The following is a 71,269-nucleotide window of genomic DNA, read 5'->3' as shown; positions in this document are numbered from 1 at the left end:
CGAGCGTCCTCACTTGGGGAAGGGAATTTTACAGGCCTTGGCATGTTTTTTGAGGAGATGGCTTGTGGGTATGCATGCCAACCATCATGCACCAGAGCTTGCCACTCAGGGGTCTTGGGTTTTGGGATCTCGCGGATCCATCCCCCTGCAGTCTTACTTGCACCCTTGATTAGAGCATTTTTTCTTCCTCCTATAGGTGCATCCTCCCCCAAGTGGAGGGGCCTATAGGAGGAGGAGTGAACCCTATCCTTTATGGCAATAGGTCTTGCCTGTTGAATGGTCAGGAGTTATGAATAAGGAGAAGGGTTTTCTAAATAAGAAAAAAGAAGGGGGTTTCCCACTGAAACAAGCTCATGGCAAAAAACTAATTAAAAGCCTGGGGTAAATCCTAGATCTCAATGCCTTGGTCTGCCATATCAAGGCAATGGTGATGAACCTGTATGGGCTTAGAAGCCAAGAGATTAATCTGTTATTTAATAAATTCAAACAGGAGGGTCCATGTCTGGAGTTCTAGCTGTATCTGTAAGAGAAAAGGAATCATCCTCAGGGGGAAGGTTTCCAACCCTGGGTTGTGGTAAGCCATTAACCTGTTTTATCAAGTGCTCTGGCAGCCACCGTGGGGCCGATACTAAAAATCCGAATACCCAAGTCCATGTTCATCTGTTTTTTGGGTAGCTTGGATGGGCTCAACAATTCCTTGTCCTGATTTTGCAAGACCCGTACCAGGGACAAAATCCATACAGAGCATTTGATGTGTAACCACAGAATTGGGATTAGCAAGGATAACTTCCATCTGGGTCAAGATATCCCAGCCCCATAGGTTAACAGGGAGGTCAGGAACAACAAAAGGAGTAACAGTTCCCCTATTGCCCTCTGTCAGTCCAATTAAGAACCCTGGAGCTGACCAAAGGGTTTTTTGACTGCCCTATGCCTTTAAGGTTAGTTAGGGACAAGGTAAGGGGACAACTTGGTGGCCAATATTTTTGGGAAATAACTGTGGCATCCACACCAGTATCCAAAATTCCCTGAAACTACTTTCCTTCAATTCGCAGGGTGAGGGTGGGTCTTTTTTGAGTGACAGGCTGAACCCAATATGCATCATAAGACCCCCAGAGAAGCAGTTCCTCGCGGTGTGGTCTGAGCAGTGGAAGAACCCCCTGAATTTAATGGGAGCAGTACCAATTGTGCAAGCCTAGTTCCAGCTGGAATAACTGCAATTCCATTAATGGCCGTGGCCAAATTTTTTTTTATTTCTCCTGTATAATCATTATCAATAATACCAGGAAAAACTTGGACACCTTGTAAGGTAGCAGAGGCTCTTCCAAGAATAAGGGCACACATATGAGACGGAGGGGGTCCCAGGGTCCCAGTGGGTATTATTTGAGGTCCTTGTACAGAGTCTAGTACTGTGTCGGTGGCGGCACAGAGGTCCAGTCCTGCACTGCCTGGGGTTGCCCGCTGGAGGGAGGCAATCGTGGAGAGAGGTGGGGGGCTTGTGTAGGACCAGGAGTTTGGAAGGGGACAAACCTATCGCCCCTGGGCTTGTCTTGGGGATAGTCGGGGCCAGGGGCTGGCCCTGAGGGAAGTTTCCTGAAAAAAAGAGAGAATGGGTTGCCCAAGGACATTTGTTTTGGATCTATATTCGTTGGCCCAATGACGGCCCTTACCACATTTGGGACAAAGAGTGGCAGGGAGTGGTCTACCTGTAGCTTTGGAGGGCATTGCCCCTTGGCTTTGTTTGCCAAAGGGACATTCACGTGCAAAGTGACCAGGTTGTTTACAATTAAAGCAAGTACGTGAGCCAGGGACTGAACTTTGAAATGCCTTGGTAAAGGCAGCACCTATGGCGAGCCCCATGACGTGAGGGGTCCCTACTCCAGCACAAAGCCTAACAAACTCAGAGAGGTCACCCTTGTTTTTATGCGGCCGGAGGACATCTTGACATGCCGGGTTAGCATTTTCAAAGGCAAGATGTTTAACAAAGGCACCTTCACTTTCACTGGGCCCAAGAAGCCTTTCCGTGGCCAAGTTAAGCCGTGAGACAAAGTCACGGCTGGACTGATTGATGGCGTGATTTAACCTTAATTGGCATATTGGCTTATTGGCCAAGGCCAGTGTGTGGATCTACCTTTTGAGAGGGAGTTTACAACCGATGGGCAAGCTGAGGGGGGCCGAGAGGCATGTTGGCGAACCTCCTCTCCCGTTTTTACAAGTTTTAAAATTCCATTATCAAATAGAAAATATTTTAAAATTTCATTAATCAAATTCCAATAGGAAAAGGCGGTAGCAGGAATCTTTTCTGGACCAAAGGTTTCATAATAATCTTTTAAACAATCTCCTACTCTTTGCCATCTTTTTGCTTCTATGGTTCCTTCAAGGGGGAACCAAGGACACAAGTCCTCTATGTACGAGAAAAATTCTAAATCCTTTTTCTTAACCCGCGTTCCCCATGTCTTGAGGGCCTCCTTGAGGCCTGATGGAAATAGATCCTGTTACGATATTGCTTGTCCCATGGTGGGTCACTCACCTTGCGTTGTCCTCACTCTCCTCCTGGATCTGTCTCTCGGCGGGGTCTGTCCAGGCGATCTCGGACTGTACTTGGCCAAGTTTTCCGGAGGACGGCATTCCTTCCTTAGTCAGAGGCTCGTGCCCCCCTGTTGGGCGCCAGTTGTCCCGACCCGCAGGACGTCAATGAGGGCAATGAACCTAAGCGAGAAGGAATGAAGGGACAAGAGACACAAAGAAGGACAGCAAGACAGGGATTCTGATCAAGCTGCAAATTTTTATTTTTTACACAGGGGTATTTATATGCTTGGAATAAGGAAGCTTTTTCATTGGCTGTTAAGGAAGCTTTTTCATTGGCCATAGCAGCTGCAGGATGTTTGCTTAGGGCAGGGGGAAAGGGTGGTCGTTAGCAGCTGCAGGATGAGGGTAGGATTCTGTAAACTCAGCCTCAAGATGTTCCAGTGAGATAGTCAAGCCTAATATGTTGAGAACTCAACTTTTGGCTCCCGACACCTCCTTCCCTCCCTCCCTCTCTGCCTCCCTCCCTGCCTCCCTCCCTCCCTTCCTTCCTTCTTTTCTTCCTTCCTTCCTTCTTTCCTTCCTTCCATCTTCCTTTGCTGGTCCTGGGACTTGAATTCAGGACCTTTTTTGCTCTCACTTGGCTGTTACTGAAGCTCTACCACTTGAGCCACAGCTCCATTTTCATCTTTTTGGTGTTTAATTGGACATAAAGGTCTTATGGACTTTTCTGTCCATACTTGCTTCTATCTGTGACCTTGAGATCTCAATCTCTTGTTTAGATGACAGGTGTGAGTCACCAGTGCCAAGCTCCTGGGCTCTTTTGAAGGGCACCCTTCTTCCAGGCAAAGTGTGCTAAGATAATCATAGCTGTCGCTTTCCCAGATTTTGAGTAAACCATTCTGGCACCTTTCTTTTTCAAGTCTCTTCTTCCCAATGACTCTTTTATCCCAATTTTCTATCTTCTTTTGCTACAGGATTGGAGAGTCTATGTCCTTCTGATTCATTCAGACCTCATCCTTTAAAAATTTTTTTAAAATATTATTTATTTTTATTGTGAAAATACTGTACAGAGGGGTTGCAATTACATGGGCAAGATAATGAGTACATTTCTTATCAAGCATTGTAGCCTCCTCCTTTGTTTCCCCTTCCCATCCCTTCCCATCCTCCCCCCGCCTCTCCCTCAGACCTCATCCTTTTACAACTATTCTTGGATACAAAATACTATCTCAGGTTGGCTGGGTGAGTTGCCAGGTCACAGCTGGAACAGCAGCTCTGGCACCCTCATCTTCCAGGGGAAACTACAGCAACAAGGAATAGATTAAACTGCAAGAGTTTTTCCAAGTGAACTTCAGAGCTCAGGTAGTTAATGCCTATACCAATTGACTTTGTTCTGAATCTAAGTCCATTTCCCTCCAGGGGGAATGGAGAAATAGGGAAGAGTATCTCAATGAGTTTCTCAGCCCTGGGCAGTATCCCACTCTGTCTTCTGAATCTTTCTCCACTCCACCAGCATAAAATTGAAATTGCATACTCTGGGCAGGTGCTTCAAAGCCAGAGTGGTTATCCCAAACTTTAGTCTTTTGCTCTTTCTGAAGATCTTTTGAAGTACGCTATGTCCTTAAACATGAAGCTTGACAGAAGTAATGCCATTTATCCCTAAGGGAAGAGGCCCCTGATCCAAGTGCTGTAGTCTGCTTAGAGGGGCTGCAGGAAACCACAAGTTGTTTTGCTCAAGTGAGTGCTGCAAAAACAAAAACAAAAACAAACCCAAATGTTTCATTTGCCCAGTATTCTGGGGAATAAGTCTAGGTCTGCTACCAATGCTCGTTCTCACTTCTGTACATGCTATGCAAGGAAAAACCTTTCCCACATTGTTTGCCAAAAAGACTAGCCGAGCTGTCTTGGGGCTGCATGATTTGGGAAGCCTCTTCCCCCACATGCAGTCGCCAGCCTTTACAATAAAGACTCCTATAATTTGGCTTATTAATTGTGGCGTCCTTTGTTTTCTTACTGATTGGGTTACAACATTTTCTCATTGATTGTAAGGTTATATTTTTCTTAGAAGTCTCTGGTGGCCATGGTTTTCTTCAACCTCCAGTTGTGTATCTTCAACCTTCTTACTGTTTGCCTCTTTAGTAGACTCTGTCTTTTTTTTGTGTGTGTTGAATGAATATATTTATTTCCCCTTACAATATTGATTACTGAAGATTACATTTTAAAAGATGGAACTATAGTTCTTTTAAGTTTTCTACAATTGTATACCAGTACAGTTTTGAATATAGTGCAGATTAAAGAGTTGAATTGATAAACGTCTGTATATGGCTATCTGCTTGGGTGTCACATTTCTTTTTTTTAATTTATTTTATTTTTTTTATTTTTATTGTGAAAATACTATACAGAGGAGTTACAATTACATGGGCAAGATAGTGAGTACATTTCTTATCAAGCATTGTAGCCTCCTCCTTTGTTTACCCTTCCCATCCCTTCCCAGCCTCCCCCCACCCCCCCACCCAATTCTCCCCACCCCCCACCAAAGTTGTAAAGTTCATTTTCAAAATGACAACTTGTACTTCTCATTGTTGCAATGGGTCCACCTGTATCCTTATTTAAATGACTTGTTTTTCCCCTTCCCCTCCACAAATTATACCGACATCAAATACAGTGAAAGCAGGGGTTACACTGTGGGGGCAGGATATACAAAGCAACAAAGAAATACTCTTATAAATGCTTTAGAAACAAATGCATGAAAGAAAAAAACCATTTAAATACATATCTTAGGGTTCATTTTCCTAACATCACCTTATCTGAACTTTTCTGCTTGAGTCATATATATACTAGATATTGCAAATAAGGGAAACCATGGGACCTATGTTTCTTTGGGCTTGGCTTACTTCACTTAATATAATTTTTTCCAAGTCTTTCCATTTCCTCACAAATGGGGCAATATCATTCTTTCTGATGGAGTCATAGAATTCCATTGTGTATATACCACATTTTCTTGATCCATTCATTTACTGAGGGGCATCTGGGTTGGTTCCAGATCTTAGCTATGGTAAATAATGCTGCAATAAACATAGTTGTGCTGGTAGCTTTAGTGTGGTCTTGTTTGTAAGCATTTGGGTAAATACCCAAAAGTGGGATTGCTGGGTCATAGGGGAGCTCTATGTGGAGTCTTTTGAGGAACCTCCATACTACTTTCCAAAGTGGTTGAACAGGTTTACACTCCCACCAACAATGAAGTAAGGTTCCCTTCTGTCCACATCCCCTCCGGCATCTGTTGTTATTAGATTTCTTGATTATAGCCATTCTAACTGGGGTGAGGTGGTATCTCAGTGTTGTTTTGATTTGCATTTCTTTTATGGCTAGGGAGGTTGAGCATTTCTTCATGTGTCTATTGGCCATCCTTCTTTCTTCTTCAGAGAAGTTTCTCTTCAAGTCTTTAGCCCACTAATTTATTGGGCAGTTGTTTCTTTGAGGATTTGTTGTTGGGGGATTTAATTTTTTGAGTTCCAAGTATATTTTAGATATGAGACCCTTGTCCATTGTATGGCTAGTGAAGATATTCTCCCAATCCGTGGGCTTTCTATTGATCTTACTAGCTATGTCCTTTGCCATGCAGAAGCTCTGCAACTTCATGCAATCCCATTTGTCCAAACTTTCTTTGATTTGTTGTGTTTCTGGGTCTCTATTAAGAAAATTTCGGCCTGTGCCAAGGAGACCTAGGGTTTCTCCTATTCCATCCTGTAATGTTTTCAGAGTGAGTAGACTCTGTCTTTACAGTCATCACTGCCATTGTATGCCAGTCACCTTGCCTGGCTCTATACTTAGCTCACTCACGTCATGTCCTTCTCGTTCACAGCATTTCTGTCATCGCATTGAGCAATTGTCCTTCCGCATGTTCTTTATCTCTTTCTCACTCCCTTGTGACTACCACTTCCACTTTCTTTGACTCTTACATCCAACCAAGCTGTTTCATTTCCTTAATTCCCTAACACATTTCTCATCTGTTTCTATTTATCCCTTATTTCCTCTCATTCTGTTAAAATTTTCTTTTAATCCTTCCCTCCTCTAATGAAAACTCTTTCTCAGCTCCCTTTGAGTCACAGGTGTCAATAGGCTGCAAGCTGCACTATGCGGAAGACTTAGTAGGATTCCTGGATGTAGCTTATCAAGGCCCTGATTTTCTGAGCTTCTAGAACAATTCATGATTACCATCTCCAAAAGGTGGGAAAAGGGCTCAGCTAGCTGGCAGACTACTCAATCTAGACAACGACTACATGAAATCGGTGCATAGATTTCTCAGTGATAACTGCTCACATTTGCTCTTGAGTCTGCTTGAAGCAGGGAAGGCTCATCTCCAGAGAAAAGATGGGTTCTGTACCCCACTCTCTAGCAGTTTTCCTTTTTAATACCATTCCCTTTCCTCTTCCAATGAGTTTAAGGAGGCAAACAGGAGTGGGAAAGATATTTCTGTTTGGGCTGACATGGAGATTTGACTTTAAGATTGTGTTAGTCCTTATCTGAGCATCATTCCTGTCCTTTACAGTGAAGTCTTGAAGCCTGGCTATCCAGTGGCTCTAGTTCTGGGCCTGGTTGTCTGCAGCTTGTGGGTCATGTCTCTGGCTTCTACCCAAAGCCTGTGTGGGAAATGTGGTTGTGGGGTGAGGAGGAGCAGCTGGACACCCAGAAAACTGACATCATGCCCAATGCTGATGGGACGTGGTATCTGTGAGCAACCCTGGCAGCTGAGGAGATGGAGAGCCTGTCTTGTCGAGTGAAGCACAGCAGTGTAGGGGGGTAGGACATTGTCCTCTACTATGGTGAGAGAGAAATAGAGCCTGGGGTGGAATGGGAGGAGCCCTAGTTGATTAACTTGGAAGACTTAAATATGAGGGATGAGGGTTTTCTGGGTTGGATGAAGGATTCCTCTCCAAAGAAGGAAGAGAGAGGTAAATAGGAAAAAAAAAAGGTAACAGTGAGGTAGCTACTCAATTGAACCAGGTTAATGCAGTCAAACAGGGAACAGAGGGATTAAAAGACCTGATTGATTTGAAAGAACACCTTTTGTGTCCACTGGAATCTACAGGATGATCCTATTCCAAGGGTTGGAACTTCTTGGCAGTGCTAGTGGCCCTGGTTCTTTAGATGGACCTTACATTTTGAGTCAGAAAACACTGGTTAGTTTTAAATACCTATCCTTAATGTTTATCTCTTCTCCCTCATTTGTCTTCCCATCACGTTTGCTTTAACCTACGCAGTTTACCTTCTCCTTTCTCCCTCTATCCTCTTATCCTCAACTCCACCTTTTTCTTCTTAGTGTCAGTGCTGAGATTTGATCTTAGCTGTGTGCACTTGCTTAGACTGGTGTGATATCACTGGGCCACACCTGCAGCTGTGTGTTTCATTGGTTATTTTTAGGAGGGGATCTGGCTTTCTATGTGGACATGAGCCATAGCAACAATCCCTCTACTTTTAGACTTCTCATCATTTGCTAGGATTGCACCCATACACCATGGCTCCCAGCTTCCCTCCTTGGAGATGTAGTTTCACAATCATTCTACCTGCACTGACATGGCAACCACAATCTTCACAGTCTCAGCCTTACATGTATTTTGGGATGATGGGTACATACCACTGCTCCAAGTTTCAGATTGAGAAAGGGTTCTTATGAACTTCTGTTGTGCAGGCTTGTTCTCCTTATTTGTTTGTCCTCCAGTCACAGTTCTTCTATTTTCAGCCTCCCGAGTAGCTAGAATGATAGGCACACGTCACTTACACCCAGCTTATCTTCAACTTATTTTTATTTTTTCAGATATTAACCTTTATCTTATTTATTTTAAATTAATTTTTTCCTCTATGGTTTGGCTTACCTTACAGTTTTTTAAAAAAGAATACCAGGAAACAGGACTTCACAGGGAGGAGGGTAGACAAATGGAAAAAGGACGTGTGGGCAAAGGCAGTCCTAACATTCAATGTATACATGTGAAAATAGAACTAGGGGAATTGAGGGGACGGGTGGGGTTGGGAGAGATGGGGGAGAATGATGAAAAAAGTGACATTGATTAAGATGCATTATACTTAGAAGCTGACATGTTGAATTGAAACCCCTTTGTACATCTACTTAAAAATAATAAACAATAAACAAAATAAAAAATCACCTTCAACTTTTTTTTTAGTCTGTGGTGGGGCTTGAATTCAGGGCTTAGGTGCTGTCCCTCAGCATTTTTTGCTCAAGGCTAGAGTTCTACCACTTTGAGGCACAGTGCCACTTCTGGTTTTCTAGTTCTAGTGGTTAATTGGAGATAAGAGTCCCATGGGCTTTCCTGCTTTGGCTGCCTTTGAACCGTGATCCTCAGATCTCAGCTGCCTGAGTAGCTAGGATTTTAGGTGTGAGCCACCGGCATCCAGCAGTTCCACAATCTTGAGAGTAGAATATATACTTTTTAAAAAATAAAAAATAAAAATGTTATCTTTGCTGCTGCTGTTTTTAATGTACTATGTGATTTTTGTTTCTTTTGTATGTTCTTCCCTCATGGTATAACCCCTGTTTTCACTGTATTTACATTGTATATACATATACAATACAAAAAAAAGCATATAATTTGGGGAGGGGAAGGGAAATAACAAAATGCTGAAACAAGGACACAGATTGACCCATTGTAACAATGAGATGTACAAGACACTATGTTGAAAACAAACTTTACAACTTAGGGGGAGAGAGGGAGGAGTTGGGGAGGTGGGAAGGTAAGGGATGGTAGGGGAAAAACAAAGGAGGGGGTAATAATGCTTGATAGGAAATGTACTCATTACTCTTGTAACTGTAACCCCTCTGTACAGTATCTTTACAATAAAAAAAGAACAACTATGTATCAATGGCAAAGTGTCTTGCCTGCATGTAACATCTTCTCAACAAAATTCTGTGTTGGATTTATATGAAATAGATAGCCTTTAAAAATTGTCTCCTTGGGGCTGGGAAGGTGGCTCAGTGGTAAAGCACTTGCATTGCATACCTGAGGCCCTGGGTTCGATTCCTCAGCACCACATAAACAAAAAGGAAAAAAGCTGGAAGTGGCACTGTGGCTCAAGTGGTAGAGCGCTCGCCTTGAGCTGAAGAGCTGAGGGACAGTGCCCAGGCCCAGAGTTCAGGCTCATGACCGGACCCCCCCCCCCCCCAAAATTGTCTCCTTTCCTGACACCTGTATTTTAGTTAAGGCAGCTTTTGACATTCTTTTAATTAAAAGTCTACTCCCACAGCCAACAAATATCACATTTCTTTTTTTTTTTTCTTTTTTGTCGGTCGTGGGGCTTGAACTCTGGGCCTGGGCGCTGTCCCTCAGCTCTTCAGCTCAAGGCGAGCGCTCTACCACTTGAGCTACAGCGCCACTTCCAGTTTTCTGGTGGTTTATTGGAGATAGGAGTCTCACGGTCTTTCCTGCCTGGGCTGGCTTTGAACCGCGATCCTCAGATCTCAGCCTCCTGAGTGGCTAGGATTACAGGCGTGAGCCACCAGCGCCCGGCCAAATATCACATTTCAATAATTCTATTGCCTATTTTTGTCTTCTGAATCTCCAACAAGAAACCAAATTCTGACTCTTGCCGCTTGTATTATTCAAGAGTAAGCCGGAATCAGAGAGGAATTATTGTTCCAATGATTCCAAAGTAAGAGCAGAGGGCAGGGTGCAGGCCTTTGCTACTCTATGCATTTCAAGAATAAGAACGAAAGTATCATGTTGAATGTTAGTGGAATATGGTGCCTGGTCTCACAGTACCTATATTGTATGAAATTTTTATTTTAGCAAAATCAGCAGGAAATTCACAGGAGCATCTGAATGTGAAAGGTACTAATTTAGATGGCATCTGAAATGTGGTTCCTTTGTGCCACTGACATCAAGAAAAGGGAGAAAAAGTGAGCTCTGCAAAACTGAAGTAGGGGAAAACTAATTTATACATGATCCATTCTCATCATTTCCTGGCAGTTATATTCTATATACCAGCTCTAAACACTGCATTAGTGGACATTGAACAATATTCCAAAGGGAAATAAAAGGTTAGATTGCTCCAAGCTTCTATTTATGACATTTTTATTAGTGTATATTAATTGTATAAAGGGATATCATCATAGTATTTTGCCCATGCATGTATTATTTACAATGTTTTTGCTAACTGATGAATATATAACCTAATTTTATGTGTGCTTTTACAAAACTGTCTCATTTAATATATATTCTTATAAAAATTTACCATCTGCAGTATTCTTTATACTACAACATTACATGAGAAGTGCCTTTCTTAAATGTGCAGCATTGTTGGCTTTCTAATTTTGAATTCACAAGAACACTATAACTGACAAATCTTTTTTTTTTTTTTGTCAGTCATGGGGCTTGAACTCTGGGCCTGGGCGCTGTCCCTTAGCTCTTCAGCCCAAGACGAGCACTCTACCACTTGAGCTGCAGTGCCACTACTGGTTTTCTAGTGGTTTACTGGAGATCAGAGTCTCACAGTCTTTCCTGCCTGGGCTGGCTTTGAACATCCATCCTCAGATCTCAGCCTCCTGAGTAGCTAGGATTACAGGCATGAGCCACCAGCGCCTGGCTAACTCTAACAAAACTTATCCAACACATGTGCTTTCTCCATAGTCTTCATGAGTTTAAGAACATGGGATCACACTTCCATGGTATGTTATTGGGCCATTTCAATGAGTGAAATCTCTAACAATGAACACAAATATTGGAAAACATGGCACTTAATACATCAAGAAAAAAGGATGTCTAGGGAGGAAAATAAGAAGGTAGAGCATCGCCCTTTTTGACCTTCAGTGAGAAAGTGTCCTTCAGGTCAAGTTTCATATACTCTTCACATACCCATGGATAACTGTAAAAATGCTGTGGGTATTGACCTTGGGATGACAAACAAATTAATAAGTAAACAAATGAGCAAATACTGAGATTACACCTAATAGAGATCCACCATTTACCCCAAATGGTAGTCTTATTCCAGATACTTACCCACCATGATCATCCTTTTGCTCTCCACTTGACTGTTCTCAATATATTCAAGGGCACAAAAAAGTCTAGACATAGGTATCTTGGATTAAGTATGATTCATTCTAACCCACCTAGGTTCCAGTCTATTCTACATGTGCACAGCATGTGTGTGTGTGTGTGTGTGTGTGTGTGTGTGTGTGTGTGTGTGTGTGTGTGTGTGTGTTTGGTTAGTTGACTCTATACTCATTGGCAGTGACCAGCCTGAGACACTCACTAGAACATGTCCACCACAATGTAACAGGCCAAAGGTAATCTCTCCTATAAGATTCTGATCCAACTTACTCTTGCTCAAATAATGACCCAGGATCTGTATCACTGATGAGCTGAAGGTGGGTTGGATTATTTGATGCTTAATTTCTATGCTATAATATGGGGATTTTGTCTTGGATGTTATAATTTTTTAAAAACTTGATTGTAAAGGTGATATGCAGGGCTGGGAAGGTGGCTCAGTGGTAGAGCGCTTGCCTTGCATGCATGAGGCCCTGGGTTCGATTGCTCAGCACCACATAAGCAAAAAGAAAAAAGCTGGAAGTGGCGCTGTGGCTCAAGTGGTAGAGTGCTAGCCTTGAACTGAAGAGCTGAGGGACAGTGCCCAGGCCAAGAGTTAAGGCCCCACAACTGGACCTCCCCCACCAAAAAAAGTGATATACAGAGGAGTTACAGTTGCATGAGTCAGATAATGAGTACATTCATTTCTTCTTGAACAGATTCACCCCTTCCTCATTCTCTCCTAGTTTTTCTCCTCCCAACTTCCCTCTCCTCAAAGTTGTATAGTTCATTTCCAACATAGTGTCTATGAGTACCATTGCTGAACTTGGTTCATGCTTTGTCCATCATTTCCCCTTGCCCTCCCCAAATCAGAAAAACGTATATACAAGACAAAGGGTACAGAAATAAAAAACAGTGACAGAAGGGAATAAACCAAAGAAACAAGGAAAGAAAAGAAAAGAAAAAAAAGAACTGTAAACAGTATAATAACCTCTTACTACAATTTCTTGAAGTTCATCTATAAGCATCTTTTTTTCTTTTTTTACTGGTTGTGGGGTCTGAACTCTGGGCCTGGGCGCTGTCCCTCAGCTCTTCAGCTCAAGGCTAGTGCTATACCACTTGAGACATAGCACCACTTCTGGCTTTTTTTTTTTGCTTATATAGTGCTAGGGAATCAAACCCAGGGCCTCATGCATACAAGGCAAGCACTCTACCATTAAGCCAACTTCCTAGCTCCTATAAGCATCATTTTATATGATCTTATGCACATAGCTATTGAGCTCATGAGATCCTCTCCTAAGAATATCCTCCTTTGTCCTCACTGGGTGGATGTTTAGCTTGTTGTTTAATTAGTGATGTCCAGGGGTAATCATTTGTCTTTTACTATGTATTGGATAAAGTTGTTTTTAAAGCTTGAAAATGTTGAAGTCATTTTTTTTTCAGCACTAGAGAAGCTAGCTTGTAGTTGACATCATGGAGACAAGGAGGTAGATACAATATACTAACAAAATATTCCAGATTAAACCATACCCAAAGTGTGAATGAATGGCCCCTAGACTTCTCCATCACCATAGCCAATGCACTTCTTTTATTGTTTCAACCTACGAGCTTGAGTTTCCTCTTGCTGGTCACCTGCAAAAGCATCCTAGCTGATGTACATGAATCTCAGTGGACTCACTGATTTTGAGTTTTGTTTTTAGGATCCTTTCTAATCCCTATTCTTCCTACTTTCTTCTCAAGATTTGTTATTCCTCAAAACTGTTTTCCTTCATTTTACTGAGTTTTCCTTACAAAGTCTCTCTTTTGTTATTTTGTTATTTTAATTTTTTTATTGTAAAGATACTCTACAGAGGGGTTACAGTTACATGAGTAAGGTAATGAGTACATTTCCTCTTGAGCATTATTATCCCCTCCTTTGTTTTTCCCAAGCCATCCCTTCCCTCCCCACCTCCCCAACTCCTCCCTTCCCCCTGCCCTTGAAGTTGTAGAGTTCATGTTTAACATAGTGTCTTGTACATCTCATTGTTACAATGGGTCAGCCTGTATCCTTGTTTCAGATTTTTGTTATTTCCCTTCCCCTTCCCAAATTAGAAAAATGTATGTATAAGATTCAGGGTGTCAGAATCAAATACAGTAAACACAGGGGTTATACCATGGGGGAAGAACATACGGAAGAAACAAAAGAAATCACATAGTATAAGTACATTAAAAACAACAGTGACAAAGATAAACCCTCTAGTGTCTCTACCTTAGGGTTCATTTCACTTAGCATTACCTTGTATGGCGATATGTGCCTAGCTTTTGACCTTTTCTACTTGTCTGGTAAAGTTATCCTAGACGTATATGAGTTATTGCAAATAATGGAAACCATGGGACCTATGTTTCTTTGGGTCTGGCTTACTTCACTTAACTAATTTTTTCCAGGTCTTTCCATTTCTTAACAAATGGGGCAGTGTCATTCTTCCTGATGGAGGCATAGAATTCCATTGTGTGTGTGTGTGTGTGTGTGTGTGTGTGTGTGTGTGTGTGTGTGTGTGTGTGTGTGTGTGTGTATCAATCACATTTTCTTGATCCATTCATCTGCTGAGGGGCATCTGGGTTGGTACCATATCTTAACTGTGGTAAATAATGCTGCAATAAACATAGTTGTGCTGGTAGCTTTAGTATGGCCTTGTTTGTGCTCATTTGGGTAAATGCCCCAAAGTGGGATTGCTGGGTCATAGGGGAGCTCTATGTGGAGTCTTTTTTATTTGGGGGGGGGGGCATCCAGTCATGGGGCCTGAACTCTGGGCCTGGGTGCTGTCCCTCAGCTCTTCAGCTCAAGGCTACCACTCTACCACTTGAGCTGCAGCGCCACTTCTGGCTTTTTTTCTTTTTTGCTTATATGGTGCTGAGGAATCGAATCCAGGGCCTCATGCATGCAAGGCAAGTGCTCTACCACTGAGCCACCTCCTTCCTAGCCCATCTATGTGGAGTCTTTTGCGGACCCTCCATACTGCTTTCCAAAATGGTTGAACAAGTTTACACTTCCACCAACAATGCAATAGGGTTCCCTTTTGGCCACATCCCTTCCTGCATCTGTTATTATCAAGTTTCTTGATTATAGCTGCCATTCTAACTAGGGTGAGGTGGAATCTTAATGTTGTTTGGATCTGCATTTCTTTTATGGCCAGAGAAGTTGAGCATTTCTTCATATATCTATTGGACATTCTTATTTCCTCTTCAGAGAAGTTTCTCTTTAAGTCTTTAGCCCACTTATTAATGGGGCAGTTGTTTCTTTGAGGATTTATTGTTGGGGGATTTAATTTTTTGAGTTCTAAGTATATTTTAGATATGAAGCCCTTGTCCATTGTATGGCTAGTGAAGATCTTCTCCCTATTTGTGGGCTTTCTATTGAACTTGCTAGCTATGTCCTTTGCTATGCAGAAGCTCTGCAGTTTCATGCAATCCCATTTGGCAACCTTTCTTTGATTTGTTGTTTTTATGGGTCTCTATTAAGAAAGGTTCGGGGGCTGGGAAGGTAGCTCAGTGATAGAGTTCTTGCCTTGCATGCATGAGGCCTGGGTTCAATTTGTCAGCACCACATAAGCAGAAAAAGCTGGAGTGGTGCTGTGGCTCAAGTGGTAGAGTGCCACCCTTGAGCTGAAGAACTGAGGGAGAGTGCCCAGGCCCAGAGTTCAGGCCCCATGACCAACAACCAAAAAAAAAAAAAAAAAAAAAAAAAAAAGAAAAAGAAAAAAGAAAGGTTTGGCCTGTGGCTAGGAGCCTTATAGTTTCTCCTATTCCTTCCTGTAATGTTTTCAGGTGTCTGCTTTAACCGAGGTCTTTGATCAGTTTGGAGTTGATTCTGGTGCAGGGTGATATAGAAGGATCTAACTTTAGCTTTCTACAGGTGTTTAACCAATTTTGCCAGCACCATTTACTGAAGAGGCTGTCTTTTTTCCAATCTATTTTTTTAGTTCCCTTGTTGAAGATTAGGTGTTAAAGATTAGGTCTGTGGGTTCATTTCTTGGTCTTCAGTCCTATTCTATTGGTCCTCAGTTCTATTCTTGTGCCAGTACCAATCTGTTTTAATTACTATGACTTTGTAGTAGAGTTTGAAATTTGGTATTGATATTCCTCCTTTGCTGTTCTTTCTGTTAAGGATTATTTTTGCTCTTGGGGTCTTTTATCGTTCCATATGAATTATTCGATTGCTTCTTCTATTTCATTGAATGAGGTTGGGATATTGCTGAGTATCGCATTGAATTTCTTTGGCAGTATTTCCATTTTCACAATGTTAATCCTCCCGATCCAGGAGCATAGGAGGTTTTTCCACTTCTGTAGTTCTGCTTTAACTTCCTTTTTCAGGTTTTTAAAGTTTTCATCATAGAGGTTCTTCACTTCTTTAGTTAACTCCTAGATATTTTATTTTATTTTATTTTATTTTATTTTTTGTGGAGCTATTACAAAAGGTGTTGTTTTCCTGATTTCAGCCACACTATTCTTGTTACTGGCATACAGGAAAGCCATTGATTTCTAAGGGTTAATTTTATACCCTGCTACTTTGCCAAAGTTTCAAGTTAGGTCGAGTAACTTGGGAGTGGAGTCCATGGGGTTCTTTAAATACAAGATCATGTCATCTGCAAAGAGGGAGAGTTTTACTTCATCTTTTCCTATTCGATCCCCTTTATGTTTGCATCTTGTCTTATTGCTCTAGCAAGTCATTTTAATACTAAATTGAAGAGAAGTGGAGAGATTGGACAACCTTGTCTCATTCCTGAATTTAGAGGAAATGGCTTTAGCTTTTTGCCATTGAGTATAATGCTGGCTGTAGATTTGTCATACACAGCCTTTATTATATTGAGGAATGTTCCATGGATTCCTAGTTTTTCCAGAGCTTTCATCATAAAGGGGTGTTGGATCTTGTCAAATTCTTTTTCTGCATCTATTGAGATAATCATGTGGTTCCTACCCTTGCTCTTGTTGATGTGATGAATTGATTTGCGTATATTGAACCAGCTTTACATCCCTGAGATGAATCCTGTTTGATCATAGTGTATGATTTTTTTGATGAGTTGTTGAAGTCGATTGGCCAGAATTTTATTGAGAAGTTTTGCATCGATTTTCATCAAAGAAATGGTTCTAGGGACTGGGAAGGTGGCTCAGTGGTAGAGTGCTTGCTTTGCATGCATGAGGCCCTGGGTTTGATTCCTCAGCACCAAATAAGCAGAAAAAGCTGGAAACGGTGCTATGGCTCAAGTGGTAGAGTTCTAGCCTTGAGCTGAAGAGCTGAGGGACAGTGCCCAGGCCCAGAGTTCAGGCCCCATGACCAACAAAAAAATATAAAAGAAAAAAGAAAAAAAGAAATGGGTCTATAGTTCTTTTTCTTTGATGGGTCCCTGCCTGGTTTTGGGATGAGGGTTGTAATGGCTTCATAGAGTTTGGTAGTGAACTTTCACTTTCAATTTCATTGAAGACTTGGAGGAGTATTGGTGTGAATTCTGCTTTGAAGGCCTTGTAGAAATCAGTTGTAAATCCATCTGGTCCTGGACTTTTCTTGGGTGGGAGGGCTCTTATTGCTGCTTCTATTTCAATGCTTGATATGGATCTGTTAAGTTGATTTAAATCATCTTGGTTTAGTTTGGGAATGTCAGTATTTGCTAGGAATTTGTCCATTTCTTCCAGATTCTCAAACTTATTATCATAAAGTTTTGAGAAGTATTCCCTTATAATGTTCTGAATCTTGGTTGTTTCTATGATGACATTTTCATTCTCATCTCTGAGTTTATTTGGGTGTGTTCTCTTTTTTTTCTCATAAGGTTTGCCGAGGGTCTGTCAATTTTGTTAATTTTTTTCAAAGAACCAACTCCATTTTGTTGATTCTTTCTATGATTTTTGGATTCTAATTCATCTAAATTCTGAGTTAATTTTAATTATTTGTTTCCATCTACTGGATTGAGGTTTGGCTTGTTGATCTTTTTCAAGGTGCTTCAGGTGCATCATTAAATTGTTAGTTTGAGACCTCTCCAATTCGTTGATGTATGACTCAGAGCTATGAATTTTCCTCTCAGTACTGCTTTTGGCGTGTCCCAGAGGAGCTGGTAATTTGTATGTTCATTTTTGTTAAATATTATGACATTTGAATTTCTTTTCTAATCTTTTCCATGACCCATTCATGGTTCAACACTGTGCTGTTCAGCCTCCATGTGTTACAGGATATTTTTTGGTGGCATTTGGTTTTGAGTTCTAATTTTATTCCCTTGTGGTCTGAGAGAATGCAGGGCATACTTTCAATGTTTCTGAATTTGGACAGATTTGCTTTGTGACCTAAAATGTGGTCTATTTTGGAGACTGTTCCATGTACTGCTGAGAAGAATGTGTAATCTATTGCTGATGGGTGAAATATTTTATAGAGGTCTGTTAAGTCTAGTTGGTCTATACAGTTGTTTAAATCTGCTGTTTCTCTATTAAGTTTTTGCCGAGTTTATCTATCCAGCAGTGAAAGTGGTGTGTTAAAGTCATCAACAATCAATGTCTTTGGATCTATATTTGATTTTAGGAAAGTTAGTGTTTCTTGGACAAATTTAGGTGCTCCAGTATTTGATGAATAGAAATTCAGAATAGTTATATCCTCTTGTAGGAGCAACCCTTTTATTAGTATGTAGTGCCCATCTTTATCTCTTCTCACTAATTTTAATTTGAAGTCTATTTTATTTGGTATTAGGATTGCTACTCAGCCTGTTTGTGGGGCCTCTGCTTGGTAGATTTTATTCCAGCCTTTCACTTTCAGAATGTTTGTTTTCGTGGGGAAGGTGCATCTCTTGAAGACAGCAAATAGATGGATCTTGTTTTCTGATCCAACTAGAGATTCTATGTCATTTGATTGGAGAGTTAAGTCCATTAATATTGAGAGTTAGGGAGGTGTTTGGAAGTTCCTGTCATATTATCTACCTTCTTAGGGGCCGTGCCACCTAGGTTCTGCCTATGTTTATCTGATTCTTTGTTTGGGGGTTGTTTCTCTGCCTTCATCATGTTCTAGTTGGTTTTCTATGTGTAGGACATCTTCAAGTATCTTTTGTAGGGCTGGTTTGGTGGAGGCATATTGTTTTAGTTTTTCTTTGCTGTGAAAGGTTTTTATTTTTCCAAGTTGTGAAGGAGAGTTTAGCTGGGTACACTATTCTTGGCTGATAATTGTTTGTTTTTAGGGCATGGAATACTTCATTCCAGGCTCTTCTTGCTTTCATGGTCTCTGCTAAGAAATGTGCAGTTATCCTGATTTGTTTTCCTTTATAGGTGATTGATCTTTTCTCCCTGACAGCTTTAAGGGTCCTTTCCTTGGTTTCAATGATCCTATGCAGATTACAATATGGTGGTGGGATGTGTTCTGGTCTGGTCTATTTGGGGTTCTAAAGACTTCTTGTACCTGAATGGGCCTATCTTATTACATGTTTGGGAAGTTCTCTGCTAGGATTCTGTTAAATAAAATTCCTGGACCTTAGGCTTCTTTTTCTAGGTCCTCTTCTACCCCTATTAGCCTTAAATTAGGCCTTCTGATGGTGTCTTCTATAGGCTGAATGGATCTATCATATTTTTTGGATTTGTTTTGAATACTTGTATGTTCTTTCTCTATAGTCTAGGCTGTCTTCTATCCCAGAGCTACAGTCTTCTGCATGGTCTAGCCTACTGTCTAGACTTTCTATTTTGTTTTTTATTTCCCTTCTCTCTAATTGCTAAGTTTTAATGGTTTCAATTTCTTTATTGAAGCTTTGTTTTAGATCTTGTATGAATTTCTTTGCCTCCTTGACTTGGTTTTCTGTGTTCAGTTTCAAATCCCTTAGTTGAGTCACTATACTTTCACTGGACTCCCTTTCCTTTTGTTAGAATTCATTCAGCTTTCTGGTTGCGGGTTCCATGAACTCATCTATGAATCTTTTGTTTGCCTCATTACAGTCACACATAGCCTTATGTAGGCTTTCAATTTTTTCATTCAGCATGTTTACCAGTAGTCTTTGTAAAGCATTTTGAGAGGTATCTTCTGGATTTTTTTTTTTTTTTATTAATTGCTATGTTTCCTGTTTATCCTGTGTGGGAGTTGAAATTCCTTGATTTGCCATTTTTCTTGTGTTTCTCTTGCTTGTTCTGCCAGTTTGGGAATGAAAGCAAATCCAATTCCTCACTAGAACACAAGTACCAACCAAGAGTCCTGTAGTTGTGCAGATTTTGGAGGTTTATAATTAACAATGGGTATTTTCACTCTATCTCACCTTTTTTGGGAGTGTATATCCAATTACACATCAGAGCCCAATTCTAAGACCTACCCAGAACCCTGCAGTTGCACAGACTTTGGGAGTTTACAATCAACAATGGTTATTTTTACTCTATCTCACCTTTTTTGGGAGTGTGATTATATCCTATTATATACCAGAATACACATCTAAGACTAGCACTTACCCAGAGCACAGTAGTAGCAGAGACTTTGGGGGTTTACAATCAACAATGGGAGTTTTCATAGTATCTCACCTTTTTGGGGAGTGAGACTACATCAACTACACACTAAATCACAATTCTAAGATAAATTCTCATCCAGAGCCCTGTAGCTACACAGGAATTGGAGGTTCACACTCAGAATGGGTATTTTTACTCTATTTCTCCTTTTTGGAATTGAAAATATCTCCACTTCCCCACCAGAACACAATTTTATGGCAAGCTTGAACCCAAAGCCCTTCAGTTGCACAGACTTTGGAGGTTCTCACTCAAAGATGGGTGCTTTCCCTATATCTCTCCTTTTTTGGAGATGAAAGTATCTCCAGTCCTTCACCAGCACACAATTTTAAGATAAGCACCAACTCAGAGCCCTGTGGTTGTGCAGACTTTGGAGGTACACAGTCCAAATAGGTATTTCACACTCTCTCTTCTCTATTGGATATGTAAGTAGGCCTGGTACCACCACTAAGCACAGTTTTAAGACAAAATCCACATCTGGGCAGTATCTTTGCACCGATTTTAGAGGTTCCCAATTATAGATAGGAATTCCCTTATTTATCTCTGCTTATCTTTGTGGGGGGGTAATTATGTTTCAGAAGTGGGGATTAAAACAGTTGTAATCAGTGAGTAGCTTTGTTCTGAGGTTTAGGATCGCTTGGGCTGAAGGGATAACACCCTGAGCCACTTTGGCACAGTTTCACTAACTATAGATATAGTCTAGCTCAATGTTTCACATTTGGAGTTCAACAGAGTAAAGAAAGCAAAGAAGGAATAAAGCAGTAGAAATAATTATAAATGGGTGAAGTGTAGTTAGGGGAAAGATTGAGATATACAATGAAATATAGGAGAAAAATCAGATTAGAGGGATGTAGCAAAAGAAAGTAACAGAGTGAGGAAAGTTATGACTTAACTTCTAAGTAAGAAAGAGAAGAAAAATTAAAAACAAAACAAGAAAAAAACAAAAAGACAAAAAACAAAAAAACAACAAAAAACCAAAACCAAAACAAAAAGGAAAGAAAACATATTCATTAAAAATAAAAAATTAGGACAATTATATATGTATGAAATAATAATACTAAAATTAAGAATACTAATATTGTGCAGTGGGGAATTGGGTGATCAATTTATACTCTGAATTAAGTCTATACACAGTTATGGAGGAAGTGTAGTGGTAACCGTAGGCTGTGTATCTTGTGAACAAAACAGGAATGAGGAAGGAAAAAAAAAAACAACAGGATTGTTGCAAAAAGAAAAAGAGAAGGAAACTAAACTACCAACAAACACACATAAAAAACTGACATAAAAAGAAAAGAAAAGGTAACAGAGAGTTAAACTAGTTGCAAAAAATAAAAAGAGGAGGAACAAAAAAAAATTTTAAGGAAGTTAAAAAATGAAAAATAACAAAAAATATAATTGGGAAAAAAGGAAAAAGAGAGAAAAAAGTATCTTCTATTTATTTGGGCTTTTATGTCTCCCCTAAGTCCGTGTTCCAGTCTCTTGATGGTGTCTTTGATTTGCTTGTGATTGGTTTTCCTGGTTGCTTGGTTGCTTTCTCAAATCAGCTTGTTTGGGTGCGCAGAGAAACGTTCTGCTTTACAGGTTTGGGGACTTGGCGACCTTCTTCTCAGACTAAAAAGCACGATCTCTCTCTCTCTTTTTTTTTTTTTTTCCTTTGTGCTGCCCGGAGGAGGTGGCTGGAGATTGCAGTTTGTTGCTGCTGGAACTGAGCTTGGGTGTGGTTGAGGTTTTGGCCTGTCTGGAGTCAGTGGCTTTTCCCAGGCTTTTATAGCCTGCCCAATTTTTATTTATTATTTTAAATGAATTTTAGTAAGGCTCCTGCAGTCGGCTGAGCGGCCAGTTCCGGTGAGGTATGGGTGGAATTTCTTGGCTGCCTACAAGGAGTCATGGCTACCTCTTGGTGCTCACCAGGTAGTGATTCCCTCCGGCCTTCATCAAGCCTTCCCCTGGATGGGGCAGCCTTCCCCTGGGCGGAGCCGACTCTCACAGGTCCAATCCCTTGCCCTGAAGAAAAATAGTGCAGCCTGCTGCGTTTGTGTCCCGAGTTATCTGCTAGCTGTCAAGGCAGAGTCTACACCAGTATCCAATATGGCCTTGTTCTCAGTGGCCGAGAGGGGGAGGGCTTCCTACACTGCGCTGTTCCGTGGGAAGGAGTGGGGATACTCACGGTTTCCCTTGGCTTTTGGGCCCATCCCGATCTGCGCCAGTGGTCCGCAGGATGTGGAATTCGCTTCTGATCGTTCAGTCCGTGCTGGAGGTGGGTGAGGAGAGGCAGCCCTCCGTCTCCGGCCTTTGCTTCGGCCTTGTCTGGCCAGTCACACAGCAGCTGCCAGTGGCCATGGAAGCCGCTGTGCTCAAATCTGTCTTCTGGTGCAAACTGCCTGAATTTTTTTCTCCCTAGGCAGAATCTTTGTACTATTACGGCTCACTTGGTGTGATTTTCCCGTAGTGAATTAGTCCCAGAATTGCAAAAACTGGTTTCTTGGAGAGAGCTCACACATAGCCCAGCTACATCTCTGCCATCTTCCTCTCATCTCCTAGTAAGGTTTTGTAGTGAGTATTGAAAGCTATAGAAAGGGATAAAATTCAGAGGGTTGCCATGAGGTGGCAGTAGAGATTAAAACAAAGTTTCCGAATCTTTGTTATTACTGAAATATCTGAAGTCTGAGGTCCCCAATCATGGAGCAACTTACAAGCCCATATTTCGATCCACAATAACTACTTGGCTCTAAAAATAATTTACTAATTACTCAAAATATACACACAATTTTAAAGATAGATGTATCATAATATTAGAATACAGTCCAAGGAGAATATATGACCAATAAAACTAATGTAAGTGGGGTGAATTTGATCTAATGGGTGCCATATTAATGTTACATCACAATGAAACTCTTTTGTGCAATTAACTTACTCTAATAAACATTAACAAAACAACTCAAGAATGCTGTACATTTCATGTGTGTATGCACGTGTGTGTATGTGTGTGTGCAGGTATCAAGGCTGAACTCAGGATCTCACAGTTTTTGCTCTAGGCTAGAGATCTACCACTTTGAGCAACACTTCCACCTCCAGCTTTTTGGTGGCTACTTGGAGATAGAGTCTTTTATGGACTTTGCTGACTGGGCTGGCTTGGAATGGGATCTTCAAATGGTAGCCTCCTTGAGTAGCTAGGATTACAGTGGAGCCATCTGCACCCGGCTAGGAAGTTGTACACATTAAAAAAGTACTGCATGGGCTGGGCGCTGGTGACTCACATCTGTAATCCTGGCTACTCAGAAGGCTAAAATCGGAGGTTCACAGTTTAAAGCCAGTCCAGGCTGGAAAGTCCTTGAGACTCTTTACTCCAATAGACAGCAGAAAATTAGAAGTGGCTCTGTTCAAAGTGGTAGAGTGATAACCTTGAGCAAAAGAACTCAGGGACATCCTTGTGCTGAAGAGCTGAGGGCCCAGAGTTCAAGCCCCATGACCCACCAAAAAAAAAAAAAAAGGAGGAAGAAGAAGAAGTCAGGGACAGCGCCCAGGCCTAGAGTTCAAGCCCTACGACCAAAAAAAGCAAAAGCAAAAACAAAACAATCAAAACAACAAAAAAAAGTTGCTGGTGCATTATAAACTGGTTAGGTATAGGTCACCAATTATTAGAGGACTGTAAGTTGGTGAAGAGTGGTTAAGTTATATATTCACAGATAAAGTTATTCAGATCATAAGTTGCTCAAGAGAAGTGCAGTTCCCTGGTCCTGAGGCCACAGGGAGATTGCTGCCACTAGTTCCTACAGGAGAGAAGTTACTTGATGCAATAGACAGTGTTCTTTGGAAAGTTGTTCCAGGAAATTTTATAAAGCTCATGGGTGTATATGTTACTGTGTCTTAAATAAGATGATTATGTCAGCCTTCAGTGAAAGTTGGGAAAGTGACTTCATATAACACAATAGGACTTGGCCCAGGGGTGTAGCTCTGATGTTCTGCCAAAGGTGAGGGAAGATTCTATGGTGTCTGTAAGAATGAGTAGATTCTAAGTCTATTCATGTAAAATTTAAATTATTTAAAACTATCCTGAACAACAGCAATTTTAGATTATGTATCATTATGTATCCTTCCTTCCTTCCTTCCTCTTTCTTTCCCTTCCTTCCTCCCTCTTTCTTTCCCTTCCTTCTTTCCCTTCCTTCCTTCCCTTCCTTCCTTCCTTCCTTCCTTCCTTCCTTCCTTCCTTCCTTCCTTCCTTCCTTCCTCCCTCCCTCCCTTTTTCCCTTCCTCCTTCCCTCCCTCTCTCTCCCTCCCTCTCTCTCTCCCTCTCTCTCTCTCTTTCTCTCTTTCTCTCTTTCTCTCTCTCTCTCTTTCTCTCTTTCTCTCTCTTTCTCTTTCTCTCTCTCTTTCTCTCTCTCTTTCTCTCTCTCTCTTCTCTCTCTCTTTCTCTCTCTCTCTTTCTCTCTCTCTTTCTTTCTCTCTTTCTTTCTTTCATCTTTTTCTTTTTTTCTGTTCTTGTTTTTTGTGCCATTACTGTGGCTTGCACTCAAGGCCTAGAATCTATCCCATAACTTTTTATCACTCAAGGCTGTTATTCTACTACTTGAGCTATAACTCTATTTCTAGCGTTTTGGTGATTAATTGGAGATGAGAGTCCCATGGACTTTCCTGCCTGGGCTGGCTTCAAAGTGGGCTCCTTTGATCTCAGCCTCCCGAATAGCTGGGGTTATAGGTATGAGCCACCAGCCTTTGGCTTAAATTATGTTGTTTTAACATTAAAAATACTGAAACAGTATCAGGCCGACATGGATAAAAAAGATCTTGAAAAACCTCATGAATTGTTGAACTGTTATTTCCAGATTGATGATTCAAGTGAAACTGGGCATGAATTTGGTATCTATATACTTATGTGGATAGATGGCTGGACATATGGAATTATAGGGCAGAAGAATAAAATCACCCCTTATACCCCTTATCTTATTTGTTAGCTGGGTAGAGTAAAACTCTACTGTTCTCAATTTAATCAATCAAATAAAGGAGGGCTTTCAGCTAGTTGCGGTCACATGATTGCCCCTCAGCTTCTGTAAGTTTGTCTGACACCCTTAGAGGTCAGATATTCATCTCTTCCTCTACCCCTGGTTGCTGGTGGAGAAGGCACTTTAAAACCATCCTCCATTAGTAGCACCTGGGGGTTTCATTGTGCTCATCGCACAGGATATACCCAGTATTCTTGGAACAATAGTGAAGGAGCTACGATGGAAGAAACTCTGGCAACCACCTCCAAATATGGGGTGGGAGACCTTTGGATTGAGAACTAAGAATGGTAAAAACTGAAGCAAAGCAAGCAAGCCAACAAACAAAAACTCCCCCAAAGCAAAAGAGGAACCTGGGAAGCCAAGTTCCCAGATACCTTGGAATGTCACAACCCTGACCTTGTCTACTTCCAGTCTTTTTCCTTTTTTTTTAAAAAAAAAACAAGACAGACATAATCATAGTTTTTAGTATTTAGTTTTGATTTTCTGTTCCTTTAGCCAAAATTTAGTCCTAACAAATGTCAGTTGAATATCAAGTAAATACCGATAGCTTTGCTTTATGACATAATCTCATCACAGCTCTCTGTTTTTCTCATTGTAATAACCTCTTATTTTGTTGAAGCTAGATTAGACTTTTGACAATCACTCTCAATATAGGTATATAACTTCTCTTTTATGTGTATATTTTTTAAGGCATGGAAATAAAATGTTACCAATTATTCTAAAATTTATATGAAAAGAAACATGGCAGCTATCAGAGAATGCCTAGGAAAATGGAATAGTCCATAACTCATTCCTACCAAACTAGAGATAGCAACTTTATCTGTATTGAATCTAGGAAAGCTACAACTTCACCTAAAAACAAGGATGCTTTATAAATTGCAATAAAAGGTATAACAAAAAGCCTTTTCTATAATCTTGTGTGATGAAAGAACAATTCTGCAGCTTAGGAGATTGTATTCAATTCAGGAGAATCAATGACTTTTCAATTCAGGAGAATCTGTGAGGACTGCCTTTATTTAAAGACAATGGTAGAAGATGTGGATTATGATAACATTATCACAGAATATTTGTACAAAAGACAACATTAATCTCAGGTAACATTAAACTTTATGTGAAACACAAAAGTAAAGCATTAGGATTACTGAAGATAGGATGCATCAAATAATTTTAAACGAGGTAAGAAATGTGAAATATTTTCCACTACCCTTTGATGGAATAGCCTAAAGTCAAGTAAGGTATACTGCTATTATTATTTGTGTTTTCCCCCCACAATACTAACTTCCCATATAAAACACCTTGTGTATTGCAGAATTTTCAAGTGTACGAAGTGACTGAAAAAGACTTAGATATTAATAGAAAAATCACAGAGGCTGAATGTAAACAATGGCTTGAGGATTCAGATATATGACAAGGTCCCTATGCATGGAAAATATAAGGACAAGTATCTGAAAATGGTTGAAAATTCAAGCATTCTACATTCTCTTACATGTGCACCTTACTTTTTAAAATGTGGTTATAAAAATTACAAATAGCTATCTCAAAGTAGATCTTAAAAGTGTCATGGAAAGGGGTGACATTAATCAAGATGTATTTTACTCATAAACTGATGTGTTGAATTGTAACCCCTCTAAGTACAATTACTTAAAGATAATAAAAATATTATTAAAAAAGCAGCAGGCAAGAATAGAAATTCTTTTTAGTTTCAATAAAATATTGGGCTGTACTGAAGACATAAGTAAGCATAAATCTGAAATCATTATTGAATACGTGATAAAAGTGTTAATCTGATACCATTGTGTTTCTCAGAATTCAATTTGTGGTTTTCTGCAATACTGTTTTAGAAATTTTCAAAATAGAATAACTACTTCTTTATTCACAGAGGCTGTTTCCAAAGACTTCCCAAGCAGATGTGTTTGAAATTTCATATAATATTAAACCCTATCTATGAAATCTATTTCTATGTATACATGTCTACCCTAACGTTTAATATGTAAATTCGACACAGGAAGAAGTCAACAGCAATACAAAACTAAAACAATAAAACAGTTACAGCAATACACTGTAATCAAAGCTCCAAGAATGTAGTCTCTGTCTCAAAACACCTTACTATATAAGTAAAGAGCATCAGGTTCTTCCCCTCCAGTTGTTTTACAATAAGGGACTATTGATGTTAGTGAGGAAGTGGTCCAGGCAGGAGCTCTCCTGGCCCTCATCTGGGATCTATCCATTGCTATAGATGTGAGAGGACAGAGGACAGATGCTAGAAACAGGGACTGCTGCTAGAAAGGAATGGAGGAAAAGAACTTGAAGCCGAGCTGCAGGGGAAATGAAAGGTCTTGAAAGAGGTGTGTGGATGGGGGAGGCTGAGGGACTTCTCTGATAGAGAAGTGGGCATGAGGTGATTTCAGCTTCTGAGGAAGGAAATGAGAAAGCAGTGTGTGATACCACATGGGATGAGGGCATGACCTCAGAGTCATGTGGAGAGGCTCTCTCTGTCGTGTGTGTGTGTGTGTGTGTGTGTGTGTGTGTGTGTGTGTGTGCGTGCGTGTGTGTGTGTGTGCATGTGAACCTTTGTAAAAGCCATCTCCCAGGATGGGCTTAGGGAAATGTCTGATGATGTGTCTAGGCAAGGGTAAATATGAGGGTGCCTGTGACTTGAATACTTGCAAGATTGAGGTAGAAGCTTGGGGAAACTGGTGATCAAGAAAGAGCTCTAGGCTTCCTGAAGGTGGCCCAAAACCTCTGTGATTTCTGTGTTCTAATCAGAGGAAGTCTCATTCTTCTCAGATTATTCTTTGAGGATCTTAGGTGACTGGAAGGTTATACAACAACTTTCTTCTTTTTCCTTCAGTTTCATTCAAATTTGATATTCTTGGATTTTGGAGACTCTGGAAATTTTCTTTTTTCTTTTTTATTGTGAAAATACCATACAGAGGGGTTACAATTACATGGGCAAGGTAATGAGTACATTTCTTATCAAGCATGGTTGCCTTCTCCTTTGTTCTCTCCCCCTCCCTCCACCAAAGTTGTAAAGTTCTTTTTTCAACATAACGACTTGTACATCTCATTGTTGCAATGGGTTCACCTGTATCCCTACTTAAATGATTTGTTTTTTCCCTTCCCCTCCACAAATTATACCAACATCAAATACAGTGAAAGCAGGGGTTATACCTTGGGGGAGGGACATACAAAGCAACAAAGAAATCATCTTATAAATACATTAGAAACAATCGCAAGAAAGAAATATTTGAATCCTTATCTTAGGGTTCATTTCGCCTAACATCAACTTATCTGAACTTTTCTGCTTGTCTCAGACATATACTAGTTATTGCAAATAAGGGAAACCATGGGACCTATGTTTCTTTGGGCCTGGCTTACTTCACTTAATATATTTTTTCCAAGCCTTTCCATTTCCTAACAAATGAGGCTGTGTCATTATTTCTAATGGAGGCATAGAATTCCATTGTGTATATATACCACATTTTCTCGATCCATTCATCTACTGAGGAGAATCAGGTTTGGTTCCATGACTTAGCTATGGTCAAAACAACATTGAGATACCACCTCACCCCAGTTAGAATGGCTATAATCAAGAACTCTAACAACAACAGATGCTGGAGGGGATGTGGACAGAAGGAAACCTTACTGCATTGTTGGTGGGAGTGTAAACTTGTTCAACCACTTTGGAAAGTAGTATGGAGGTCCCTCAAAAAACTCCACATAGAATCTCCTATGACCCAGCAATCCCACTTTTGGGCATTTACCCAAAAGATCACAAACAAGACCACACTAAAGCTACCAGCACAACTGTGTTTATTGCAGCATTATTTACCATAGCTAAGATGTGGAATTTTCCTGCTTATACTGCTTCTTCCCTTTCTTGGGTGACTTAGTAGACAAGGGGCTTTGTGTATAACACTGGCATGCTTAGGAGTTTAGATTGTTTTCAGGAAATCTATTGAAGTATCTTAAGTATAAAATGAGTTGATCAAATTACACTTTGCTTCTTACCTAGTAACTCTGAAGCAGTGGAATAGATAGAGGAGATTTGCAGTGATGGTAGAGGTCAACCAGGTCACAAAGTTTCAAAGTGAATTGAGTGTCAGTGACTCTGGAGAAGAGCAGGTGGAACCTTGAGGTGGAGAGGGTCACCTGATGACCGTGGGAGTCAAGAAGAAGGAGTTTCCACAGGGAGCTGTTTTCCACAAGTTGCTGTTTTCCTGATTATATGTTTCTTTCCGTGGTAGGGCTGAAGTGCCTGACCTATTTCACTTGTTTCTTTGAGGGAGAATTTTCCCTAAATGTTATTTAGTATCTTTCTTAGTATCTCCTAGTGAATTATCTCCTTGGTAAAGCCCAGGATGAAATTAAGCATTTTTTTTTGTTGTTGTGGGGCTTGAACTCTGGGCTTGGGCACTGTCCTTGTGCTCTTCAGCTCAAGGCAAGCGCTCTACCACTTGAGCCATAGCACCACTTCCAGTTTTCTAGCGGTTTATTGGAGATAAGAGTCTCACGAACTTTCCTGCCTGGGCTGGCTTTGAACCGCGATCCTTACTCAGGAGGTCTCAGCCTCCTGAATAGCTAGGATTACAGGCGTGAGCCACTGGCGCCTGGCTGAAATTAAGCATTTGTATTTTGGCACCAAATCTCTACCCTTTGCTTTTAGGACAATGCATATTTGGAGTTGGTTCTGGGGTTTGAACTCAGGCCCTGCTGTCTGAAGCTTTTAAATGTTCAAACTTAGTGCTTTACAGTTTGGAGGCACAGCTCCACTTCTGGTATTTTGGTGATTAATAGGAGATAAGTGTCATAGACTCTCTCACTCATGTTGGCTTTGAACTATGATCCTCAGATGTCAAACTAAGTAGCTAGGATTCCAAAAATGAGCCATCAGTACCTAGCTGGACAATATGTTTTGATGAGATCACAAAATTAACTTAAATATGGATGATGGTTTTCATACCAATGCTGCATTTTCTCCTCTGTGATCACACACAGAAGTGAGCTGTAACGTGGAAATGCAATGTTCCATTATGATCTTAATTACGGGCCCATCAGGAAGTCAAAATGCATTCCTGGGCAGTCAATATGTTGCTCAAGAAAATGTTCAAAAAAGCCCACCAGGTTTGTAGCTGGGATTCCATGCATGGACATGTTAATCACCAGAATGCATTTTAATCCTGAATATCCTTCTACAGTTGGAAGTGCTTTGACAGATGAGATTATCCGGTCAATCTCCACATGCTCATATGCTTGGTGAGATACCTGTGGACCGATAGGTATTTTGGTGATTAAATATATGAATTAGACTCAGTAGAAGGGCTTATTCATAGTTCTATAGACGTGTGTACTAACAATGACTTCAATCTCATCACTAAAGCAGTGGTGGGTGCCTGGAGCAGTCACAGGAGCTGTGAGGCCACAAATTCTTCAATTTACAAAAAAACCAGGAAGTGAAAAAGGGTGAAATGGAGCAGAGATGAGTTTCAAACACTGGAATTGGGAGGGAAAGCTGGGTTGATCAGAATAAGAGACACGATTGAGTGTAGAGGCACAGTTATGTATAGAAACTGGGCAACCATACAACTTCTTACAGCTAGATGAAGTGACCTTTGCATGTCACACACCCCTTGGAAGAGGAACAGCTGAGGAAGAGAGTTACATGGGGGCAGAACTTAGTGAAAAGGAGGGTGGCTGGAAATGAGAGAGGAGGAAATGACTTGAGTTCAGATGGGAGGGGAAATGAAGGATGGAGTAGGAAGGTGAGGCTGAGAAAATAGAAAGGTTTTCTTATATTCAGTTGCTGTTGGAAACCATTGTTTGTTGGTGAGAGAAGGAAGACAGAAGAGAGTTGAGGCAGGGTAGTTTAGTTGCTAGCAGACATCAAAGATCAGCTTTGTTTAGAGAAGGAAACACACATCTGCTTATGCTTTGCTGTTTCTTCAACTTCCACTACTCGCTGCTCTCCTCCCAGGAGGAGAGGGTAGGGACATCTCTGTTGGCTGCTTAGTAGGGTGGATGGGAATGGATTTGAGTGGGCTTTCCATGAGCTTTACAGTTAGTCCCCAGATGCTTATAATCTGCATCTTTGTGTCCAAGTCCAGTTGTTTGTTTTAGAGGATGGTGCTAGGGCAGCAAGGGCTCTGGGGAGGGAAAAGATTATTGATGAACTGGTTATTATCCTTCTCTCTCTAGTAACTGGTTTGTTTTCTATCTTCTCTCTGTTTTGCTTATGTTTTCACTTATGCTACTGGACATTCATCCATCCATAGTGATCCATGAACATACCACATTTCGTCTCGGCCAAATCTCATACTATGCCAATGAATCCTGGGCACAAACTCTGGGGTCTGCTTGGCTGGATGAATTACAGACTCATCGTTGGGACAGTGAAACAGGAACAGCAATTTTCTTGCACACATGGTCCAAGGGAAACTTCAGTAATGAGGAGTTGACAGATCTGGAGCTGCTTTTCCGTGTGTATATGATTGGGATAAGTCAAGAGATTCATACTTACTCCACATACTTGGGGCTTAGCTGTAAGTTTAAACAATTGGGAGAATTCTTCAGAGGGTTGTTGTAATTGAAACCCTTTCTCTATTCCTTTTGATGAGATTTCTCATCATCTCATCTCACAACAAAAGTCTACATGCCTCCATCTCTCGAGTTATGTGTTGAACATTAATCAAAATTACCTAGATTTTTGCCACTTCAGCAGGCTTTTCTATTGTGCTTTGTTGTGTTTTCTTGTGATCTTCATCTGTGGCTTAAATTTGGAGGTAGAGAATTGTCTTATCCTGTGCTTGACTCTCTTAAAACATAATCCCTTCTGCTATTTCTTCAATTTCTTTGGACATTTGTGTTCATTATCTAGCACTTGTGATGCTGACTCTATGCATCATGAGATTTGGGCTCCTGTCTCTCTGTAGTTCCTAGTCTGTATTATGTCAATCTCACCTCTTATTTTCTCTGAACTTTTCAATCTCCTTTTAATTCAAATTATTTGTTCTCCCTTGTTTCTGACTGTATGTATCTTTGGCTCATTCTCCTACCTATGTAAGACCCTTCTTTCCATTCTCCATTTCCAGACAAGATCCTTAAATTCTAATATTGCTTTCAAATTTGTTATTTGAACTCTTTATCTCATTCTTTTCTTTCTCAATATCCTGTTGAATTACAAGTGAGACTTGGGTGTGAGCTGTCCTTTAGAGAGAGCTTCAAAGGCTTCTTACAGGCAGTTTTAGATGGATCAGATTTTCTGAGTTTCCAAAACAGAACTTGGGTGCCATCTCCAGAGGGTGCGAAACAGGCCCAGAAAGCGTGTGATCTCCTCAATCAGTATGAAGACCTCAAGGAAACCATGGAGAGCCTCATGAGCAAAACCTGTCCCCAGTTTTTCTTGGGTATCCTGGATGCAGGAAAGATGTATCTTCAGAGACAAGGTCAGTTCAGCCCCTCCCTCTAAGGTGTTTTCTTCATGTCTTCCCCTTCTCACCTTTCTGTTTGAGCTCAGGACATGGTGGAGGAGGACAAGAGGGAGTGGGTTGCAGGGTGAGAATTCCCTAAGGGAGACAGAAGACATTAGGCAGATATCTAAGCCCTGAAGCCATGTGTTAGGTGCACATCTGTCCTCATGTGACTCCCTCTTGTATTCTCTACAGTGAGGCCAGAGGTCTGGCTGTCAAGCTCCTCTCTCCTTGGGTCTGGCAGACTAATGTTGGTTTGTGTTTGTTGAAAAATTAAACCTAACACTCAACAAAGTATGTTGGTAGATTTTTTCCCCCCTTGTATTCCTTCCTAACACTGTGACATTTGAAACATTCATGCCCCTCTTTGAATGCTAACATAGCTGAGAAATTCTAGCATCCTAAAACTCTCTCTCCTTTTGGATGTATCTGTAAGAAAATAACACAGGTAACCTCCTTTATACATTAATTTGTCAAATTGTATTAAACTTAAAGTAGATGCATCCTGAAATTTCCCATCAACAGTATGATTGATTTTGAAATTTAGAATTGGAGATTATTATGTGTATTTGTATCATATAATGTGGTGTTAGAATGCACATATACACTGTGACATGATTAAACCAGAGCAAATGATTAGATCAGAGCCCCTGACATATCCATTACCTTTAATTTAGAATCCTGACAATAAAATTTGAAATCAGGGGGCTAGGAAGGTGGCTCAGTGGTAGAGTGCTTGTCTTGCATGCCTGAGGCCCTGGGTTCAATTCCTGAGCACCACATAAGCAGAAAAAACCAGTAGTGGTGCTGTGGCTCAAGTGGTAGAACGCTAGCCTTGAGCAGAAGAGCTGAGGGACAGAGCCCAGGCCCAGAGTTCAGGCCCCACGACCAACCCACCCCCCGTAAAAAAATGATAAGGGTGTATGAGGCTTTCAGTTTTATTTTTCTTTCTGAGCATCATTGTGGTTATTCTGGGTCTTCTTTGATTACCTCTGAATTTTAGATTTTTTTCTACTCTTACTTAAAAGGGCCAGTAGGATTTTTATGAGGATATCAAATTAATCTGGAATATGTAAATTGTTTTTGTTTTAGATAGAATATTTGTGTTAACACTATCAAAATTTCCAGACAATGATCATTGGATTTTTTTCCTATTTATTTTAACTTTCCAGATGAATGCATTGCAGTTTTCTATGTACTAGTTTTGAATATCCTTGGGTGTTTATTCCTAATTATTTTATTCTTTTTTATTTTTATTTTTTTCACCGGTCATGGTGCCTGAACCCTAGGCCTGCACGCTGTCCCTGAGCTCTTCAGCTCAAGGTTAGCGCTGTACCACTTAAGCACAGTGCCACTTCAGGCTTTTTCTGTTTATGTGGTGCTGAGGAATCGAACCCAGGGCCTCATGTATGCAAGGCAAGCACTCTACCACTGAGCCACCTTCCCAGCTCTACTTTATTCTTTTTTATGCTATTACAAGCAGGATTATTTCTTAATTTCTTTTTTGGTCAGTACTGGGGCTTGAACTAGAGGCCTAGTCACTTTCCCTGAGCTCTTTTGCTCAAGGCTAGCCGTCTGCCATTTTGAGCCACAAGTCCACTTCCAGTTTTCTGGTGTCTAATTGGAGGTAAAGATCTCACAGTCTCTTCCTGCTCTGGCTGGCTTCAAACCATGAGCCTCAGATCTCAGCCTTCTGATTACAAGCATCAGTAACTGGCACTTAGTCTTAATTACCTTTTTTTTCCTTTTCTTTTTGTGCTTGAACTCTAGGCCTGAGCTCTGTCCCTAAGCTTTTGTGCTCAAGGCTATCACTCTACCACTTGAGCCACAGATCCATTTTCAGCTTTTCATGGTTAATTATAGATAAGAGTCTTAGGGACCTTCCTGCCTATGTTGGCTTCCAACTATGATCCTCAGACCTCAGCCTCCTGGGTAGCTAAGATTATGGGTATGAGCCATCAGTGCCAGGCTTTACTTTCCCTTTTAATATGATTTGTTATTAGTCTGGACAAAGAGAACTGATTACTATATGTTGATATTTTTATTTTGCAATTTTTCTGAATTTGTTTTACTCATTATGGCAGGCACATGGAACTCATTCTGTTCTTTGCCGATCAGTTATACTTCATTCAAGTTGTTGAAAGATACTACTTAACTATGCCATGAAGATTCTTAGCTAAAAATAAAGTATATGAGTTCATGTCCAGGTTCAGGATCAGATTAGATCTTGAGTTGGGACAGAGTTGAAGTAGGTGTTTGTGTATAGCAGTATTCAGTAAACATCAGTTGAGTACATGAATAGACGAATGCATGTATAAATCAGCATACAAATTAAAAAAAATACTTGTTATATTATAATAAACATGCTAAATGACATGAAAACATACTTGTCATATGGTTGACTGTTATTACTTGATACATTTTTTTATTTTTTTGGGTCTGGTCATGGGGCTTGAACTCTGGGCTTGGGCGCTGTTCCTCAGCTTTTCAGCTCAAGGCTAGCGCTCTACCACTTGAGCCACAGCGCCACTTCCGGCTTTTTTCTTTTTGCTTATATGATGCTCAGGAATCGAACCCAGGGCCTTATGCATGCAGGGCAAGCGCTCTACCACTGAGCCACATTCCCAGCCCTTGATTCATTTTTAAAAATATGATACAATAATGTATTTCCTTCTGTTTCCTCTGTATGGATTAGTTGTTTTTTGCTGCTGCTGGGGCTTGAACTCTGGGCCTGAGCACTGTCCCTGAGCCTCTTTCTGCTCAAGGCTAGCTCTGCCATTTGAGCCAGAGTGCCACTTCTGGCCTTTTCTTAGTAGTTTATTAGAGATGAGTCCCCTGGACTTTCCTGACCAGACTGGCTTCAAACAGCAAACCTCAGATCTCAACCTCCTGAGTAGCTAGGATTACAGGCGTGAGCCACCAGCGCCTAGCTTGCTTGCATACCTTTTAATGATCACCAACCCATTGTTACAAATTGTCCATTCAACAGAACCTCCAGGACATGGAGTTAATGGAAAACATTCTGCTAAGAATGTGGAAACAAAGGTTCAAGGAGGTAAAATGACCTTTCAAAACCAAGTATGTGCATTTGAAGGAATTGGGGTAGGCATAAAAAAGAGTAAAAGTCGGGGCTGGGAAGGTGGCTCAGTGGTAGAGCACTTGCCTTGCATGCTAGAGGCCCTGGGTTCAATTCCTCAGCACCACATAAGAAAAAAGCCGGAAGTGGCGCTGTGGCTCAAGTGGTAGAGTGCTAGCCTTGAGCTGAAGAGCTGCGGGACAGCACCCAAGCCCAGAGTTCAGGCCCCACGACCGGACCCCCCCCCCAAAAAAAAAGAGTAAAAGTCCAGATTGGAGTGGAAATGAGAGTGCAGTAGGCGTCCCAGAACTCTGCAGGGCACATTGTATTCTCTGATATACAATTTGTATGAAGATATTTGTTGGCCAGAAGAAACAGGAAGACACTACAGAGCAGAAACGTTGCTGAATCAGAAAACAAAAAATGAGCCCTGAGAGTCCGATGTGATCTCAGGGAGATGCTGCACCTGCTGCTGTGTTGAGCTCTTCTCTTCCCAGGTGCGGAGAACAGAATGGTAAAAGTAACTCTGCAGCTCCCTGTTGCAAAGGCGCTGTACTTAGCCAGGTATGCCTGGCCACTAAGTCTCTGAGCCTTGGTGTCTTCAGCTGTCTTCCATCATTCTGGAAGTTGGGCTGGAAGGAAGCCTGAGTCTCTGCAATAGGCTTGTCCTTATGGGTTGCACAGAGTCTGGGGTCTTATTTTCTACATCTTTTCAGGATCCAGGTCTTCTTGCCTTCTCATATTTCTTCCTTTCTCTTTACCATGTTTCCTTTCTTCTCGAGCCTTCCCTGGATAAACTCTTTCCATGTCATCCAAATTTCATCTTTTGCCAACAGCACTTGGATGCAATTATGAAGGCTCATGCTGTCTAGGTGAACTGCAGACTCAGGCTAGGACAGTGACTCAGGCACTGCCATCTTACTAAAGGACTGGTGCAAGGGCAAGTTCAGTGAAGAGGAGACAGCTGAGATGGTGAGCTGAACTCTTTGGGATCTGTTTTCACTCTTACTTGAGAACTTCAAGTCAGCATCACTGAGTTCAGTTGGAATGTGAATCCAGTCCTGAGACCTGGCAGGATCCAGGGACTTTTCAGTCTTTGGTTCAGGGCATTCTCCTCCCCTCCTTTCTCTTCCCCTGCCCTCTCTCCCTTCCCCTCCATTCTCCTTCCCTTCCTCCCTTCCTCCAGTTTATTCAACATTGGAGAAAAAGAGTGCAGCTAGCAGTTAAATTATGTGCTTCCTTTTATTTATTTTTTGTTTACTATTATTTAATATTCATACTTCATGTTTTCTTTATTTTTAATATCATGACTTTAAGTCATGGGTCAAGATATTTAGTGAAGGTTTTCCTTGTCTCACTTGAATGGACCCTAGTCTGCAGTGAAAGAATGATTTGAATCATTGGTCTCACTCAGGCTAATATCTGTGGGCCCTGATCTCATTTTTTGTACAATGCAGATTGTGTTTCTCAGCATAAGGTTTGTTTCTGCCCTCTCAATCATGTCAAGTTCCTCAGCTGAATTAGCAATTCCAGGTAGTGACTTTTCCAGGTTAGTCTCAGTAAAGTGTCATACCGCACTGCTGTCACATTTTATTCAAACATTTTTTAAGTATTTATTTTGAATATTCCCTTTTCAGAACACTTTATTTTTTACATATTTGTTACTGTTGCCATTTAAATTATGAGCCATGTAACACTCTAAATTTAATCTATCTAGCTCAAAGTTATATCCTTCTGCCTAATGATGGCCTGATTTAGTGTGTATTTAAATGTATATGTAAATATACAAATCTGTTTCAATGAGTAAAAGACACTGAATTTCGACTCATTGAAGAGCTTTTATTGGCATCAGTCTGTCTCTGAAGGCCCTAGATCTCCAGTGTGCTGGTGTCACAGTGGAGATTCAGGTGACGTAGTTACCATGCAATTTTATTCATTATGAAGAACGACATTATGCCATTTGCTGGGAAATGGACAGACCTGGAAAATTTATATTTAGTGAAGTAAGTCCGGTTCAGGGAGACAAAGGAAGTTATCTCTCATGTGGAAGTTCTGTCTAAATTACATATATATATATATATATATATATATATATTCAGGGTTATATGCATGTACACAAACATATTAACTAAAGTATGGTATATGCAAGGGAAGATTCCAATGGTGTAACTCATTTCAACCACAAAATTGCAATTTAACAAAATTAATCCAGGAACTGTGAGCACGTTGTGTGTGTGTGTGAGTGTGTGTGCGTGCGTGTGATTGTGCACATGTGCATGCATGCACGCACATGCGTGCATGCACACACATGCATGCTAGGAGCACAAGAATGGGGAGTGGAAGGGTGGGCAAATGCAGTCACAGTATTCATTGTACCTATGTGAAAACAGATCCAGGTTACTTGAGGGGATCGGTGGGGTTGGAAGACATGATGAAAAGCAGGACATCGATCAAGGTACATTGATCAAGGTTTGCTGAATTGAACCCCTTTGTGTGACTACTTGCAAAGAATGAAAGAAAAAGATGCAGGTGGATCATTGGCAGTGTTTCAAGTTGGTAAAATGCCAACTCTCAGTGTGCTCCTACAGGTTATCACCATTTCAAATGTGGTAAGAGGTAGACACACACATGGAACGCAGGAAGGAGAAAGGAGATCCCAGAGATCCCATTGGAGTATTCCATACTGTGAGTGGCAAGGCGAGATACCAATTTATTACTTCTCTGCGTTTCTCTTCTGTTCTACTTTGGTGACTACCCAGGGACTCTCCTAGAGAAAGATGACTCTTATGCACTGTGACATTTTTTGGGAATGTCAAGGTGCCTGAATAAGATAACTGAGTACATACTAGTTCTCCTTCTGGAAAGATACTGGCTTTGGAGAATATCTTTCAGATATATTCCTATTGGAAAATGGGGTAAGTTGGCAATAAAGAAAGCTTTTTGTAAGTGGACCAGGATAGGTGGAAATAGAATTGAGAATATTCCCTGCAGATGAAAGAAGATACGCTGCACTTCATCTTGGGCTTCTGTTCAAATGAGGAAGAAAGCTTTAGGCACTGATTCTCCAGTGTACCCACAGAAGACACCTAGAGGTTTTTGCTACTTATATTTTATCCATATTGAATTAAAGCAGATCATTATCTTTCCTCCATTAACCACTTTGCTCCCCCTATCACTTTCTTTTATAAATGATCCCATCATTTTTATTAGTTGATCAAGATGAAACTTATTTCCAATTTTCTGATAATTTTCATTGAATAGCCAGACACTTGAGCCTCCTTTATAGTCTATCAGACTTTACATTCCCTCTTCCATAATCCTGATCCAAGAGTGAACACCATAGACAAAAACACAACATATGTTATGAATGACTTGTTATGACTGATAATATAATAATGATTGCACATTGAATGTTCGTGTGACTTAAATGCCATTACCAGTGTGAAAATGAAAAAGTACATGACATTGTTAAAGCTAATTGGATAACAAAAATAATTTGAATGAAATAGGAAAACAAGATAAAAGAGAAAAATAATTTGAATGGCATCTCTTTAGAGCAGACATAAACACACTTTATAAGAATGCTGACCAGTTACTATTTTTCTCTTTCTACAGATGAGAGCAGCAGTCATTTAACTAATGAGTAATGTAGACAATAATGTTCCAAATTTTCTGCTTTAAATAACAAACCACTCATTTGAAAAATAATGATTAGAAGTCTTTTGTCTTAGTCTGATTTCTACTATTTTATAAAAATACTTTAGATAATCATCTTCAAAAGGGGAAAGTTTTATTTTGGCTTATAGTTTTTGAGGCCTCAGTCTTGATCAGTTTAGTTCTGACATCTAGACCTACACACACACATATCTGTCACCTGTGCAGAAGCTGGACATTCTATAGCAGCTGTAAAGTGAAGGAAGAAGGAGGAGGGAGAGACAGAGAAAGAAAGAGAGAAAGAGAACAGCAGACCAATATTTCAGTTTCCTTCAATGGTATGACGTTTGTGACCTTTGATCTTCTTGTAGGCAGAAGCTTGTTCCTCCCCCTTCTCTTCCTCCCCCTCCTCCTTCTTTCTCTTCTTCCTCTTCTTCTTCTTCCCCTCCTTCTTCTTTTTCTTCTTCCTCCTCCTCGTCCTCTTTCTCCTCCTCTCCTCCTACTTCATCTTCTTCCTCTTCCTCTTCCCCTTCTCCTTCCTCCTCCTCCTCCTTCTCCTCCTCTTCTTGCTTCTCGTCCTCCTCCTGCTCCTCCTCCTTTTCTTTCTCCCTTCCCTTCTCCTTCTCCTTCTCCTTCTCTTTCTCCTTCTCTCCTTTTTCTTGATCTCCCTCTTTTCCTTTTCTTTCCTTAATCCTTCTCTAGATTTCAATATGCATTTAAATTTTGCTAGCTAGGTAGGTTTCATGTTAAGTACTCAACACACACACAAAGTAGGATGAGGTGAAACTTTAGGAGGTAATGGATATGTCCTTGGACTTCAGTGTGCTTATGATTTATGAGTATATCTCCATGACCAAACATGGACTTACATATATTAAACATGTAAAGCTTCTTAGATGCTAATGATCCTAAATAAAGTGATTAAGAGAATTTTTTTTGTTGGTCATGGGGCTTGAATACTGGGCCTGGACGCTGACCCTGAGCTGTTCAGCTCAAGACTCAAGCTCTACCTCTTGAGCTACAGCACTATTTCTGTTTTTTTTTTTTAGTGGTTTATTAGAGATAAGAGTCTTATAGACTTTCCTGCCTGGGCTGGCTTTGAACCATGATCCTCATATCTCAGTCTCCTGAGTAGCTAGGATTATAGGCATGAACCACCTGCACCAGGCGATGAAGAGAATTTTTGAAGCACAAATGCCACTGTCTCACAATGATTACAAACTGAAATGTGATGATATCTACACAGAAATTACAGTGACCCAAATCTGCTCACCTGCACTAGTGTAAACTGAACCTACTGAATGTAGGCCTCACTTGTGGTGGAAGGCTCACACCAGCGCCTATGAGCATCAGTTACCAAACTGCACCTGCTTTGTTGCATCCATTTCCAGTGCATGTTTCCATTTGTCAGCTGTCTGCTGCCCACAACATCACTCACAGCAGCATCCATACTGGGAAAATGTTATCTTGTCTAGAGTGCAGCCACCTGCTTTTCTTTGGATGAATGATCTTTGGATGCCTTTATAGAATTTCAGGTTCTCCACATAGAGGCTTGAGATAATGCATAATCGTCCCAGCTCCTTGTCACTTCGGTAGCCAGTTCCAGAAGCTGCTTTGCCTGTGTTTGGTCTCCTGAAACCTCTTGTGTTCAATAGCATCAGCTCCTGACTCTCAATGTGTCTTGGGAATCAAGAAATTATTTCCTTTCTCCTTTTGCTTCAGGCTGAGTAGATTGGCAAAATGAAATCACACAGGTCTCAAAAGATATATGTAAAGTCACCTTGAATTCAGCATGATAAAGAACCTAAAATGTGTTTTTTCTTTTTCTTTTCTTTTTTTTTTTGCCAGTCCTCATCCTTGAACTCAGGGTATGGGTGACATCCTTGAACCTATCTGTGCTCAAGGCTAGCACTCTACTACTACCTTCTTTTTTTTCTTAATATATATTTTTATTGTAAAGATACTGCACAGAGGGGTTAGAGTTACATGAGCAAGGTAATGAGTCCATTTCCTATCGAGAATTGTTACCCTCTCCTTTATTTTCCCCTACCATCCCTTTCCTCCCCACCTCCCCAACTCTTCCCTTCCGTCCCTGCCCCCAGCAAAGTTGTAAAGTTTGTTTCCAACATAGTGTCTGTACATCTCATTGGTACAATGGATCATCTTGTATCCTTATTTCAGCATTTTGTTATTTCCCTTTCCCTCCCCAAATTAGAAAAAAATTTATATACAAGATGCAGGACAATGGAATCAAATACAGTGACAACAGGGATTGTAACATGGGGGAAGAACATACAAAGAAACAAAAAAAATCACACAGTAAGTATAAGTACATTAAAACAAACAGCAACAAAGATGAAGCCTCTTGTGTCCCTATCTTGGGGTTCATTTCGCTTAGCATCAGCTTGTATGGTCATATGTACATAGCTTTTGACCTCTTCTGCTTGTCCTAGACATATACTAGTTATTGCAGACAAGGGAAACCATGGGACCTATGTTTCTTTGAGTCTAGCTTACTTCAATTAATGTATTTTTTCCAAGTCTTTCCATTTCCTAACAAATGGGGCGGTGTCATTCTTTCTGATGGAGGCATAGAAATCCATTGTATATACATACCACATTTTCCTGATCCATTCATCTACTGAGGTGCATCAGGATTGGTTCCATATCGTAACTATGTCTACTACTACTCTTTTTATATTTTTTATTGTAAAAAACTGTACAGAGGGGTTACAGTTACATGAGCAACGTAATGAGTACATTTCCTATCAAACATTGTTACCTTCTCCTTTGTTTTTCCCCTACCATCCTTTCCCTCCCACCTCCACCACTCTACAACTATTCTTTTTTTTCTACCACTACACTTGAACTACAGTGCCACTTTAGGCCTTTTCTGAAACATGGTCCCATGGTTTCCCTTATTTGCAACAATTAGTATATGTCTAGGATAATCTTAGCAGATGAGCAAAATAGCTCAATAGCTATGCACATATAACCATGTAAGATGATGCTAAGTGAAATGAATTCCAAGACATGGACAGAAGAGGTTTTCCTTTGTTGTTGTTGTTTTTTAATGCACCATGTGATTTCTTGTTTCTTTTGTATGTTGTTCCCCCTATGGTATATCCCCTGTTGTCACTGTATTTGATTTTGGTACCCTGGGTTTTGCATATATGTTTATCTGAATTAAGGAAGGGTAGGGAACAACAGAATGGTGAGACAAAAGGACAGAAGGGAACGAATGCGACAGTGACACTCAGAAGACAACATGCTTGAAATGACCTGTGTAACTTGCAGAGGGTGTTAGGAGAGAGAAAATAGGAGAAAAATGAGGGAAGAGGTAACAAGTTTGACAGGAAATGTACTTATTACCTTACTTATGTAACTGTAATCCCTCTGTACATCAACTTGACAATAAAGAGATACATAGAAGATGAAAAAAGAATCTCATTGACTTTCCTGCACTGAGTAACATTGAACTCCAATCTTCAGATCTCAGCTTCCTGAGAAGCTAGGATTACAGGTGTGAATCAATGGTGCCCAACTTAAAATACATTTTCAATACCTGTCACTGCTAAAATTATTCTTTAAAACATTAGGATATTTCCACTAGCATGCCAGTACAGTTCATATGTATGGCATAAGCATTTATATTTTACATTTAAAGCAAAAAAGTATATGTTATGGATGTGCTGGATGTTTTGGTTCCATTTTTATTAAAACATTAGGCTACTAGAATTCATGTGAAAACAACAAGGACTTGGAAAATATGAAATAAAAGCATTAGTTTCAAAGGAAAAGATACTAGAATATTATATATGGTACTTCACTTCTGATCAGTTTTAATAAACAGCTTTATCTACATCCCATTGAGATGCATGTGTCTGTGCATAGACAGGCAGAACAAAACAGGGAAAATAGGCAAAGTATTCACAAATAAAATATACATTGAGTAATACATATTAGTTCTTGTCTACAAGATAATCAAAACACCCTCAAAGCATCTCATGGTCCAAGAGCTGGTGGCTCACAGCTCTAATCCTAACTATTCAGGAACCTGAAATCTGAGTATTGGGGTTCGAAGCCAGCCTGAATAAGAAAGTCAGTGAGACTCTTATGTCCAATAACTGCCAGCAAACCAGAAGTAGAGCTGTGGTTAAAGTGTTAGAGTGCAGTGAGCCAAAGAATTCACGGATAGTGCCAGACCCTGAGTCTAAAACTAAAACTAACATAAATATATTTGTTTGAACAAATTTTGAGGTATTTATCTGTTTTTAAAATCATCATCTTACTTTCTTTAATTGTGGATATTAAAAATTTTGTATTTAAATGTTTCAAGTTCACAGATATATTTATTCTTTATATTTGGCAGCTTGGTTAACAAATAAAGAAAATAAGGTTTTTCTGCTGTCTTTTCAGTTGTGAGTTGCTGCTTTTTCCACTGGGTCCTTGCCAAATGGTTTATTTTTTATTTTTACTGTTTTATTGGAAAATTCTGGAAAGTTTAATAAAGTAGAAGAGAAGATATGAAAACTGGAACCCAGGACTAAGAATATGAGATTAGGGAATCAAGACCAGGAAATAAAACAGGGAATGAAGCTGTGGACAACAGTAGGAAAAGAGTCATGACATTAAGGGAGAAGACAGAACAGTGGGAGGATGGAGGATGAACTGGGTGCATTAACCAAAAACTCCTTCCAGGGTTCAGATGTTCATGAAGCTGAGCAACTGTTGTGTATTCCCCTGTATGTACAGATATGACATCGAAGCTTAGAGAGGTTGAGAAGCTTGTATTGTGACAAGGGGAATTTCTTTGAGGTCATCTGATGAACGTGGAGTCATGGAGAGAAGCTGCAGGCCAAGGAAGGAAGAGGGAAGTGAAATCTGGAGTGGAGAAGGCAGGCTGTGCAAGAAGGACACATTTCCCTCTCTGATCTGCAAGTTCTATGAAGAGAGTTTTCAGGTGGGAGAGACAGGAAGTCTGTACCGAGTCCTGAGCAGCAGCATTGCAAAATCAGACATCAAGCAGAGCCCTGAGCTCCTGAGGTCCTCTCTGGGAGATGCTGCTCCTGCCACTTGTGTTGCTAGCTGTGCTCTTCCCAGCTGGGGACCATCAGGATGGTAAGAGCAATTGGGGTAGCAGCCTGCCCTGTGCGGAGAGTCTGGATAAAAACAGGCTGCTGAGCTTGGTCAACAGGCTCTGAGGCCTCCTGTCTCCAGTGTCTTGACCATTCTGGAAGTTGGGGCTGAAGCCTGAGGCTCAAGGCTCTTAAAGAGACAATGCTCATGGGTTGTACAGATTCTGAGTTTGTGTTTTCACATCTTCTCAGTGTCCATGCTTTCATCCCTCCTCCATCCCATTCCTTCCTTTCTTTACATGTTTCTCTCCTTTATTGACAGCCTTCCAGGAGCCAAGCCGTCTGCACTGCATTCAGATCTCATCATTTGCCAATAGCACATGGGCAGAAACTCAATTTTCATGTTGGCTGGATGATTTGCAGATTCATGGCTGGGACCGTGAGTCAGCCACTCCCATATTTCTAAAGCCTTGGTCCAAGGGGAATTTCACCGATGCTGAAATGAAAGAGCTTGTGGAGATATTCCGAGTGTACTGCTTCACATTCATTGAGGAAGTGCAAAAACATGCCAGTGATTTCCAGTTGCAATGTGAGCACTCTTGCCTTTCCTACTTCTCTCCCCTGCCCTGAATCCCTCTCCCCACCCCTATTTGCCTGCACACCTTTCTCTAGAGCAATCTCTACATCTCTTTGAAGTACTCAGATCTGGCTGCTTTTCCTTTGGTCTCTGATGGAGGCAATCAATTTCTTTGTGACCATGGCATTGTTTTTCTTGTAAGAAACTTGTACTGACTTTCCTTCCCTGTGCCTGAATGCCCTAAAATGTGACTTCTTCTTATTCAATTTTGGTGACTTTATCCTTCCTGATTGGTCCTCCCTAAGTGAGTATCCTATTTCTCTCAGGATGCTGAATTTTTTTTTTTGTTGTTGTTGATTACCAGGCTTGAACTCTGAGCCTGGGCGCTGTCTCTCTGCACTTCAGCTCAAGGCTAGGGCTCTAAAACTTGAGCCACAGCACCAGTTAGGGCTTTTTTTTTAACTTATGTGTGCTGAGGAATCGAACCAAGTGTCTCATGCATGCCAGGCAAATACTCTACCACTGAGCCACCTTACCAGCCCCAGGTTGCTGAAATTTTGACTGCAACTCCCTGATCCTCAACCCACCTGTTCTATCTCCTTTCCACCATCACACACCCTACTATGGCCCATCCATGGCATGCTTGCCCCTTCTTAATGCTCCTCTATCTGAGAGCCTCTAAGTGTTCTAATAGTTTCAGCGCATCATTTTATACCCCTGAAATATATGCTCATCAAATCTGAAGTCCTGAACCCTTTCCACAGTCTTTATTTCTAGTTTGCTGTTTAGTAGCTGAACTTTTTATCTGTGTTCCTCCTCCTTAGATCCCTTTGAGATCCAGGGCACAGCAGGCTGTGAGCTGCATTCTGGGGGAGCCATCCTAAGCTTCCTGACAGGAGCATTAGGAAAAATGGATTTCCTGTATATCAAGAATCACTCCTGTGTACCTGCACCAGAAGGTGGCAGAAGAGCTCAGAAATTCTGCACTTTCATCCACCAGTACAAAGGTATCTTGGAAATCATGGACACTCTCCTCTATAAAACCTGCCCTGGATATCTCTTGAGCCTTCTTGAAGCGGGAAAGGAGGATCTGGAGAAGCAAGGTTTGTCCTGCTCTGTTTTCCTTTGGACCACCTTCCTTAAACTTAAAGAGCATCATAAAATTAATTTATTCCAAGTAAAAATACCAAATAATATTATGACATTGACCAGATATGAAAGGCCCTCCCAGAAACAACTCTATTAATGATGAAGAGAATACCTCTTTAAAGAAAGCATGAGGGCTGGGAAGGTGGCTCAGTGATAGAGCACTTGCCTTGCATGCCTGAGACCCTGGGTTCGATTCCTCAGCACCACATAAGCAAAAGAAAAAATCTGGAGGTGGCACTGTGGCTCAAGTAGTAGAGCACTAGCCTTGAGCTGAAGAGCTGAGGGACAGCGCCCAGGCCCAGAGTTCAGGCCCCACGACCGGACCAAAAAAAAAAAAAAAAAAAAAAAGAAAAAGAAAACAAGAAATAAAATGAAAAATATGTAAGTATGTGTAATTTTTCTTTTAGCAAAACATCTTTTTAGACTCTTTTTTATTAATAAGTTTATTTTATCTTGAAAATACCATACAGAGGGGTTATAATTACACTAGCAAGATAATGAGTACATTTATTATCAAGCATTCTTAAATTTTTTTTTTATTGTAAAAATACCATATAGGGGGGTTACAATTACATGGGCAAGGTAATGAGTACATTTCTTATCAATAATTGTTGACTCCTCCTTTGTTTCCCCTTCCCATAAACTCTTCCTTCGTTTCCCTTTACCATCCCTGCTACCCCTCCACCTCTGCCCACCCCAAAGTTGTACAGTTCGTTTTTTGGCATAATGTCTTGTACATCTCATTGTTTCAATGGGTCTACATGTATCCCTATTTAAAACTTTTGTTTTTTTCCCTTCCACTCCACAAATTATACCAATATCAAATACAGTGAAAACAGGGGTTATACCTTGGGGGAGGGACATACAAAGCAACAAAGAAATCATCTTATAAATATGTAAGAAACAATAGCAAGAAAGAAAAATCATTTGAGTCCTAATCTTGGGGTTCATTTCACCTAACATCAACTTATCTTAACTTTTCTGCTTGTATTGAAAATGAGGGAAACCATGGGACCTATGTTTCTTTGGGCCTGGCTTAATTCACTTAATATAATTTTTTCCAGGACTTTCCATTTGCTAACAAATGTGGCAATGTCATTCTTTCTGATGGAGGCATAGAATTCCATTGTGTATATATACCACATTTTCTTGATCCATTTATCTATGGAGGGGCATCTGGATTGGTTCCATATCATAACTATGGTAAATAATGTTGCGATAAACATAGTAGTGCTGGTAGCTTTAATATGGTCTTGTTTGTGATTATTCCGGTAAATGCCCAAAAGTGGGATTTCTGGGTCATAGGGGAGCTATGGCTGGAGACTTCTAAGACACCTCCATACAAGTTTACACTCCCACCAACAATGCAGTAGTGTTCCCTTCTGTCCACATCCCCTCCAGCATCTGTTGTTGTTAGAGTTCTTGAGTATAGGCCATTCTAACTGGGGTGAGGTGGTATCTCAGTGTTGTTTTGATTTGCATTTCTTTTATGGCTAGGGAGGTTGAGCATTTTTTTCATGTGTCTATTGGCCATCCTTCTTTCCTCTTCAGAGTAGTTTCTCTTTAAGTCTTTAGCCCACTTAATTATTGGGCAGTTCTTTCTTTGAGGATTTGTTGTTGGGGGATTTACTTTTTTGAGTTCCAGGTATTTTTTAACTATGAGACCTTTGTCTGTTGTATGGCTATTGAAGTTCTTCTCCCAATCTGTGGGCTTTCTATTGATCTTGCTAGCTATGTCCTTTGCCATGCCGATGCTCTGCAACTTGATGCAATCCCATTTGTCCAATCTTTCTTTGATTTGTTGTGTTTCTGGGTCTCTATGAAGAAGATTTCGGCCTGTGCCAAGGAGACCTAGGGTTTCTCCTATTCTGTCCTGTAATGTTTTCAGGGTATCTGCATTGACTCTGAGGTCTTTGATACATTTGGAGTTGATTCTGGTGCAGGGTAATATATAGGGATTTAGCTTTAGTTTTCTACAGGTGAGTAACCAATTTTGCCTGGACTATTTGCTGAAGAGGCTGTCTCTCTTCCATTCTATTTTTTTTTTATCTCCCTTATTGAAGATTAGATGGCCATAGGTCTGTGGGTTCATTTCTGGGTTTTGAGTTCTATTCCATTGGTCCTGAGGTCTGTTCTTGTGCCAGTACCAAGCTGTTTTGATTACTATGGCTTTGTAGCAGAGTTTGAAATGTGGTATTGATATTCCTCCAGCACTGTTTTTGCTATTCGGGGTCTTTCATTGTTTTTTTGGATTGTCTCTTCTATTTTCTTGAAGAATGAGGTTGGAATATTGATAGGTATGACATTGAATTTGTAGATAGCCTTGGGAAGTATTGCCATTTTCATGATGTTGAATACCAGCATGAAGGAAAGGTACATATTTGACAGTAGAAAAATGATTTCAATTAATTACAATGTTTAAATTTTGCATTGAAAATAAATCCTCAATAAAGATGTATACCATTTTTCTTTTTCTCCTATTTTTATACAAACAGTGCATAGTTGCATGCTATAACAAATTGTAGAGGTTAGAAGAAAGAGTGGGATTCCATCAGTCATTGATTTTGTTATCAAGGAAGTGGAGGGTAAATGTCCAAACATGTGACTTTGAAGTCCATATGCCCCAGGTTAGAGTTATTTTCTAATATTGTCTCTGCCTCTTCCTGCTCCAGTGAAGCCTGAAGCCTGGCTGTCCAGTGGCCCCAGGACTGGGCCTGGCCATCTGCGGCTGGTGTGTCATGTCTCTGGCTTCTACCCAAAGCCTGTGTGGGTGATGTGGATGCGAGGTGAGCAGGAGCAGCTGGACACCCAGAGAGATGGTTTCTTGCCCTATGCTGATGAGACGTGGTATCTGCGAGCAACCCTGGATGTGAAAGCTGAGGAGGCGAAGGGCCTGAGCTGCCATGTGAAGCACAGCAGTCTAGGGGGACGGGCCATCGTCCTCTACTGGGGTGAGAGAGAGCTGGAGTTCTGGCTGGGAGTGGGAGCAGGTGGCTCTAAAGCAAAGAGGGAGAGGGTGTGTGAGGAACAGGGAATGGTGAGGAGGAAGGGCTAGAAGACATTTGGTGGGAGGAGGGGGACAGGGGGCAGGCAGGATGGGCAGGTATAAGGAAGAAGATGATCCAAGGACATTTAGAAAGATACTGACATGGGCATGAGAGCATTTCCTTGTAATCTCAGCACTAGTGAGTTTGAGACACAGCATGACAATTTAATGGCCAAATTAGAGTATATAGGGAGACACTGTCTCAAAAGTGGTGATGGTAATATGTATGTTTGCATGTGTTCACACTCAGTAAATTGTCCACCCTTAAATAGATGCAGTTCTTACCTGGGTGATAGTGGCTCATGTGTGTAATCCTAGGTCCTTGGGAGGCTGATCTCTGTGGATCGAGGTTTAAAGACATCCCAGGCAGACAAATCCCTGGGGTTCTCATGTCTAGTTAACCAGACAAAAGTCAAAAGTGGAGATGTAGAGGGAGTGGTAGAGCTCCAATGTGGACCAAGAAAAGCTAAGGGAGATTGTTAGAGTCTGAGTTCAAAGTCCAGTAGTGACAACATCCTATCTTTCAACTTTATCTCAGTAAAGTTGTTAACCTCAGACTCCCCCCAAAATTGGGATGATAGGAGGATGGTTAGCTAGGCAAAGGAAGTCCAGGTAATGGAGCAAGTGTCATTAGAAGTGACAATTGATTACTCTTCCAATCCACAGGATACTCTGTGTCTGTTGGTTTAATCATTGCTGCAGTAATAGTGCCTTGCTTGATCCTTTTGCTGTGCCTTACACTGTGGTTTTGGAAGCGCTGGTGAGTTTTTTTTAACCCTTCTTTTCTGTCTGTTCCATACTTTTTGGTCTCTCATCTACTAATAGCCCATTACTTGTCCTCTTTCTACCAAGAGTTTCCTCTTAACCTTGATCCCTGGGGAGAGGTAATTTAAAGAATTTTGGCAAAATACATCTAACATAGAACTTTTACCATCATTAGTGCTTCTAACGATATTAAGTACATTGATGCTGTTTTATTTGTTCTCATTGCAATGTGAAACTGTCCTCACATTTGAAGCCATGTTTCCTTCCCCCCTTCCCCAGGCCCTGGGATAGTGACTCCTGTACTTTGGCTTTCTATGGATGTGATTGGCATTACACGGTATTCATCCTGTGACTGGCCTCTTACTCTTAGCCATCTGTTGTCAGAATATATCTCTATGGCAGCTAGGTCAGTTACCTTTCTTCTTCAGGCTGGGTCCTTTCCACTGCATGTCTAAATACCATAAGGAGCACTTGAGCCGCTTCTTCCATTGGGTTCTGTGAAGAATGCTGTTATATGACTGTGTTCATATCTCTTATATATATATTTTAAAACTTATGTTCTTTACAGGTCATATGACGATATTCCATGAGCTCCCAACCTTTCTTCTCTGTCGTTTGGAATAAGTACCAAGACGCCGAGAAACCTGTGGACTCAAGAGACAGTTTTGTTATGTAAATAATTATTGTTTTGGCAGGAAATCATGTGCTTCATATCATTTTTTCTCTTAATATATGTTACAATGAGTGATTGCCCATATGGCAAAACAAAATATATGGTTTCATCTTTCCTGCTTGTTGAGAATGTATGCATTTGGATTTAGTTTGAGAATACTTGGTTCCGGTTTTTCAACTACCTGTATTTGTTTCTAGCCTTATCCTTGTTACATATTGGTATGAATGAGATTTTGACTTCATAAGATGAGTTGAGATATATTTCCTGTCTGCTTAATCTCCAGAGTGTGGGGTACCATGGCTGTGTTTGTGAAGAATTGAATGAGTTCACTTGTTAGGTCTTTTTGTTGGGAAATATTTTGTCAGGAAAGTTAAATTTTATGGTCAGATTTTTGCTCATTAAATTTCTGGGCTTTATTTCTTGTTTAATATCATCATTACATATTACACAAAAATAAAAGAACAATGATCTTGGTATTTATAAATTATTAAATAAAAATACAGGAACATAAATTTATCTTATAGAGCTTTTCTTTTCTTCTAAACTAACCAAATCTTCTGCCATTTTATGATTTAAAAAGTAAACTAGTGTATGTATGCCCTAGAAAGAGTGGGGAGTGGGATTAATAATTGCAAGGCTGAGTTGTTCCTTTCTTGGCCTAAGCAAAGTTGCTATTTGTCCCTTTGGGTTCAGGAGAGCAAGAAACATCTTCTCTATCTATTTAATCTTTAAAAATGGTCATTACATTTATTTCCCTCAGCTAATAAAAATGAAATGGATTTTAAAATTGCAAGCCAGGGGCTGGGAAGGTGGCTCAGTGGTAGAGCACTTGCCTTGCATGCCTGAGGCCCTGGGTTCGTTTCCTCAGCACCACATAAAAAAAAAGAATAAAGCCATAAGTGGCGCTGTAGGTCAAGTGGTAGAGCTCTAGCCTTGTGCTGAAGAGCTGAGGGACAGCGCCCAGGCCCAGAGTTCAGGCCTCAGAATGGAACTCCCCCCCCCCCCCCAAAAAAAAAAAAAGACCTGGGAGCCATACTCAGACTTCTTGGCCTAGAAATTCTTGCTTTTAAAGAGAGTCTCTAGTGTTCCCTGGAAGAAGAGTCTCTGGGGTTTCCATTGCCCCTCACATTAAGGGTAGAACAGATCAAAACTGTCCACTGTGGTCCCACCTAAGCTATGCTTCTTGGAATACAGACTAAGCCCATTCCTCTTCCAGAATATAGCCTCTTCTTCCACTCAGGTGTGAAGGTCTCAAAAGAGGAATTTCAGTAACCTCAGCCTGGTCCCTGTTTCTCCTCACTTCTGAAGTCCCCCAGGAATACTAATTGGATTGTTGTCCTGTGGTGGAGGGTTGATGAAGCATCTGCTCTGGACCTGGGGGCGCTGATGACTTATTCAGTGGTTTTCCAAGGTGTTTCAGCAGCAAACCCCTTCATGCAAATGAAATGTTACCCTGAACCCCAATATGAAACACAGCTACAAGGGGAGCTGTTCTGGTTAAGGGTGAGTTGCCCAGTCTGCTCACCTCTCCCAACTCCCATCCCTTTACCTCCCCAAGGACTCCAGAGGCTCAACCCCTAAAATACTTTGATGCTTTGCCAAGCAGTTTGAAAACCACTGGCCTAGTTTGTCCTGATCAAGTCAGAGGTTCCTTCCCCCTTACCCCAACTGCTTGCCATAGATAGGCTCTGAGTTTATGGTTCAGCACACTCAATAACAGATCATGTGGCTCATGTAGTTTAACCACCTCCCATAAATACCATTAAAAATTGCAGCCCTCTCTCAAAAACAAAAGTGTGGACTAAACACCTGAGGCCAATTTGGTCCCACATTCAAGCAAGCATGACTAGGATGCCACATTCTAGGACCAAGGGAAAAATCCCCAAGCAGTCAACGGTGGTCTGGCTAAACTGATGAGTGCTCAGGACCATGGCAGGGTTCTAGAGCACTGTGAAGGAAATTGCCGTTGGAGAGCAGCAATTTGAGCACCTTGGAAAGTTCAGCAATGAGGTCTGACACAGGGCCTGTGTTTGGAATGAATTTTTACCTCTAGAGAGAAAGTTATAATCTGTATTTGTTCTAGAGGACTGTTGTGGCCTAAAGTTACTCTGAAATAGAGACTAATAATGTAAATGCAAACAAGGAGGCTTCAAAGGAAATATAAAAATGCTTCTAGGTATTCTAGAACTCACACACTTGGCCCCTGATAAAGCAGCACCAAAACCCACCCCAAAGCCAGTAATGGAATACCTGTCACCATCACACCATGGGACTCAGAGCTTGGATTTTCCTCCCAGCACATCAAAAATCTCACTGAGACAATGCAGGACCCAGACTATATTCTAGATGAGCATTTATGCCCATACCCAGGAAAGGAAAACTAAAACCCCAATTTAGAGTTTTGAGTTTAACACCCACAAAAGGAAAAATCAGAGCCCCAATTTAGAGTTTCAGTGTAGGTGCAGAGGTCCCCCAAATAGGCAACATTTTAGGAACCATTGTGCCCCAGTGGGAGGGAAGGGTAGCAGGCAGGTTCAGCTACCAAAGCATCCACCCAGCCAGGCTCCACAGCCCTGCCCTCAATCAGCGCAGGAGGCAGCAGCCAGTTCAAGATGCATAGAGGGGATGAGGAGGAACAAGGCCAGTTTCAGAGCAGCTGCTTTCTCCAAAGCCCTGCCAGTGACTTTGTGCAGAGAGAAAGGGCAAAGGCCTATCCCTTCTTGTTCTTGACATTGCAAGAGGGAATGTTTTCTCCGTGAAGAATCTTACCATCACCAGATTAGACAAGCAGTCCAGCATGCAGAGGAGCACACGTGCACATGCACACACAACCAAGCAGCCCTCAGCCATGGCCACCTCTCCCAGTCACCTCATTACCAAGGTTTCATTCCAAAGGGATGCACCTTCTGGGGTGCCAAATTCCACTCAGCCAATGGGGCACAATTCCTCATGCAAGTCCACCTTCCTTGGAGTTGTAAAGCCAGCGTCAAGTGGTTTCCTATGCTCATCCTACAGAACATGCTATAGATCATTCCCACTTCCTCCCTCCCAATTCCTGGAATGGTTGGGTCTCCTAGACTCTCACCTTCTTAAAACATTCCCCAATATCTCCTGCTCACTCTTCCAGACATCTGCCTGACTCCCTCATGCATGACCTTCCTTCCCCTGCCCTTCTCTGCTCCATGACCATTCATTCCTCCTCTCCCACCCCACCTCGTTCCAAAGGCATTCTTTGTTCTGTCCTTCCTCTCTTGCCCCCCTCCCTCCTCAGCCACACCTAGCCACACCTGGCCCCACACTTTCTCTGACTTGCTACCAAAAAGGGCTGCTAAGGTTAGTAACCATGGTCCTCAGTGCCATAGCCCCAGTCAGCAAGGTCCTCACTGATGCCCAGTGCTCCTCCTACAGACTCCGGGCCTCCTCCAGTGCCGCATCCCGTATAGAGCTGTGAACTCTGCCCAGTCTGCCCTGCTGTGGATCCAGTCGGCCAGGCATGTGTCTAGGTATGCCATCATCCACTCCTGTCCCAATTGGGCTCCCTTGGAATAGTTCATCAGAGACCTGGGTGAAGTTGCTGGGCTGAGTCTGAGGTCCCATGCAGCTGAGCTGCCAGAACAGAGAAGGAGTGTGGGAAGTGGGTCTCAGATTCATCTCCAGCAGCCTCCATGGCTTGATGCAGCAGGTCAGCTTCTGGACCCTCCTCAGGCCCAGCTCCACAGACATAACCCTCTGCCTCACTTTATAGTCTACAAAGTCAGCCACCAGAGCCAGCATGTATGGGGCTGAGGCAGGGGTCACCATCCGGGCGACAAGCTTTGATGGCAGCCCTGAGGACCCAGCTCTGGTGGCAAGGAGCCTCCAGCTGGGGCCTTTCATCTTCCTGGCCCAGGTGGAGCTCTGGTAAGGGGAAGAAGGGATCCGAACTTGGTGGAGAAGGCCTGGCTTGAGAGCTGGCCTGGGAAGGGCTGGGATCTCCTGGGACTGGGCCCCTGCCACCAATGATCTACCAGCTGTGGTAGACTCCATGTCAAACCAGCTGTGGTAGAGTCCAGGTTCTACCAACTGTGGCCGAGTCCATGTGCTTTGAGCCCCTACAGACACTTCGTACCTACAATACCCTAGCATTTCAGTACTTTTCCTCCTGATTCTTCCTTTCTACTCCTTTAAACCACACTTCTACATTTTCAGATGTAGTTAGGTTGCTGTCCCAAGTGCCAGTATGATTTTTTTTCTGGTACTCACTTTTCCATTATTATAATGAAATAGGTCAGAAAATCAACTTAGAGCACATGTTTATGTAGCTCATGTTTCTGGAATTTCTAGTGTAAAGTTGGGCAGTTCTATTGTTTTGAGCCTTTAGCAAGTTTGGAGCTGACAAGGATAAGAGTGTGTCTCAGAGTAAACCATTGACAGCCTGAGTGAGGATGCAGAGAGGAGGGAGAGACAGAGAGAGGGACAGAGAGAAGGAGGGAGGGAGCGAAACCTGTAACACATCTAATTTGTAGTGGAGGGAGGGAGGAAAGGAGAGAGAGAATTCTGTAACACATCCAGTTTGTAGCAGTGAGTTTGGTCATTCATTTGGGGGCTGAAAGGAAGAAGGCCATATGCATCACACACTTGAGGCAAATAATCAGCAGCTCTAGCAGAAGCAAATATTTAATCTCTTTTTCTCTAGATCTCATATAGGTTTGGATTTAGGAGGAGGGAAAAAGAGACTTCTTATAGAATTCCTGTAGAATTAGCCATTATACCGGAATGTTAGATGTACAATGTATAATCAGTCACAGCTGTAGAGCCTTAGAGAAGTTGTCTTCCTCATTTGTAGGCTTCATGCAAACTGGGAAGCCTTCCTCTGTCTCCCACCTCTGCCATTCTGGAAGCTGGTGCCACAGGGCAGGCTTAAATGGTTAAACACATAGGTGGCTCCTCCCTCCAGCATTCCACATTCTCTTGTTCAGATCTCAACATTATAGCTCTCACCCAATTACAAGAGAGTAGGAGAATTTGTGTTTCTCCTGTCCCTGGACTCCCATGGCAAAAAATCCCCCAATGTGACAAATGTCTGGCTTTCTTTCTGCTATGGATTTCTAAAACCCCAAAGTGAAAACTTGCTGGAAATGAAGGCAAAGCCTTGTGCTTTTGAGGAACTTGTATAGGGTTTATGCTGTGTCTCAGTGTAAGCATGTTTTTAGTTCATGGACACTGTCAGTTTTCTGTGGCAGTAATAGGAAAAGATGATTGAGGGGACATCCAACCTCTTTATTAATGCAGACAAATATGAGATTCTGGGGGAATATATGCACATTGGATATATATATATATATATATATATATATACATTATAAACAAGAGTATAAAATAAAATGTATATATTTGTTTATTTAAAAAGGAAGAATTGCTCCTTTACCTTCATGAATGTTAATTTAGAAAAACTATCATAATAGATGCATTGTCTGGGGTCTAAAATTGCTGTTATATTTAGATGTTGAGATATAACATGGACAGTATCAGGATTAGTAACAAACCACAAAGTAGCTCTCATATTTACCTATATAAATTCAATATAGAAAATGCTGTCTTTTTAGGATGATGTATATTTGTTGCTGGTTGGGGTTTGAATAAAGGCCAGCTGTTTTTTTTTTTTTTTTTGTTGTTGTTGTTGGTCGTGGGAGCTTGAACTCTGGGCCTGGGCGCTGTTTCTCAGCTCTTCAGTTCAAAGCTAGCACTCTACCACTTGAGCTACAGTGCCACTTCCAGGGCCTGCTGTTTTTAAGCTTTTCATTGCTCAATCTGGTGCTCCACCAATTGATCTAAAGTGCCACTGCTGGTGTTCTGTTGGTTAATAGGAAATAAAAGTCCCAGAGTCTCTTGGTCATGCTGGCTTTGAACTGCAGTCCTCATATATCAGCCTCCTTAGTAACTAGGATTCCAAGCATAATCTATTGGTTCTTGGCTGGACAATATATTTTGATGAGGTCACAAATTTACCTTAAATGAAGATATTGGTTTTCACTGCAATGCTGCCTTTGTCCTTGCTATCACCCAAGAAGTTAGCCTTTGCGTGGAAATGAATACTGCACAACAAAATCTTAATTATAGGCTCATCAGGAAGTCTAAATGCATTCATGGGTAGTCAAATGTTGCTCAAGAAAATGTTTAAAAAAAGCCCACTAGGTTTCTAGCTGGGATTCCATGCATGGAAATATTATTCACCAGAGTGCATTACAGTCCTGAATGTCCTTCTGCAGTTGGGAATGCTGTGACAGATGAGATTATCCTGTCAATCTCCATATGCTCACATGCTTGATGAGATACCTGTGGACGGATAGGTATTTTGGTGAATAAATATATGAATTAGAGTCAGTAGAAGGGTTTATTCATAGTTTTATAGTCCGGTGTACTGGGAATGTCTGCAATGTCACCACTAAGGCAGTGGTGGGTGCCTGGAGCAGTTACAGGATATGTGAGACCACAAATTCTCCAATTTACAAAAGAACCAGTGAATCTCAAGAAATGAGAAAGGATAAAGGGTGAGAAGTAGCAGAGATGAGTTTCAGGACACCTGGAATGGGAAGGGAAGGCTGGGTTGATCAGAATAAGAGACACATAGAAGTCAAGATGGCCGAGTGGTCTAAGGAGCTGCGTTCCGAATAAGAGACACGATTGAGTGTAGAGGCACAGTTATGTATAGAAACTGGGCAACCATACAACTTCTCCTTTGTAATTTTACAGCTAGATGAAGTGACCTTTGCATGTCACACACCCCTTGGAAGAGGAACAGCTGAGGAAGAGAGTTACATGGGGGCAGAACTTAGTGAAAAGGAGGGTGGCTGGAAATGGGAGAGGAGGGAATGACTTGAGTTCAGATGGGAGGGGAAATGAAGGATGGAGTAGGAAGGTGAGGCTGAGAAAATAGAAAGGTTTTCTTATATTCAGTTGCTGTTGGAAACCATTGTTTGTTGGTGAGAGAAGGAAGACAGAAGAGAGTTGAGGCAGGGTAGCTTAGTTGCTAGCAGACATCAAAGATCAGCTTTGTTTAGAGAAGGAAACACACATCTGCGTATGCTTTGCTGTTTCTTCAACTTCCACTACTCGCTGCTCTCCTCCCAGGAGGAGAGGGTAGGGACATCTCTGTTGGCTGCTTAGTAGGGTGGATGGGAGTGGATTTGAGTGGGCTTTCCATGAGCTTTACAGTTAGTCCCCAGATGCTTATAATCTGCATCTTTGTGTCCAAGTCCAGTTGTTTGTTTTAGAGGATGGTGCTAGGGCAGCAAGGGCTCTGGGGAGGGAAAATATTATTGATGAACTGGTTGTTATCCTTCTCTCTCTAGTAACTGGTTTGTTTTCTATCTTCTCTCTGTTTTGCTTATGTTTTCACTTATGCTACTGTACATTCATCCATCCATAGTGATCCATGAACATACCACATTTCGTCTCAGCCAGATCTCATACTATGCCAATGAATCCTGGGCACAAACTCTGGGGTCTGCTTGGCTGGATGAATTACAGACTCATCGTTAGGACAGTGAAACAGGAACAGCAATTTTCTTGCACACATGGTCCAAGGGAAACTTCAGTAATGAGGAGTTGACAGATCTGGAGCTGCTTTTCCGTGTGTATATGATTGGGATACGTCAGGAGATTCATACCTACTCCACAGACTTAGGGCTTAGCTGTAAGTTTAACCAATAAGGAGAATTCTTCAGAGGGTTCTTGTAATTGAAACCCTTTCTCTATTCCTTTTTTTAAAATTTGATTTTATTTTATTTGTGAACATACTGTACAGAGGAGTTACAATTACATGGGCAGGATAATGTGTACACTTCTTACCAAGCATTGCAGCCTCCTCCTTTGTTTACCCTTCACATCCCTTCCCAGCCTACCCCTCCCCCCATCCCAATCCTTCTCCCCCCCCCCCACCCCCTCCCCCCCCACCGACGTTGTAAAGCTCGTTTTGGACATGACAACTTGTACTTCTCATTGTTGCAACAGGTCCACCTGTATCCTTAAACAACTGGTTTTTCCCCATCTCCTCCACAAGTTATACTGACATCAAATATAGTGAAAGCAGGGGTTATACTGTGGGGGAGGGACATACAAAACAACAAAGAGATAATCTTATAATGCGTTAGAAACACATACATGAAAGAAAAAAAAACATTAAAATTCACATCTAAGGGTTCATTTTCCTGACATCACATTATCTGACCTTTTCTGCTTGACTCATACATATACTAGCTATTACAAATAAGGGAAACCATGGGACCTATGTTTCTTTGGGCCTGGCTTACTTCACTTAATACAATTTTTTCCAAGTTTTTCCATTTCCTAACAAATGGGGCAATGTCATCCTTTCTGATGGAGGCATAGAATTCCATTGTGTATATATACCACATTTTCTTGATCCATTCATCTACTGAGGGGCATCTGGGTTGGTTCCATATCTTAGCTATGGTAAATAATGCTGCAGTAAACATAGTTGTGCTGGTAGCTTTAGTGTGGTCTTGTTTGTAAACATTTGGGTAAATGCCCAAAAGTGGGATTGCTGGGTCATAGGGGAGCTCTATGTGAAGTCTTTTGAGGAACCTCCATACTGCTTTCCAAAGTGGTTGAACAAGTTTACATTCCCACCAACAATGAAGTAAGGTTCCTTTCTGTCCACATCCCCTCCAGCATCTGTTGTTGTTAGAGTTCTTGATTTTTGGCATTCTAACTGGAGTGAGGTGATACCTCAATGTTGTTTTGATTTGCATTTCTTTTAAGGCTAGGGATGTTGAACATTTCTTCATGTGTCTATTGGCCATCCTTCTTTCTCCTTCAGAGAAGTTTCTCTTTAAGTCTTTCGCTCACTTATTTATTGGGCATTTGTTCCTTTGAGGGTTTGTTGTTGGGGGTTTTAATTTTTTGAGTTCCAAGTATATTTTAGATATGAGACCCTTGTCCATTGTATGGCTAGTAAAGATCTTCTCCCGTTCGGTGGGCTTTCTATTGATCTTGCTAGCTATGTCATTTGCCCTGCAGAAGCTCTGCAACTTTATGCAATCCCATTTGTCCAACCTTTCTTTGATTTGTTGTGTTTCCGGGTCTCTATTCAGAAAATTTCGACCTGAGCCAAGGAGACCTAGGGTTTCTCCTATTCCATCCTGTAATGTTTTCAGAGTGTCTGCTTTGAGTTCAAGGTCTTTGATCCATTTGGAGTTGATTCTGGTGCAGGGTGATATATAAGGATCTAGCTTAAGTTTTCTACATGTAGTTAACCAATTTTGCCAGCACCATTTACTGAAGAGGTTGTCTTTCTTCCATTCTATTGTTTTAGCTCCCTTATTGAAGATTAGATGGCTATAGGTCTGTAGGTTCATTTCTGGGTTTTCAATTCTATTCCATTGGTCCTGAGGTCTGTTCCTATGCCAATACCAAGCTGTTTTGATTACTATGGCTTTATAGTAGAGTTTGAAGTTTGCTATTGATATTCCTCCAGCAGTGTTCTTTCCGTTGAGGAGTGTTTTTGCTATTCGGGGTCTTTTATTGTTCCATATGAATTTTTGGATTGCCTCTTCTATTTCCTTGAAGAATGAGGTTGGAATTTTGATAGGTATTGCGTTGAATTTGTAGATAGCCTTGGGAAGAATTGCCATTTTCACAATGTTAATCTTTCCAATCCAGGAGCATGGGAGGTTTTGCCATTTTTTAAGTTCTGTGTTGATTTCCTTTTTTAAGATTTTAAAGTTTTCATCATAGAGGTCCTTCACTTCTTTAGTTAAGTTAATTCCTAGGTATTTTATTTTTTGTGGGGCTTTGGGGAGGGAAAATATTATTGATGAACTGGTTGTTATCCTTCTTTCTCTAGTAACTGGTTTGTTTTCTATCTTCTCTCTGTTTTGCTTATGTTTTCACTTATGCTACTCGACATTCATCCATCCATCGTGATCCATGAACATACCACATTGCTTCTCAGCCAGATCTCATACTATGCCAATGAATCCTGGGCACAAACTCTGGGGTCTGCTTGGCTGGATGAATTACAGACTCATCGTTGGGACAGTGAAACAGGAACAGCAATTTTCTTGCACACATGGTCCAAGGGAAACTTCAGTAATGAGGAGTTGACAGATCTGGAGCTGCTTTTCCGTGTGTATATGATTGGGATAAGTCAAGAGATTCATACTTACTCCACATACTTGGGGCTTAGCTGTAAGTTTAAACAATTGGGAGAATTCTTCAGAGGGTTGTTGTAATTGAAACCCTTTCTCTATTCCTTTTGATGAGATTTCTCATCATCTCATCTCACAACAAAAGTCTACATGCCTCCATCTCTCGAGTTATGTGTTGAACATTAATCAAAATTACCTAGATTTTTGCCACTTCAGCAGTCTTTTCTATTGTGCTTTGTTGTGTTTTCTTGTGATCTTCATCTGTGGCTTAAATTTGGAGGTAGAGAATTGTCTTATCCTGTGCTTGACTCTCTTAAAACATAATCCCTTCTGCTATTTCTTCAATTTCTTTGGACATTTGTGTTCATTATCTAGCACTTGTGATGCTGACTCTATGCATCATGAGATTTGGGCTCCTGTCTCTCTGTAGTTCCTAGTCTGTATTATGTCAATCTCACCTCTTATTTTCTCTGAACTTTTCAATCTCCTTTTAATTCAAATTATTTGTTCTTCCTTGTTTCTGACTGTATGTATCTTTGGCTCATTCTCCTACCTATGTAAGACCCTTCTTTCCATTCTCCATTTCCAGACAAGATCCTTAAATTCTAATATTGCTTTCAAATTTGTTATTTGAACTCTTTATCTCATTCTTTTCTTTCTCAATATCCTGTTGAATTACAAGTGAGACTTGGGTGTGAGCTGTCCTTTAGAGAGAGCTTCAAAGGCTTCTTACAGGCAGTTTTAGATGGATCAGATTTTCTGAGTTTCCAAAACAGAACTTGGGTGCCATCTCCAGAGGGTGGGAAACAGGCCCAGAAGACGTGTGATCTCCTCAATCAGTGTGAAGACATCAAGGAAACCATGGAGAGCCTCATGAGCAAAACCTGTCCCCAGTTTTTCTTGGGTATCCTGGATGCAGGAAAGATGTATCTTCAGAGACAAGGTCAGTTCAGCCTCTCCCTCTAATGTGTTTTCTTCATGTCTTCCCCTTCTCATCTTCCTGTTTGAACTCAGGACATGGTGGAGGACAAGAGGGAGTGGGTTGCAGGGTGAGAATTCCCTAAGGGAGACAGAAGACATTAGGCAGATATCTAAGCACTGAAGCCATGTGTTAGGGGCACATCTGTCCTCATGTGACTCCCTCTTGTATTCTCTACAGTGAGGCCAGAGGTCTGGCTGTCAAGCTCCTCTCTCCTTGGGTCTGGCAGACTAATGTTGGTTTGTGTTTGTTGAAAAATTAAACCTAACACTCAACAAAGTATGTTGGTAGATTTTTTCCCCCCTTGTATTCCTTCCTAACACTGTGACATTTGAAACATTCATGTCTCTCTTTGAATGCTAACATAGCTGAGAAATTCTAGCATCCTAAAACTCTCTCTCCTTTTGGATGTATCTGTAAGAAAATAGCACAGGTAACCTCCTTTATACATTAATTTGTCAAATTGTATTAAACTTAAAGTAGATGCATCCTGAAATTTCCCATCAACAGTATGATTGATTTTGAAATTTAGAATTGGAGATTATTATGTGTATTTGTATCATATAATGTGGTGTTGGAATGCACATATACACTGTGACATGATTAAACCAGAGCAAATGATTAGATCAGAGCTCCTGACATATCCATTACCTTTAATTTAGAATCCTGACAATAAAATTTGAAATCAGGGGGCTAGGAAGGTGGCTCAGTGGTAGAGTGCTTGTCTTGCATGCCTGAGGCCCTGGGTTCAATTCCTGAGCACCACATAAGCAGAAAAAACCAGTAGTGGTGCTGTGGCTCAAGTGGTAGAAAGCTAGCCTTGAGCTGAAGAGCTGAGGGACAGCGCCTAGGCCCAGATTTCAGGTCCCACGACCAACCCCCCCCCCTAAAAAAATGATAAGGCTTTATGCGGCTTTCAGTTTTATTTTTCTTTCTGAGCATCATTGTGGTTATTCTGGGTCTTCTGTGATTACCTGTGAATTTTAGATTTTTTTCTACTCTTACTTAAAAGGGCCAGTAGGATTTTTATGAGGATATCAAATTAATCTGGAATATGTAAATTGTTTTTGTTCTAGATAGAATATTTGTGTTAACACTATCAAAATTTCCAGATAATGATCATTGGATTTTTTTCCTATTTATTTTAACTTTCCAGATGAATGCATTGTAGTTTTCTATGTACTAGTTTTGAATATCCTTGGAATATCCTTGGGTGTTTATTCCTAATTATTTTATTCTTTTTTATTTTTATTTTTTCGACCGGTCATGGGACCTGAACCCTAGGTCTGGGCGCTGTCCCTCAGCTCTTCAGGTCAAGGTTAGCGCTTAAGTCCCAGTACCACTTCCAGCTTTTTCTGTTTATGTGGTGCTGAGGAATCGAATCCAGGGCCTCATGCATGCAAGGCAAGCTCTCTACCACTGAGCCACCTTCCCAGCTCTACTTTATTCTTTTTTATGCTCTTATAAGTAGGATTATTTCTTAATTTCTTTTTGTAACTGACACTTAGTCTTAATTACCTTTTTTTTTCCTTTTCTTTTTGTGCTTGAACTCTAGGCCTGAGCTCTGTCCCTGAGCTTTTGTGCTCAAGGCTATCACTCTACCACTTGAGCCACAGGCCCAGTTTCACCTTTTCATGTTTAATTGGAGATAAGAGTCTTAGGGGCCTTCCTGCCCACGTTGGCTTCCAACTATGATCCTCAGACCTCAGCCTCCTGGGTAGCTAAGATTATGGGTATGAGCCATCAGTGCCAGGCTTTACTTTCCCTTTTAATATGATTTGTTATTAGTCTGGACAAAGAGAACTGATTACTGTATGTTGATTTTTGTATTTTGCAATTTTTCTGAATTTGTTTTACTCATTATGGCAGGCACATGGAACTCATTCTGTTCTTTGCCTATCAGTTATACTTCATTCAAGTAGTTGAAAGATATGACTTAACTATGCCATGAAGATTCTGAGCTAAAAATAAAGTGTATGAGTTCATGTCCAGGTTCAGGATCAGATTAGATCTTGAATAAGGACAGAGCTGAAGTCGGTGTGTGTGTATAGCAGTATTCAGTAAACACCAGTTGAGTATATGAATGCATGTATAAATCAGCATGCAAATTAAAAATATACTTGTTATAAAATAATAAACATGGTAAATGACATGAAAACATACTTGTCATATAGTTGATTTTATTACTTGATACATTTTTAATTTTTTTATTTTTTGGGTCTGGTCATAGGGCTTGAACTCTGGGCTTGGGTGCTGTCCCTCAGCTCTTCAGCTCAAGGCTAGCGCTCTACCACTTGAGCCACATTCCCAGTCCTTGATACATTTTAAAAAATGTGATACAATAATGTATTTCCTTCTGTTTCCTCTGTATGGATTAGTTGTTTTTTGCTGCTCCTGGGGCTTGAACTCTGGGCCTGAGCACTGTCCCTGAGCCTCTTTTTGCTCAAAGCTAGCTCTGCCATTTGAGCCAGAGTGCCACTTCTGGATTTTTCTTAGTAGTTTATTAGAGATGAGTCTCCTGGACTTTCCTGACCAGACTGGCTTTAAATAGCAAACCTCAGATCTCAACCTCCTGAGTAGCTAGGATTACAGGCATGAGCCACCAGTGCCTAGCTTGCTTGGATACCTTTTAATGATCATCAACCCATTGTTAAAAATTGTCCATTCAACAGAACCTCCAGGACATGGAGTTAATGGAAAACATTCTGCTAAGAATGTGGAAACAAAGGTTCAAGGAAGTAAAGTGACCTTTCAAAACTATGTATGTGAATTTGAAGGAATTGGGGTAGGCATAAAAAGAGTAAAAGTCCAGATTGGAGTGGACATGAGAGTGCAGTAGGCGTCCCAGAACTCTGTAGGGCACATTGTATTCTCTGATATACAATTTGTATGAAGATATTTGTTGGCCAGAAGAAACAGGAAGACACTACAGAGCAGAAACGTTGCTGAATCAGAAAACAAAAAATGAGCCCTGAGAATCCAATGTGATCTCAGGGAGATGCTGCACCTGCTGCTGTGTTGAGCTCTTCTCCTTCCAGGTGCGGAGAACAGAATGGTAAAAGTAACTCTGCAGCTCCCTGTTGCAAAGGCGCTGTACTTAGCCAGGTATGCCTGGCCACTAAGTCTCTGAGCCTTGGTGTCTTCAGCTGTCTTCCATCATTCTGGAAGTTGGGGCTGGAATGAAGCCTGAGTCTCTGCAATAAGCTTTTCCTTATGGGTTGCACAGAGTCTGGGGTCTTATTTTCTACATCTTTTCAGGATCCAGGTCTTCTTGCCTTCTCATATTTCTTCCTTTCTCTTCACCATGTTTCCTTTCTTCTCGAGCCTTCCCTGGATAAACTCTTTCCATGTCATCCAAATTTCATCTTTTGCCAACAGCACTTGGACTCAATTATGAAGGCTCAGGCTGTCTAGGTGAACTGCAGACTCATAGGCTAGGACAGTGACTCAGGCACTGCCATCTTACTAAAGGACTGGTGCAAGGGCAAGTTCAGTGAAGAGGAGACAGCTGAGATGGTGAGCTGAACTCTTTGAGATCTGTTTTCACTCTTACTTGAGAACTTCAAGTCAGCATCACTGAGTTCAGTTGGAATGTGAATCCAGTAGTGAGACCAGGCAGGATCCAAGGACTTTTCAGTCTTTGGTTCAGGGCATTCTCCTCCCCTCCTTTCTCTTCCCCTGCCCTCTCTCCCTTTACCCCTCCATTCTCCTTCCCTTCCTCTAGTTTATTCAGCATGAATAAAAGCATTGGAGAAAAAGAGATCAGCTAGCAGCTAAATTATGTGCTTCCTTTTATTTATTATTTCTTTGCTATTATTTAATATTCATACTTCATGTTTTCTTTATTTTTAATATCATGACTTTAAGTCATGGGTCAAGATGTTTAGTGAAGGTTTTCCTTGTGTTTCTCACTTTGAATGGACCCTAGTTTGCAGTGAAAGGAAGATTTGAATCATTGGTCTCACTCAGGTCAATTTCTTTGGGCCCTGATCTCATTTTTTGTACAATGCAGATTGTGTTTCTTAACGTAAGATTTGTTTCTGCCTTGTGAGTCATGTCATGTTCCCCAGCTGAAGCAGCAATTCTAGGTAGTGACTTTTCCAGGTTAGTCTGAGTAAAGTGTCACACCACACTGCTGTCACATTTTATTCAAACATTTTTTAAGTATCTATTTTCAATATTCCTTTTTCAGAGCACTCTATTTTTTTACATTTTTGTTACTGTTGCCATTTAAAATATGAGCCATGTAACACTCTAAATTTAATCTATCTTGCTCAAAGTTATATCCTTCTGCCTAATGATGGCCTGATTTAGTGTGTATTTAAATGTATATGTAAAAATACAAATCTGTTTGAATGAGAAAAAGACCCTGAATTTTGACTCATTGAAGAGCTTTCATTGCCATCAGTCTGTCTCTGAAGGCCCTAGATCTCCAGTGTGCTGGTGTCACAGTGGAGATTCAGGTGACATAGTTACAATGTAATTTTATTCATTATGAAGAACGACATTATGCCATTTGCTGGGAAATGGACAGACCTGGAAAAATTATATTTAGTGAAGTAAGTCTGGCTCAGGGAGACGAAGTTATCTCTCATGTGGAAGTTCTATGTAAATTACATATATATATATTCAGGGTCATATGCATGTACACAAACATATTAACTAAAGTATGGTATATGCAGGGGAAGATTCCAATGGTGTAACTCATTTCAACAACAAACTTGCAATTTAACAAAATGAATCCAGGAATTTTGAGCATGTTATGTGTGTGTGTGTGTGTGTGTGTGTGTGTGTGTGTGTGTGTGTGTGTGTGCGTGCGCGCACGTGTGCACATGTGCATGTATGCACACACACGTGTGCATACACACATGCATGCTAGGAGCACAAGAATGGGGAGTGGAAGGGTGGGCAAATGCAGTCATAGTATTCATTGTACCTATGTGAAAGTAGATCCAGGTTACTTGAGGAGATCGGTGGGGTTGGAAGAAATGGGGGAAATGATGAAAAGCAGGACATTGATCAAAGTACATTGGTCAAGGTATGTTGAATTGAACCCCTTTGTGTGACTACTTGCAAAGAATGAAAGAAAAAGATGCAGGTGGATCATTGGCAGTGTTCCAAGTTGGTAAAATGTCAACTCTCAGTGCGCTCCTACAGGTTATAACCATTTCACATGTGGTAAGAGGTACACACACACATGGAACGCAGGAAGGAGAAAGGAGATCCCAGAGATCCCATTGGAGTATTCCGTACTGTGAGTGGCAAGGTGAGATACCAATTAATTGCTTCTCTGGGTTTCTCTTCTGTTCTACTTTGGTGATCCCCAGGGACTCTCCTAGGGAAAGATGACTCTTCTGCACTGTGACATTTTTTGGGAATGTCAAGGTGCCTGAATAAGATAACTGAGTACATACTAGTTCTCCTTCTGGAAAGATACTGGCTTTGGAGAATATCTTTCTAATATATTCCTCTTGGAAAATGGGGTAAGTTGACAATAAAGAAAGCTTTTTGTAAGTGGACCAACCAGGATAGGCGGAAATAGAATTGTGGACCTCTGAGAATATTATCTGCAGATGAAAGAAGATACGCTGCACTTTATCTTGGGCTTCTGTTCAAATGAGGAAGAAAGCTTCAGGCACTGATTCTCCAGTGTACCCACAGAAGACACCTAGAGGTTTTTGCTACTTATACTTTATCCATATTGAGTTAAAGCAAATCATTATCTTTTCTCCATTAACCACTTTGCCCCCCCTATCACTTTCTTTTATAAATGATCCCGTCATTTTTATTAGCTGATCAAGATGAAACTTATTTCCAATTTTCTGATAATTTTCACAGAATAGCCAGATACTTGAGTCTCCTTTATAGTCTATCAGACTTTACATTCCCTCTTCCATAATCCTGACCCAAGAGTGAACACCATAGACAAAAACACAACATATGTTATGAATTACTTGTTATGACTGATAATATAATAATGATTGCACATTGAATGTTAGTGTGACTTAAATGCCATTACCAGTGTGAAAATGAAAAAGTACATGACATTGTTAAAGCTAATTGGATAACAAAAATAATTTGAATGAAATAGGAAAACAAGAGAAAAGAGAAAAATAATTTGAGTGGCATCTCTTTAGAGCAGACATAAACACACTTTATAAGAATGCTGACCAGTTACTATTTTTCTCTTTCTACAGATGAGAGCAGCAGTCATTTAACTAATGAGTAATGTAGACAATAATGTTCCAAATTTTCTGCTTTAAATAACAAACCACTCATTTGAAAAATAATGATTAGAAGTCTTTTGTCTTAGTCTGATTCCTACTATTATATAAAAATACTTTAGACAATCATCTTCAAAAGGGGAAAGTTTTATTTTGGCTTATAGTTTTTGAGGCCTCAGTCTTGATCAGTTTAGTTCTGACATCTAGACCTACACACACACATATCTATCACCTGTGCAGAAGCTGGACATTCTATAGCAGCTGTAAAGTGAAGGAAGAAGGAGGAGGGAGAGACAGAGAAAGAAATACAGAAAGAGAACAGCAAACTAATATTTTAGTTTCCTTTAATGGTATGATTTTGTGACCTATGATCTCCTTGTAGGCAGAAGCTTGTTCCTCCTCCTTCTCTTCCTCCCCCTCCTCCTTCTCTCTCATCTTCCTCTTCTTCTTCCCGTACTTCTTCCTCCTCCTCCTCCTCCTCCTTCTCTTCCTCTTTCTCCTCCTCTCCTCCCACTTCCTCTTCTTCCTCTTCCTCTTCCCCTTCTCCTTCTCCTCCTCCTCCTGCTTCTCCTCCTCCTCCTCCTGCTCCTCCTCCTCATTCTCCTTCTCCTTTTCTTTCCCCCTTCCCTTCTCCTTCTCCTTCTCCTTCTCTCCTTTTTCTTGATCTCCCTCTTTTCCTTTTCTTTCCTTAATCCTTCTCTAGATTTCAATATGCATTTAAATTTTGCTAGCTAGGTAGGTTTCATGTTAAGTACTCAACACACACACAAAGTAGGATGAGGTGAAACTTTAGGAGGTAATGGATATGTCCTTGGACTTCAGTGTGCTTATGATTTATGAGTATATCTCCATGACCAAACACGAACTTACATATCTTAAGCATGTAGAGCTTCTTAGATGCCAATGACCCTAAATAAAGTGATTAAGAGAATTTTTTTGTTGGTCATGGGGCTTGAATACTGGGCCTGGACGCTGACCCTGAGCTGTTCAGCTCAAGGCTAAAGCTCTACCTCTTGAGCCACAGCACTATTTCTCTTTTTTAGTGGTTTATTAGAGATAAGAGTCTTATAGACTTTCCTGCCTGGGCTGGCTTTGAACCACGATCCTCATATCTCAGTCTCCTGAGTAGCTAGGATTATAGGCATGAGCCACCGGCACCAGCCGATGAAGAGAATTTTTGAAGCACAAATGCCACTGTCTCACAATGATTACAAACTGAAATGTGATGATATCTACACAGAAATTACAGTGACCCAAATCTGCTCACCTGCACTAGTGTAAACTGAACCTACTGAATGTAGGCCTCACTTGTGGTGGGAGGCTCACACCATTGCCTCTGAGCATCAGTTACCAAACTGCACCTGCTTAGTTGCATCCATTTCCAGTGCATGTTTCCATTTGTCAGCTGTCTGCTGCCCACAACATCACTCACAGCAGCATCCATACTGGGAAAATGTTATCTTGTCTAGAGTGCAGCCACCTGCTTTTCTTTGGATCAATGATCTTTGGATGCCTTTATAGAATTTCAGGTTCTCCACATAGAGGCTTGAGATATGCATAATCGTCCCAGCTCCTTGTCACTTAGGTAGCCAGCTCCAGAAGCTGCTTTGCCTGTGTTTGGTCTCCTGAAACCTCTTGTGTGCAATAGCATCAGCTCCTGACGCTCAATGTGTCTTGAGAATCAAGAAATTATTTCCTTTCTCCTTTTTATTCAGGTTGAGTAGATTGGCAAAATGAAATCACACAGGTCTCAAAAGATATATGTAAAGTCATCTTGAACTCAGCATGCTAAAGAACCTAAAATGTGTTTTTTCTTTTTCTTTTCTTTTCTTTTCTTTTCTTTTTTTTTTTTGCCAGTCCTCATCCTTGAACTCAGGGTATGGGCGACGTCCTTGAGCCTATCTGTGATCAAGGCTAGCACTCGACTACTACCTTCTTTTTGTTCTTAATATATATTTTTTATTGTAAAGATACTGCACAGAGGGGTTACAGTTACATGAGCAAGGTAATGAGTCCATTTCCTATCAAGAATTGTTACCCTCTCCTTTATTTTCCCCTACCATCCCTTTCCTCCCTACCTTCCCAGAGGTTCTTTTTTTTTCTTTAATTGTGATTAAGTGATTACATTCCCAACTCTTCTCTTGCCTCCCTGCCCCCTGCAAAGTTGTAAAGTTCGTTTTCAACATCGTGTCTGTACATCTCATTGGTACAATGGGTCATCCTGGATCCTTATTTCAGCATTTTGTTATTTCCCTTTCCCTCCCCAAATTAGAAAAAAATTTATGTACAAGATGCAGGACAGTGGAATCAAATACAGTGACAACAGGGATTGTAACATGGGGGAAGAACATACAAAGAAACAAAAAAAATCACATAGCACTATAAGTACATTAAAACAAACAGCAACAAAGATGAAGCCTGTTGTGTTCCTATCTTGGGGTACATTTTGCTTAGCATCAGCTTGTATGGTCATATGTACATAGCTTTTGACCTCTTCTGCTTGTCCCAGACATATACTAGTTATTGCAGACAAGGGAAACCATGGGACCTATGTTTCTTTGAGTCTAGCTTACTTCAATTAATGTATTTTTTCCAAGTCTTTCCATTTCCAAACAAATGGGGCGTTGTCATTCTTTCTGATGGAGGCATGGAATTCCATTGTATATACATACCACATTTTCCTGATCCATTCTTCTACCGAGGTGCATCTGGATTGATTCCATATCTTAGCTATGTCTACTACTACTCTTTTTATATTTTTTATTGTAAAAAACTGTACAGAGTGGTTACAGTTACATGAGCAATGTAATGAGTACATTTCCTATCAAACATTGTTACCTTCTCCTTTGTTTTTCCCCTACCATCCTTTCCCTCCCACCTCCACAACTCTACCACTATTCTTTTTTTTCTACCACTACACTTGAACTACAGTGCCACTTTAGGCCTTTTCTGAAACATGGTCCCATGGTTTCCCTTATTTGCAACAATTAGTATATGTCTAGGATAATCTTAGCAGATGAGCAAAATAGCTCAATAGCTATGCACATATAACCATGTAAGATGATGCTAAGTGAAATGAATTCCAAGACATGGACAGAAGAGGTTTTCCTTTGTTGTTGTTGTTTTTTAATGCACCATGTGATTTCTTGTTTCTTTTGTATGTTGTTCCCCCTATGGTATATCCCCTGTTGTCACTGTATTTGATTTTGGTACCCTGGGTTTTGCATATATGTTTATCTGAATTAAGGAAGGGTAGGGAACAACAGAATGGTGAGACAAAAGGACAGAAGGGAACGAATGCGACAGTGACACTCAGAAGACAACATGCTTGAAATGACCTGTGTAACTTGCAGAGGGTGTTAGGAGAGAGAAAATAGGAGAAAAATGAG

General features: G+C 40.9%; 3 protein-coding genes and 2 pseudogenes across 3 annotated transcripts; 4 read left to right on the top strand and 1 right to left on the bottom strand.

Moving 5' to 3' along the window:
- The first annotated feature begins 4,138 nt into the window (after positions 1-4,138).
- LOC138812085 (T-cell surface glycoprotein CD1a-like) lies at positions 4,139-7,390 on the top strand (annotated as a pseudogene).
- Positions 7,391-31,286: 23,896 nt separating this feature from the next.
- LOC138812084 (T-cell surface glycoprotein CD1c3-like) lies at positions 31,287-32,777 on the top strand. The gene is made up of 3 exons (XM_070000022.1): positions 31,287-31,576; positions 32,201-32,484; positions 32,704-32,777. The coding sequence occupies exons 1-3, from the start codon at positions 31,287-31,289 to the stop codon at positions 32,775-32,777; spliced, it is 648 nt and encodes a 215-aa protein (XP_069856123.1).
- An 11,521-nt stretch (positions 32,778-44,298) lies between these two features.
- On the top strand, positions 44,299-50,601 carry LOC138812037 (T-cell surface glycoprotein CD1b-like). The gene is made up of 6 exons (XM_069999979.1): positions 44,299-44,359; positions 44,639-44,905; positions 45,718-45,996; positions 48,715-48,993; positions 49,755-49,848; positions 50,422-50,601. Exons 1-6 carry the CDS (start codon positions 44,299-44,301, stop codon positions 50,441-50,443), a joined length of 1,002 nt encoding a protein of 333 aa, XP_069856080.1. The 3' UTR covers positions 50,444-50,601.
- A 3,237-nt stretch (positions 50,602-53,838) lies between these two features.
- LOC138812083 (bcl-2-like protein 2 pseudogene) lies at positions 53,839-54,327 on the bottom strand (annotated as a pseudogene).
- Positions 54,328-60,422: 6,095 nt separating this feature from the next.
- On the top strand, positions 60,423-61,910 carry LOC138812082 (T-cell surface glycoprotein CD1c3-like). The gene is made up of 3 exons (XM_070000019.1): positions 60,423-60,712; positions 61,337-61,620; positions 61,837-61,910. The coding sequence occupies exons 1-3, from the start codon at positions 60,423-60,425 to the stop codon at positions 61,908-61,910; spliced, it is 648 nt and encodes a 215-aa protein (XP_069856120.1).
- The last annotated feature ends 9,359 nt before the right edge of the window (positions 61,911-71,269 follow it).

The sequence above is a fragment of the Dipodomys merriami genome, unplaced genomic scaffold, assembly GCF_024711535.1.
Source record: "Dipodomys merriami isolate MVZ:Mamm:240054 unplaced genomic scaffold, mDipMer1.0.p SCAF_56, whole genome shotgun sequence".
In the NCBI taxonomy this organism is placed as follows: Eukaryota; Metazoa; Chordata; class Mammalia; order Rodentia; family Heteromyidae; genus Dipodomys; species Dipodomys merriami.
This window is presented reverse-complemented; position numbering and strand designations above follow the sequence as displayed.

Coding starts and splice junctions, on each gene's coding strand:
- LOC138812037 (XM_069999979.1), top strand. CDS start 44,299: ATGCTGCTCCTGCCACTTGTGTTGCTAGCTGTGCTCTTCCCAGCTGGG. Junction 44,906..45,717: donor CAGTGATTTCCAGTTGCAAT/GTGAGCACTCTT, acceptor CCTCCTCCTTAG/ATCCCTTTGAGATCCAGGGC. Junction 48,994..49,754: donor GGCCATCGTCCTCTACTGGG/GTGAGAGAGAGC, acceptor TCCAATCCACAG/GATACTCTGTGTCTGTTGGT.
- LOC138812084 (XM_070000022.1), top strand. CDS start 31,287: ATGCTACTGGACATTCATCCATCCATAGTGATCCATGAACATACCACA. Junction 31,577..32,200: donor TACTCCACATACTTGGGGCT/TAGCTGTAAGTT, acceptor TTCTTTTCTTTC/TCAATATCCTGTTGAATTAC. Junction 32,485..32,703: donor GATGTATCTTCAGAGACAAG/GTCAGTTCAGCC, acceptor TATTCTCTACAG/TGAGGCCAGAGGTCTGGCTG.
- LOC138812082 (XM_070000019.1), top strand. CDS start 60,423: ATGCTACTCGACATTCATCCATCCATCGTGATCCATGAACATACCACA. Junction 60,713..61,336: donor TACTCCACATACTTGGGGCT/TAGCTGTAAGTT, acceptor TTCTTTTCTTTC/TCAATATCCTGTTGAATTAC. Junction 61,621..61,836: donor GATGTATCTTCAGAGACAAG/GTCAGTTCAGCC, acceptor TATTCTCTACAG/TGAGGCCAGAGGTCTGGCTG.